The sequence below is a fragment of the Hyperolius riggenbachi genome, chromosome 2 (assembly GCF_040937935.1).
Source record: "Hyperolius riggenbachi isolate aHypRig1 chromosome 2, aHypRig1.pri, whole genome shotgun sequence".
Lineage (NCBI taxonomy): Eukaryota > Metazoa > Chordata > Amphibia > Anura > Hyperoliidae > Hyperolius > Hyperolius riggenbachi.
The window spans coordinates 228,660,554-228,732,642 of record NC_090647.1 but is presented as its reverse complement, the minus strand read 5'-3'; the positions used below and the strand labels follow the sequence as shown (position 1 = coordinate 228,732,642).

Below are 72,089 nucleotides of genomic sequence, written 5' to 3'. Positions count from 1 at the left end.
ATCCTCCGACTCCTCAGTTTAGGATTCCTCCGACTCCTCGACTCCGACTCCTCTAATTTGCATATTACAATTTTGTTGATTAAAAGTATGTAACATGAAATTCGTCTCTTAACTGCCAACGCTTAGGAATTTTACAAGACAACTGAAGTGAGAAGGATATGTAGACTACTATATTTATTCCCTTTAGACTAAAACTAGTCCTTGGTAAGAGTACTTGTAAAAGGTACAAACCGGAACAAAGAACATCTATCAGGCCCTAGGCAATGTAAGTGTGGGTACATCTAAGAATGATGTGCAGGTACTCTGCAGGGGAATAAGGAGATTCTTCCTCTATTACACATTCTTCATGCACAATGTGAACTAGGTTTATGGGCGATAGACAACACCTCTGTGTTCAATGTGCACAACATTCTCAGTGGATTCCCTGCAGCTCTGTGGGGAGTGCATATGTAGAGTATAGTACTACTGTGTAACAAAGTAAACCTGAGACAGATGAAATTAAAGTTTTATACATACCTGGGGCTTCCTCCAGCCACCTTCAGGATAATCAGTCCCTCGTTGTACTCCTCCACAACCTGGATCTTCTGATATGAGTCCAGGTACTTGAGCCAGTCGGGCGTAGTGCGCATGCACACACTCCGCCGCCAGGAGCATACTACACCTGTGCAGCACTATTGCGCAGGTGCAGAATGTTCCTGGCTGTGGGAGCGGCATGCGACCGGACTGCGCTGACTGGCTGAATTACCAGGACTCATAGCAGAAGATTCGGGTGGTGGAGGACAGCGAGGGACTGATTAGCCTGAAGGGGGCTGGAGGAAGCCCCAGGTATGTATAAAACTTTACTTTTCATCCGTCTCAGTTACCCTTTAATTTGTAGTCACCAAACCAAATTTTAATAACATATCAAATTATTTGATTTCATGAGCAAAGAGAGTGCATAAATTTGCATAAATCAGCATCAATGCGGAATTATTTCCATCTCGTTGACCATCTCTATTAGTGACACGGCTACACATCAGGCTTTATTCTTACAGCATAGATGTTATTTAGTATATTTAAGAGATTCCTGTGTACACATCATATATACAGTCACAATCAGATATGTATATCTGACCTTAAAAATACGGGCACTGCTTTATTGAAGCAGCACAAGTAACTAATTTTGATTGGTTTATTTCATTTTTGTGGACAAAGCACAGCTATTACTGTATATATACTGTATATATACATTATTTTTAATGACTATTTGAGAAATAGAACATTTTATCATATTTTCTATTTTAATTACAGTTACAAATTCATTAGGAGTCGGTGCATTTTTTCCCGACTCCGACTCCAGGCACCCAAAATTGCCCGACTCCGACTCCATGACTCCGACTCCACAGCCCTGCTTTTGTGTCCTATTCCAAGCATTTAAAGGTTTACAGCTGGAAAACCACATTTGAAACATAGTGGTCATATGCACGATAACATGCATTAATATAAGATTAAAGGATACCCGATGTGACATGATGAGATAGACATGTGTATGTACAGTGCCTAGCACACAAATATCTATGCTGTGTTCCCTTTTTTTCTTTCTCTGCCTGAAAGTTAAATATCAGGTATGTAAGTGGCTGACTCAGTCCTGACAGGAAGTGACTACAGTGTGACCCTCACTAATAAGAAATTCCCCTTTTTACCTCTTTCTTGCTCTCCGAAGCCATTTTCTGCTAGGCAAGTGTTTTATACTTGGAATTTCTTATCAGTGAGGGTCACACTGTAGTCACTTCCTGTCTGAGTCAGGACTGAGTAAGCCACTTACATACTTGATATTTAGCGCTTTCAGGCAGCGAAAGAAAAAAAGAACACCGCATAGTTTTTTGTGTGCTAGGCACTGTACATACCCATGTCTGTCTCATCACGTCACATGTCACTTCGGGTATCCTTTAAATTGGGCTGGTTTATAATCGTGCTAATGGAAGTTGAGGCTGGATTCCAGTCAGGTGACAAGCTCCCTACAGATGCATTTTTCTTCAAAGCAAGCACTGAAGCGGAGGCAGAAGTACTGTACTTAAAAGACTAGGAACTTGTCACAATAATTTACAGTAGGTAAGTCTTATTAGGATTCAAAGAGAATGGACCCAGCACAGTCTTCAGTAATTCAAGTTTTTATTAAGGCATCAGGATACAGCAAATCGGGCAAGGAGTGACAACGTTTCGAGAGGAGCTCCTCTCTTTATAAAGTCAACATCCCCTCTGAACACAATCAAAGCAGCCTTAGGCCCTCTGCACACTGCAAATCTGATTTTGCTTTTCCGATTTCCCCTGGATACTATCAAAATAATAAGAAGAATGCAGCATGCAGTACCGATTTTTAAAAAAAATCACAAATCGGAATAGCATGTAAAATCGTGTCATCAGAATTGCATGAAGTGTGCAGGAGCCCTTTTATATAGTGGTAGCTCCACAAAGGAGCCAATAAAAAATGACTGGGCCCACTACTGCCGACCAATCCCTCCTGGGAGTGATTTTGACAGATTTTAAAGGGGTAGGTCGACAGCAGTGCGCCCTGGTCATTTTTGATTGGCTCCTTTGTGGAGCTACCCCTATATAAGGCTGCTTTGTTTGTATTCCGAGGACATGTTGACTTGATAAAGAGGAGCTCCTCTCGAAATGTTGTCGCTCCTTGCCCTATTTGCTGTATCCTGATGCCTTTAATAAAAGAGCTTGAATTACTGAAGACGGTGCTGAGTCCATTCTCTTCGAATCCTTACTGCTGTTCCTGGGACAGAGGGACAACAACCATAGCACGTCGCTCTTCTATGATTGGGTGCTGCCTAATACTCTTCTGCTACAATCTTATTAGGACATATTGCAACAGAACAGCTCAGCCACTTGCAACAGTAGAAACAGGACCACAGTGTGTGAGCCACCACAGACATTACATTTCTTATAGTAAATAGTGTAATGCAAACAGTTTGTTTCTGATTTAATGATTCATTTTCAAGTACTAGTATTAAAATCAATCTGGAAACCATGGTAGTTGGCAAATGAGAGGGCAGGCTTAAGTCTAGTGCAGTTCGTCCTTTCTTTAGTAGCTGAGATATCATTTGCCACCTACTGTGGCTACATCACTGTGCTGCATGTACCTATAATTCAGGTATGTACACTTTTTGTGTGTTTCTGTTTAATACATTGGAGTACAACATTGCCTTTTGGGGATACCATTGACATGGTAACACACAAGGTCTTACTGAAGGCCTCTGCTGGTGCCTCAAAATTATGAATTCTGTGCCTCTTCTCTCCATAGGTTCCACTGGAGGAAGGATTGAACAAAACCATCTATTACTTTAGGAAAGAACTTGAATTCCAAGCAAACAACCAATATATCCCCAAGCCTAAACCGGCAAGGATAAAAAAAGGCAGAACGAGACACAGCTGAACACTCCATAAAGAAAAAAGGATAACTTGATGGTTTACAGGATGTAATTTTTTTTTTCTCCCTCTCCCGTTTTTCTTAAGAGAAAAAATAGACTTCTAAGGGGGGCAACATGAAGAAAAAAAAACTGGAATTATTCTACAAAGCTTGCTTTAAAGGAATGGATGTGCCTAATAACTTTGAGAACTGCAAATATTGCCTTGCACTTTTCAATTTTGTCTTTCTATGTACACTAGTGTAGATGACACAGAAGTCTCAACATTTTATATATCTTGCTTTGACTGTTTCTGTCTCTGGACAGGTCAGCCCTGTTGCCTGTGGTGGGCCCAGCTAAGCATCGTCGTTCAGTCTTTTTCAGGTCCTGCCGAGCACAACGGGTGCAATTTATTGGTTTCTTTTTGAAGCTAAAACGTGAACAGAAGATAGCGCCATTTCTATTTATATATGTCTAACAGTCTGATGGGTACTTTTACATCTTAGATTTATTCTATGCAGAACATGGAGGTAGCATCAGAGAAGCAACTCTAAAATAACCTGGATTTATGATACCTCGTGAAGGTACCTATGTAAAGGTATGAAGAGTGAACATTTTTATTTCAGAAATCTTTATTTGTTTTCATTTTTCGTTTGTGTTTTTTGTTTTGTTTGTTTTTTGTTTGAGTTTTTTTTATTATTTCTCTCAAAGTTCACTGAGATGTAAATTTGAACTTTAAAAGCAGCTATTAAGAATATTTTGAATCACTATTGTGTTGTCAAGTGTACTTGGATAAAAAAAATAAAGTATTACCGGTTGATGGTGGTTGAATATGATATTTTGATAAAATAAATTACCTCCTGTTCCAGGGTTTGTTTCTGCCATTCAAGTTATTCATCTATTGGTAACACTGCTAATCAATGTGTCACATTTTAAGGTGGCCACACACGATACAATAAAATAATCTGATTTTACGGCAATTCGATAAATATCTCCCGAAAAAATCAAAAGCTTTTTTTTTTTTGTTTGTTTGTTTTTGACTGAAAAATCAGATCGGATTTCCTGTTTTTTTATCTATTTTGATCGATCCGTAATGCTGGCGATTTTTCTTCAATTTCTCTAAAGATTGTATTGTTGTGTCCGTTAGCTTGTCAATTTATTAATATGCATAGCCTAGCAATTTTCTCGGGGTTTCCAATCATTTTATAATTGGGGAGAAAGTGTGTGTGTGTGTGTGTGAGATTGCAATTCTTGAATTTAACAGATATTTCAAAAATTGTATTGTGTGTGTGTGTGTGTGTGTGTGTGTGTGTGTGTGTGTGTGGCCACCTTTAGGCATGCAGTCTAGTTTCTAATAATAATAATAATGCCTGAAGCTTACTTAGGGAAATGGTAAAGGAGAACACTCAGGAGCCAAATTACGGCATTCCTTCCAAAATGTCTACGCAGCAGGGCAATCCCATAATAGGAGATAACCTCCCAGTATTACAACCATGAAAACAAAGTGGGGAGAATGGATAAATTGTTTGCAAATGGGCAGGTGTAAAGTACCACCATAAAATACATTTCTCCCCTCATCCTCCAGGACAGCTCACCTGAGATTACTATTGAGTCCCTCCCCTGTGGAAACAATGCACCAATTAATCAAATTAACCTAGCAGCTCCCGCCTACTTAACCAACTCTCCCCTTCCTCCGTTAGTTCATTATTGTTTCCACTCACCCGTGGTTAGTGCACGCTGTAGGGGTCCCCTGGAGGGGGCAGCTGGAGCTTGTGTTGGCAAGGCGGATGGGAGGCTACGCACAGCGTTGGGAAGACCAAGTAGCCGCCGATCGACGCAGCCACCCATAGCGGTGGGCGCGCTGTGTCCTTCCTCAGGCCGCCCTCTTCATGGTGTTGGGCGCTCCAGACGCTGGAGGATCATGTGATGCGCTTACCCGTTAGAGGTGAGGCGCTTAGCTCCGCCCACAGGGGCGTCTATTGGCCGGACGGCAGGAAGTACTACTTTGACCTCTGGGGGCGGTGCCGGGGGCTGAAGGCAGCTACGATATAGCTGGGAGCGCACGTGTAACGCCGACACGCTGTCAGTGCGGCGTGGAGATGGAGCATACAGAATCCTCCACTGCGGGCAGCAACAAGGTACCGGCCGCAGACTCAGAACCAGCGCCGGCTCAGGTACAAGGGTTTTCCGTTTTTTCTATCCCTGCTTTATGGTTGAAGAAACAGGTAGAATAGAAATGTGATGGTAGTTTTGTCTCTCTATCTGTGTTTGTTTCTGCAGAGGGGCCAAAAGTCTACGCAGAAAACCAACAAGTGTTCAAAGTGTGGGGATGTTTTGCCGCCCAACTATAGTAGATCCTCTTGCGACAAATGTAGACATAGGGGGCAGGATCAGAGTAAGGAGTCTAGCTCAGATACGAATGTTCTTATGATAGACCTAATGAAGTCTATGAAAAAGGAATTAGCCACAACCTTTGCGGCCTTTCGGGCAGCCTTTCCTACACAACCACAGATGCAAGCTGTATTGCAGCCTCTGCTGCCTCCTCAACCAGGACAGGTGGGAACCCAGCCTATTGCCTTACAGGCCAGATCTCACACAGGGAGAGGAGAGGAACCTCATGGGTCACAGGCATTGACACCCCAGGATCGGGGGGTGCAACCCTTACCCCCTAAAGTAGGCCCGGTAGAACCCGATTCTTCTCAGGGATCCTTTGATGAGGAATCGGAAGAATCACTGGAGGAGGGGGAGACCAGAGAGTCAGGGGAGGACATTCCCACTACCAGAACCCCTAGATACTTATTTAATGTGGAAGATACCCCAGAGCTGTTGAAAGCAGTGTATGAATCTGAACATATCCAGGATACAACCCCCTCAGCCTCAATACAGGATGATATATATAGAGGACTAGAGGACACAGGTAGCAGAAACTTCCCGGTGCATAGATCAATCAGAAGTGTTATATCTTCTCAGTGGAAACAGCCTGAAAAGAGATTTTTTTATTCCAAGGTCATTCAAGAGAAGATTTCCATTCTCACAGGATGATCAGGAGCCATGGGCAAAATGTCCTAAAATTGATGCTCCTCTGGCCCAGCATTCTAAATCAGCTGACCTCTCCTTTGAGGATGCAGGCAGTCTAAAAAATCCCATGGACCGCAAGGCAGAAATATTGCTAAAAAGGGCATATCAGGCAGCATCCTTTGGGTTCAAACCTGCAATAGCGGCCATATGTCTTACCCGCAACTTAGAGAAGTGGATGCGGGGGTTAATGGCGCATCTCGTAGCAGGTACCTCACATGAAAAGATGCTGGAATCCCTGCCGGTCATGGAGAGAACAGTAGCTTTTCTGGCAGATGGAGCGACAGTCGCTAAGGGCTGCAGCAAAAACAACTGCTTTGATTAATGCCTCCAGGCGGGCAATATGGTTGAATGCTTGGGAGGGAGACGTATCCTCCAAGCATCGCCTGTGTGCTATGGAATTTCAGGGGGAATTATTGTTTGGCAAGGACCTTGAAACGATTTTGGAAAGGTCTTCAGATAAAGCCAAGAAATTCCCAGACAAAAGGAAAAGGACTGCTAGACCCTTTCAGGGAAAACGGTTTTTTTCCAGACAGGATCAGGGTAGACAGCAGCAGCAACAAAGGTCCAGAAGATGGACATATAACTCAGGAAGAGGTAGATCTACCTTCCTGTTCAATAAGGCACAGCCACCCACTACAAAGCCTAGCAAATGACACAGACTTACAGGTGGGGGGAAGGCTTCTTTATTTTTTTCAAGCTTGACAGAATATAACAAGCAGCGAATTTATTTTATATTTAATAAAAGAGGAGTACAGAATAGAATTCCGGTCCCCACCCGCGGAAAATTTTGTAATTACAGGAACCCCAAGGGATCCGCAGAAGGCAGAAGCCATAAGATCATCTGTGATAAGATTGTTACAACAGAGGGTGATTCAGAGAGTTCCGGAGCAGGAACAATTCAGAGGGTTTTACTCCCGGGTGTTTCTAATCCAGAAACTCTCGGGAAAGTACAGGATGATCCTCAATCTAAAGCCTTTGAACCCTTACATTCTGGAGAAAAAATTCCGGATGGAGAGTGTCGCCTCGATTCGCAACTTAATTTGGCCAGGAGCTTTTATGGCCACCTTGGATCTGGAGGATGCATACCTCCACATCCCTATTCACCCGCACTTCCAGAGGTTTTTGAGGTTTGCGGTAATCATGGGAGACGCAGTATGCCATTATCAATACCGTGCCCTACCCTTCGGGATATCCTCAGCCCCGAGGATATTTACGAAGGTCGTCGCAGAGGCAGTCGCACATCTACATCTCCAGAATGTAAGGGTTCTTCCATACCTGGACGATTTTTTAGTTTTAGCCACTTCCGAACAATCTCTAAGGGAAAATCTGCAGATTTGCGTGCAGACCCTCGAGAGACTAGGATGGTTGATCAGCAAGGAGAAATCGTGCTTACAGCCAGCACAGTCAACTCTATTTTTGGGCTTGATCTGGGACACTGTTCAGGAGAAGATCATACTCCCACAGTCGAAGGTGTCCAAGCTAATAACAGCGGTGGCAGAATACAGTTCCCTGCCAACCGTATCCCTCAGACAAACTTCGTCCCTTCTGGGACAAATGACCTCGGTAATCCCGGCAGTGGAATGGGCACAAGCTCATACGCGACACTTGCAGACTTGGTTTCTTCAGGTATGGGACAGGAAGAAAGCGTCACTAGACAAACAGGTGATACCCCCACAGCAGGTTCTGGAGACCCTACACTGGTGGTCAGATCCAGAGCGACTAGCCAGGGGTCGACCTTGGGGGCAGAAGAACCCGGTAAAGCTATACACAGATGCAAGCTCTTGGGGCTGGGGAGCGCACTGCATGGACCACCAGGTCCAGGGGCAGTGGTCTCCCCAGCTCAGTCAAAGTTCCTCAAACTTCAGGGAGCTTATGGCGGTCAAGTTAGCGCTACAGTCCTTACGGCCACACATCCAGAACAAGGAGATATTATATTCCGACAATATGGTCACGGTCTCCTATATCAGGAGACAGGGAGGAACCAGAGTTCAGTCCCTGATAGATCTAACAATACAAATTCTGGATTGGGCAGAGGAGAATCTTCTATCACTGGCGGCCACCCACATTCAGGGTATCAGGAACCGATGGGCAGACGCACTCAGTCGGTCGGTCATAAGAGAATCCGAATGGCAGTTAAATCAGGAGATTTACGAAAAGATCACCATAGAATGGGGGGGTACCGGTTCTGGATCTATTCGCCACGCCCCAGAATGCGAAGGTAAGGGATTTTTGTTCCCTCCATCCTTCATCTTCAATAAACCGGTTGGACGCCCTAGCAGTAGAATGGCCAAGGGAGCTGTTGTATGCGTTCCCGCCATTCAATTTGATTCCCAAAGCTCTCAGCAAGGTGAGAAGTTCACAAGCAGAAGTAATCTTCATAGCACCCTGGTGGCCGAGAAGGGCCTGGTTCCCTTTTCTACAGACCCTAAGGGTAAAGGGTCCATGGCACTTGGGGAGCAGAAAAGATCTGCTAGTCCAGAACGACCAGGTTCATCCCAATCCGGGATTCCTCAACCTCACAGCCTGGATCCTGAAAGGGAAAGCTTAAGGTACTTAGGTTTCTCTAATAGGGTGATTGATACATTGCTAAAATGCAGGAAGGACAATACCCGTAAGATTTATGCCAAAGTTTGGAAAGTTTTTTGTTCTTGGAAAGAGAAAAATAATGTCAGAACAAATGACCTAAAATTTATTTTAGAATTCTTACAGGACGGAGTGGACATGGGTTTAGCGGTAAGCACCCTCAGAGTCCAGGTATCAGCTTTATCTATATTTTTAAACAGGCAATTATCCGCTGAGTTGCATATAAAAAAAATTTTCAAGTCAGTGTCCAGATCACAGCCAATCCCGGTTAAGATAATACCTCCCTGGGACTTATCGCTAGTTCTAGATTATCTAATGTCTAACGAGTTTTTTCCACCAGAGACCATTCCCATCAAAAAATTAACATTGAAGGTTGCTTTCTTAGTGGCCATAACCACAGCAAGGAGGGTGGGGGACATACAGGCACTATCAATAAAAGACCCTTACATGATCATTCACCCAGACCGGATAGTCTTCCGACCAGACCCCACATACCTCCCGAAGGTAGCCACGCAATTTCACAGAAGCCAGGATATAGTGTTACCTTCTTTTTCTGCAGATCCCAAGAATGAGAAAGAAAGGAAGCTAGCAAGATTGGATGTGAGACAGGCAATTTTAGAATATTTGCAGAGAACTCAACAGTGGAGAAGGTCTAGTCACCTGTTTGTATTATTCGCTGGTAGCAGGAAGGGTTTACAGGCCTCAAAAAACTCTTTGTCTAGATGGATCAAAGAAGTTATTAGGTGAGCCTATAAGAGATCAGGCACTAGTACACCATCAAACATCACAGCACACTCAACACGGTCATTAGCAGCCTCTTGGGCTGAGAGGTCAGGGGCTACATTAGACCAGATATGCAGGGCAGCAACCTGGTCGGGACATTCTACGTTTGTCAAACACTACCGTGTGGAGCAGCTGTCAAGTCAAGATCAAGCTTTTGGACGCAAGGTGCTCCAAGCAGTCATCCCACCCTAAGGTACAGAATAAGTTCTCGCTGGTCTCAGGTGAGCTGTCCTGGAGGATGAGGGGAGAAAGGCCGAGCTACTTACCGGTAGTAGTGTTTCGGCGAAGCCTCCAGGACAGCTGCCTTAGTTCCCAGCCCTAAAAAAAAAAAAAAAAAAGGGGCAAAGGGAGGAGGAACAGATGGGAAGTAACCCTAGATTGTGTATATGTATACATGTATAACTCAAAAAAAAAAAAATGCTAAATTATGGGTGAGCTAAATACTCTTCTAAGAACTAACGGAGGAAGGGGAGAGTTGGTTAAGTAGGCGGGAGCTGCTAGGTTAATTTGATTAATTGGTGCATTGTTTCCACAGGGGAGGGACTCAATAGTAATCTCAGGTGAGCTGTCCTGGAGGCTTCGCCGAAACACTACTACCGGTAAGTAGCTCGGCCTTTCACTGGGATATACTAGAACTGGTAAGGGAGCCAACGTTGTCCCAGATACGATGCCACAATTTAATATCCATAGAAGACAACCCCCCCCCCCCCAAATCAGACAGATTCCCATGCCAACATATAGGGAAGCTTTATTAACCAAACCTCTGTCTGTAAGCATACAATTAACTTTGGAAATTGAAACCTCACGCCTCCCAACAGTGAACAGTATGCTAGAACGGTTCATATTATGTAAGCAGGGTTTGAGGAAATGGACAGCAGAGGGACATAAAGTACTTGAGCAATTACATGTATTTCATTTCAGCAATTCAAGTTTATCGGGCTCTAATCATACCCTGATCTTGCCACCAACTAAATGCACTGGACTATTGAAGGGAGGTGAAATTGCCCAATAACTAGATATTGGTGGAAACTATAGGGACAAATGTCTCTGCTTCCATACACAGAGTAATTGGTAAAGAGACAGTCAGGTTGTAGGTATTTGTGTCTTGGCACCAACTACTTTGATGTGCCCTTTCAGAGCCAGAGTTGAGCCTTTTAGTTATGATTAGCCAATTTTACCAGCTCCGTGTAGTGTAAGGTTTTACCTACACAATCTGCTCATAGTATTCAATATCTGTTTACCATCTCACTGAATAGTGGTAGTAAAATTGGTCAGTGATTTGCCAATCATAAATGAGTGTGTACTGTACCAGGCCTTATGCTGGGAATACACGGTTCGTTTTTTTTAGGTGATTAGATGGTTTGACAATTTCGATTCTTTTGCTGCTTGATTTCTGATAGAAGTGAATGGAAAAAGATAAGAAAAACTAACGGAAGATAAGAGAATTGACTGCAGGATCGAGAGGAGAAACGCGCGGCAGAAATGAACCATGTATTCCCAGCATTAGGCCTCTTTCACGCTGGTAGTTAAACTGTGCCTTGTCGGACATAAGGATGATCAAAGATATGCAAATTCTTCTGAGTTGATGCAAAGGTATGCACATTTTTATGCAAATGTATGCAGATTGAAAATTGACCAATCAGTTTAAACCCAGAATTTGTATATCATTGATCATCCCTGACCAGACAGTTCAGCCTCTGATCAGATCCATTCAATGTAGTTGAATGGCAGCTTTGTAAACCCACGGAAGTCATTGGTGCGGTTACACTGCAGCAAAGAACTCATGTTGCATCTGTGGGGCTGCAGCCGATCTCAGATGTCTCTGTGAGATAGATGCCTCCCACAACTGCCTGTTCTGAACACTGTGCAGCAACCAGCAGGTACACCAGAGTGTGTGACTAGTGTATATTTACCGCCTCTGTCTGCCTGTGTGAAATGTAGGGTAGGTTTCTATGGGAGCCTCAGCATTTGGGCTCAGCACTGTAAATTGGGTTCCAATATTACCGCTGTTTCTGTAAAAAAAAAAAACACCAGGGTTTTATGTGTACTTTGAGTTCAAAATAATTGTGATTTAGTAATACTGATGTCTTTTTGGTTATATGTAATGTAAGTTTAAATGATACATTTGAAATAGGTAGTCCATATTCCACTGGTTTATTTAGGTTCATAAATTCTTTGTCTAGTCATCAAAGGAGGATTGACTGCCACAAAATCAAATTCCATTTACCCACTGCACTGTTAATTATGCAGCATGGAACCTTACCCTGGATTGCAAGCACTCCAATCTATTCAGAAATGTTTCTGCTGTAATAAATCTTCTCAGCCAGCCTGCTTCTATTTTTGCCATTGAGACGAAAGGGAAGCTTGTCATCACCCCTCCCACAATCCTGCTCCTCGCTGATTGACTGAGAGCAGTTCAGTGTGAAGCTGCTGAAATCTGATCTTGCTGTGCTCACATGTTTACAAAGCAAGCTAGCTATGACAGTGCAGATTCTGGGAGGGAAAAAAGTAAGGGAGGCAATGACCTCAGGATTGGATTCAGAGTGATTGAAGATGGTAAATGCCAGGAACAGAATTCTTTTTTTATTTACTATATAAAATTTGCTAAAATCAAAACATAAACCATACAATAAATATTAAGTAGAACAAATTATCTACTTAAGTTTTTTTTTTTTTTTTTTTTCTGGCATAGTATACTAACCCTGCTGCTTTAAAGGCCTGGGACACACTGGCAGCGCTTTTCTACACACTTGTGATTTTGACAACCTCTTGCAAATGCAATGCTATGGGTGATTTTTAGAAAATCCCATCCCAAGCACTTAGGCCCGGTGCACACCAAAACTCGCTAGCAGATCCACAAAATGCTAGCAGATTTTTAAACGCTTTTTCTTATTTTTCTGTAGCGTTTCAGCTAGCATTTTGCGGTTTTGGGAAGCGTTTTTGGTGTAGTAGATTTTATATATTGTTACAGTAAAGCTGTTACTGAACAGCTTCTGTAACAAAAACGCCTGGAAAACCGCTCTGAACTGCCGTTTTTCAGAGCGGTTTGCATTTTTCCTATACTTTACTTTGGAGGCAGAAACGCCTCCAATCCAAAAGATGCCTCACCCCGGGAGTATGCGTTTCAGCAAAACGCCTCCCGCTCTGGTGTGAACCACCCCATTGAGATACATTGACCAAGCGTATCCGCAGCCGGAAGCGGCTGCAAAAACGCCAAAAAACCCGCTCGGTGTGCACCAGCCCTTAGAAAAGGACTTCTAGTGTGTCCCCAGGCCCTTAGCGTGTGCAGCAGATGTGACCACCAGCTGGATTATGATTACTCTAACTGAGTACTCCATGAACAAGAGGTAAGGCTATATTGGTCAGTGGTAACAGAGCTTTGACTTGTTCATAAAAACCTGCCAATATAAACAAAGTATAAATATGTTAAAATCTGTCAATAAACATAAAGAAGAAATGTTAAAATAAGCACAACGTTCCCATACAGGATAAAATGTGATGTTTATTTAATTTTGCTTTAGCACTGTCAATATTTTTCCCTCTGACTAGTTTGAGGTTCCTGTCAGGTTTGTATTTACCTTTTTGTGTAGGCAATTTTCTTTCTCCGCAGAGAGAAAACATTTTGGTTTGTTATACATTTTAGGTCTTGGAAGTTTTTATTGCCCTCGTTTAAAGATTGTTCTTATAAGTACAAAGACACAATTTTGTTTATAAGAAGACAGCGCTTCCTTTAATGTGGGTTATGTAAGTGTTGTATGCATGGTTTCAGCTACATGTACACAGTATTTAGCATTGCCTAATATAACCATGCATACAGACCTTAAACAATCTACAGTATTAGAACTTAGATTTTTTTTTTTCATAATAACTTTACTGTTCACCACATATGGCACTCATGTTGTCCATGTGTTGCATTTTACTCTAAATACTCTATAACATTTATAGTGCAATGCTGACTTCTAATAGTCGTCATAATTAACTGCTGCTCCATGTCTGAAAGTATTTGGATTGCGGGGGCCGATGGGTGCATCTTCATCATAGTGATGGTGGTAGAATCCGCCATAGTACTCGTTCCCGGCACGGCCTTGATTCATCCAGTAAGACATGTCATCTTCATATTTCTGAGGCAAAGAAAATAGGCGCTGAAGTATTTTGTACATTTTGTTTGGTCATATAATCAGGATCATGAAACCATTTCAAGTGAACCTGCCATGTTACATACAGGACATTGAGGAGAAGGTTGCATTTTATGGAGCATTACTACTCCAGAAGAGAGGGAGAAAGAACAAGCCTCATACAATTCCCTGCACAAGCCGGTAGGTTTGTTATACAGTAGAATGTTGTTCTAGTACTGCTGGATATAGTAAACTGTGTTCATGCCCAAGCAAATGTGTCTGTATACTGTAAATATAGACTGTATGACCAATTCTGATCTAGTAAACTTCTTTTCCTGGTCCCTTGGAGTTTACTATTAAGGGATTCTACTGTACCAGCATTCACACTCCTTTTTTAAGTGTTTATAATTCATGACAAGTAACTGAATAACTGAAATAGTCTTTTGTTACTCAGCAGTAAGATACACCTACACCCTCCCACTTTATTCCCAATAGACACCATAGTGAAACACATCTACTTGAGCATCCATAGCCAGCAAACACAATGATGGGCAGCATAAGAACAGTTGTCAGCAAGCAGTGTGGCAGCGGGTAGATATTAGTGCGCCGCCAGTGAGTTGGGCGGAGGCCTGCTGTCCCTGGCAGAGTTATACTATTCCCCCTCCGAGTCATCGCAACTCTGAGGGATGTTTAATTCAGTTCCTGGGCTTGCCGGAGCCCTGAGTAACTCTTATGTGCAGTATAACATTGCTGCTATGCAATGTTATATGCATTGCTGCTATGGGGCGAGCGCCACCTCGTGTGGCCACACCTAAACGTACACCTAGTAAAGTAAAAAAACACAAATACCGGTAGTAAGCCAGGGGTTCATTAATCTCTCCACAGCAGCAAATCAATGTATCAAAATTAAATTATAGATTGTAGCAATGTAAAAATCATCAGATTTCAAAATTCAGTTTGTCTAAGAGTAATTTTGTGGCACACTAAGGGTGAGCATTAAAAAGTGTTATTTCAGTCCGTCAAGGAATATTCTGTTTCCACACCATAGGTAGTTTTATATTGTAAATATTCCATGTGTGACTACACAGGCTTTGCCTGAGGTGATAATCTGCTCTATTAGAGGTAAAATAAGTGTTTTAGAAGCATGAGGTGGGTATAAGGGCTCGTTTCCACTATAGCGAATCCGCATGCGGGCACTGCATGCGGATTCGCATACTCAATGTTAGTGGATGGGGCGGTTTCCACGTGTGCGGCGGCGTTTTTCGGTGCGGGAAAAATCTGCACGACAGGGTCGTCAGATTTCGCGTGCGGCAGGAATGCGGGCGAATCGCCGCTAATGCATTCAATAGGGAAATCGCATGCGGCTTTGTCATGCGGATTTCCCCGCGATTTCGCATGAAAGGCAGTGGAATTTTACACAGGCAGTGACATGGTTAAATTCGCCTGGCTCCTTGCCATGCGAAATCGCGGGTAAACCCGCATGGGGAAACGCAGCCGCATGCGATTTCTTCAGCGGTGGAATCCAGGCGATTCCGCACCGCTACAGTGGAAACGAGCCCTAACACTTGTATGAGAAATAAGCATGCAGTGGGTTAATTATGACATACTTACTGCAATATGTTTACAGCCCGCTTTAATTAAAAGACAAAACGTAATTACATCTTACAATTTGCATTTTTCATTGAGGCAAGCAATCTTCCTTAACTTTTTTTTTTTTTTTTTTTTTTTTTTTAGTTGGGTTTTTAATAATTGTATTTTTGGGATGCATCTTCATTCCCAGTAGTATATCCTGTTTTGTTTTGGGATTTTTTTTAGAGACTGTTAGATTGCGTGGGAGAGCTGAGCTGTATCCTGGCAGATAGGGAACAAAGCTGGGAGGACTGACCTAAAGGTCTCCAGCCACCCCACAGTCCTGATTGCATACAATCTGCATTAAATCTGTATGAGAGCCACAATTGTCTGTTTAATTGCACAGAGGCGGCCAGAAATTGTTTGCCAACTTCCCCATTTGTTAATAGAGACATCAGGTTTGTAATCTAGTCATTGTAACTTCTGTTGATTTAAGGTTAAGCTTCTTTCACACGGCTAGCTGCTCTGATAGTAACTATTAGGCCTGAAAGACAAATCAAATTTAAACCGAAATCGCGATCATCAAGATCACAATTTCGGAATCGTCAAAGCTGCGATTATCGCGATCACTTCATTTCCACGTGGGGGAAGTTTGAAGAAGTGGCTTCAAACTTCCCCAAAGTCCCGACGTTTGCAGCCCGCAGTGTTGGACATACCTTCCGCACAAGTTCAACGCTGTCCGTCCTCTATAGCCGTCTGCCGGCTCTTGTGCTTGGCAAAACTCCGGGTACCTGTATGTCACATGACATACAGGAAGTATTCCATGCATTAGAGCCTGCAGGAGGCAAAGTGGATATATGAGCATCGCTGGACTCTTGCTGGAAACTATGTCCAGAACTGATGCAGCTTGGGGGACAGAGGAGGCACAGAAAGACACAGAGTGGGCTAGAGAGAGACCCAGAGGATGCAAAGGGGGCACAAAGACAGGAGGACAGAGGGGGTGCAAAGTGTGATTTGAAGGAAATCGTGAATCGCATCAAAATCGCAATTTCGGACAGAAATTGCTCAATTCAACTTTTTCCTAAAATCGGTCAGGTTTAGTAACCATTATTATTATTTAGTCTTTATATAGAGCTGACCTCTTCCGCAGCGCTGTACAGAGTATATTATCTTGTCACTAACTGTCCCTCAGAGGGGCACAATATGATTCCTAGCATAGTCCTATGTCTTTTTGTAGTCTAAGGCCAACTTTAGGGGGAAGTCAATGAACTTATCTCTGTTTTTGGGATGTGGGAGGAAACTGGAGTGCCCGGAAGAAATGCATGCGGACACAGGAAGATCATACAAACTCTGGCACAAAGCATCGGGGTAAGGCCAGCCAGGGCTCTATCTGCAGTCTACAGAACCATTTGCAGCAACTGTAGCGCAAACCTCTTACAGAAAACAATATTTAGAATAAAAAAAAAGCCAAAGCAGCCCAATTACTTTCCCAGAGGTAAAATCACCAGGAAAATGAGCATGAAAATAGCATTGGACTTTTTATAGCAATTGGTTTTGTTAATTTGCATAACATTTTGAGTGTTTCAAACATTCTAGATATGGTGCTCAATGCCACTTACAGTCTCATCAAAGCCCATGTAGAGGAAATGTTGGTACCATTGCTGGACTTCAGGTCTGGACCTGTCCCAGAGGGATCGTTTGGAGCGCTTTAATGTGTTTAAAAACGCATTGGCTTTGTTTCCTTGTACGGCCACCACAGTCTTAGCTGGTTCCTTTGATGCTAGATTGAAAATTAGGAAAAATCGGTCATTTTTAATTTGCTTACCATAAAAATAGAAAGTCCATTTGCTATGCCATGGTGGATGGGCTCAGATGGGTTAAAGGGGAACTTCAGCCTAAACAAACATACTGTCATCAAGTTACATTAGTTATGTTAATTAGAATAGATAGGTAATATAATATCTTACCCACACTGTTTTAAAAGAACAGGCAAATGTTTGTGATTCATGGGGGCTGCCATCTTTGTCATGGGGGCAGCCATCTTTTTGGTTGAAAGGAGGTGACAAGGAGCAGCAGACACAGTTCCAACTGTCCTGTGTCCTGATTACCCCTCCCAGCTGCACATGCTAGGCTTCAAATGTCAAATTCAAAATGTAAAAAAAAAAAAATTGCACCAAAACAGCAGAACGAGAACAACAAAATCAGAAATCCCATCATGCTTTGCACGGCATCAGGGGAAAAAAGCACGGGCAGTTTTCTTCTGTGCAGCTAAAAATGAGGCTTGTATAAGAGAAACAACGTTCTGATGCTGTGAAACTGTTAAAGAAACACCAAGCCTTTTCAGTGCTGCTGAGCCGGATTTTTAGTCCGGAGGTTCACTTTAAGTAAAGGACAGTTTGTGCAAATTCCCTCAAGCTGGATGATTATGTGAGACAATAATAAATTAATTCTGTAATGTTTTGGCATTTGTTCCCCATACCTAGAAATGTGCAGGAGCCAATCAGAATCTCAACTGCCAAACTAAGTCCCTCTCTCTGGCCTTTTTCACTTCAGGTTTGGTTTTTGTTTTTCAGTGTTGTGTTTTTTTTGTTTTTTATACAGGGTTACTCACCATGTCTGGCTAGGCAGCTGGTACTAAAGAGTTAGCGAGAGTGCCCTAGTTTTCTATTTGCTGTCTTCACGTCGTCAGTGGGTAAGTTGTGTGTAGCTGTCCTCACTATGAAGTCTGCATCCCTTGCTACACACCCTAACACAACTATTGAGAATGCGAACCATGTGAGGACATTTGCAGCAAAACTTGTCAGTAAATAAATGTTTACATCACAGGATATAAATGGGATGTAAATAATGACCTAGGCATATTTACATAGGGTCATGTTAACATCAAGTATTGACGAAGCAGGTTATTTTGGCGCTGTGCGCCGTCGAAGCAGCAATGCTATGATGTGCACCCCACGTAGCGGTAATTTGGGCTCTGGCGGTTGCTGGACCGAGTTGCATCTACTGCCAAATTGCGACAACTCTGAGAGGGAATAGTATTTAACGCCACCTCTGAGTTTAGTGGCAGCAGAGAGAGCTGTCATCCGTCTCTCCCCACGCCGAACTATGCGGTGCCCAGTCAATATATACTCAAGTATTGTAATCGAGGTGTAAGGAAAAAAGGATCTAGCGATTTCCTAAGCCTGTCAAATTTAGCGAGAGGTTAATGTGCCACAAGCTACGTGTGTGGTTTGCTACACTCCAGGAGTCACAAACCATGTACATTGATCACAACACAAGCTGTGGCTCAGCTGGGAATGTGGGAATTATCATAACCACAGAATGATGCAGAGCACTTTTCTACTTCTGAACACAAGTAAGCAGAACTTTTTACTCTCTGCTCTGAAGATTAACGACCTGAGGTGCAATAGGTTTTCAAAATTTGACTTTAACCACTTCAGGGATAAAGTAATTATAGACAACATTCATATAGGGTGTCTACCATTCCTATGCACACTTCCAATGAGATCTGGGTTTAGATCAGGCATCTGGATACATTTGCACTATGAATGTTGGGGTGTTATACCATTATTGCACAGAAAGTGCTAGAATGGGTCCATTCAAATAGTCATGTTATGCCCACGGTGCATTGGGTTCTGTTATAACACTAGCAAGCTGTGTGCTACTGTACAGTGCGTATGTTACTGCCCACATTACAAATGACTGCTGAGGAGGTGCCATGTTGCGATCTGTGTTCCCAGAAGACACCAATTTTAAAATCTGTTGTGATGCACATCACAATGGATTAAGTGTTAGCTTGGCTTATGAGTGCCACCTGAGTGAATAAGCACTGCAACACCCATCTACAGATGCCATCCAGTTAAACTTCTTACCTATTTATTAGGGTAGGTCAATGAGCTGCAAATCATTTTGAGTTCATGCAGACGTATCCAAATTTTTCATGAAAATTTATGGAGCTTGAAAATGGACTAATAGAGTGAAGCCAAGGTGGGATTTGATTTGCCCATTTTACAAGCTGCATTAGTTTGCATAATTCATCATCATTGACTCTCTACTATTTACAGTGTTTAACTTCTGCAGTCTGTATTGCCTTAGATCGTGTGTGTGTGTGTGTGTGTGTGTGGGGGGGGGGGGGGGGGGCAGTTTGAACATTTGATTATTCCCTGCATATTTCTGTTGAGCGGAAATATGCACACATGTATATTGTAGTAGGTATTCTTATTCAGTTGCATTGCATGTATATATATTTTTTTCCTTTAAATACGAATACTGCTTGAACAGAGATTTGCTACTTTTTTTTACTTGGGTTTTACTAGTTAAAGATAACCTACCTTCTCTTTTCTGTAGCATCATTCGAAGTTTATTCCCACTTGAGACATCTAGAAATATAAAGGTATTTAGACTTATGAAAAACACTTTGCATTGTTTTCATACATGTACAAAAGTGTATTGATGGGTTATTTATTACCATTATGTCCGGTCGATTTTAAAATTAAGGCAAGGCACAGGTTTAGAACCCTTTCACACTATGGCCGTTGCATCGTATCGGACAAACACAAATGCAATGTAGTCCTTTGGGGCTGTCACATAGATTGGGTTCCAACACAGTAACGCACTGCAATTCGTGTGTTAACAGGATGACGTGCACATTTACAAGTGAGGAATACTTGCATGGTATTCTATGCCTCACTGTATGGGTGCACCGTCAAGATGCGATGTGACTTCACTACATAGTGTGTAAGTAGCCCAAAACTGAAAATGTATGTGTTTTTTAGTGTATGCAGTTTAATGCACATGCTTTTAACCTACATGCTTTAATGTATGTGTTCCCAAGTGCTTTTGTATGTATTGGGTCCACAATGCACAAAATATGCATCAGATGTTCAGTGTAAGGAGCGGTTTCTGGGGTCATCTTGTTTAGCAACCAAGCAGAAAAACATTTGGCATGTTTGAGCCCTATGGGGGACATGGAGCTGCAAACTGCAAGCGCCGTGGGATGGTGCAAGCACTCCAGTTCACCTCATTACTGGTGTCGGTCGATCCGGCGGTAAAAGATGTCCCCAACTGTTAACAGTTGCCCTTGTGAACCGCCCCTAAACCACCCTTTTCTGCTGCCGCCGATACGTCACACGTCACAGGTCAGAGTGTGCAGAGATGTTATGGCAGCTAAATATTTTTCTGATAGAACAGACTAAGCAAAGGGGGGGGGGGAGTGTTCAGTATCCTCAGCAGTCCTGGGGAAAGTTTTCAGCCACTGAAAAGCTTTCTTTCTGAGCATTTTTGATACAAACCATATTGCTGCTTCCTTTACATAAATAAGGAAAGCATATTCTTGTTTATTGTATTTAATTGGAAGTTTAGGAATCCCATAATTTGTCCATAATAATCCTACCGACCCTTCTAATTTGCCTTTGTGTGACGAGCAGCCACACTAACCAGCTGGGAGGTACAAGGGATGGGGCTTGTCATAGACCTGAGGCTTATATGACAACTTCAGTATGTTGGCATCAGCACTGCCAGGGGCATGCGGCCAACAAAGTAAGCATGTATGCAGGCAGGCATACCTACTGTAGTTACTCCCTTGTTACATAGTTTAGGTGGCAGTGAGTCTTGTGAATTTCATTGCATATTTACATAATGCTAACACATCCATAGATATGGCTCACAATTGGAGAGCACTTACAAACTCCATTTAGTTTCATGGCCAGAATATAAGAAGGTTGTCACCAGGAAATGCTTTTGAACCACTGTCCATGTAGATTTTCACCCCCCCCCCCCCCCCAATCAAACCCTCTAATTGTGGCCGCATGCAGCCCTGTGTGTTACCTGGTGCTAATGGTCTGACGGGCAGGACCAAGGCTCCCATTGGAACCAATAACTGCATTCGCTCAGTAGTGGTGACCTATCAAACATCTGATGGGTCACTCCTACTCAGTGAGTGTAGTGATTGGCCCCAATGAAAGCTGTGGTCCCACCTGCGAGGTCATTGGCTCCAATTAACACAAGTTATCAAAGTGGGTGCCTACAACAGGGTGCTGCGGACTGGCCCAGGGTCTTCTCCTTTTCATTGGCAGACTAATGGAGGTTGGGGAGGAAGCCCAAATTCCTCACTCCCTCTCCTATGGCCCTCTCCTGTGTCCTATTTGCGAGTATGGTTGCAGCGGAGGGTCTATAGAATCTCGCCTACTCGAATGCTTGTCCATTCTCATTGCTTACCTGGTTCTTTGCATTTCACAGCGGAATTCGAGCAGGCAGAGAGTGGCTGACTGGTGATGATCGACAAGCATCAGAGTAGGTGAGATTCTAAAGACCCTCAGCTGCACCCATTTTTGCAAGTGGTCACAGGAGAGGGCCATAGGAGAGGGAGGGAGGAAGGAAGTGGAGGTTGGGGAGGTAACCCCATTAGTAGGTAGCATCAGAGTAGCTGAGACTATAGACCCTCTGCTGTGCCCTGACATCCTGCCCTGTAAAGGAAAAGAGAGGACAGCAGCTTATGTCAAAGCTGATGGAAGATGCCACTGGATAGTACAGGCTCTCTTGGCTGCTGCTGGTGTACACTGACTGCAGGCTCAAGTTTGTTGCAGGGAGAAGATCTTGCCATGGTCCCTGCATCTTTGCACATTTCTTAGTTTCCACCCACGCATGTGCCGTCACTCCAATCCTGCTCACCAGCATTCGTAGTAGTAATTATTATAATAATAATAATGTGCCTGTGAGATGACAACGGGAGATGTACTGTACACTATGATGGGGTAACTGGGCGATAGAGATAGAATCCCATCCTTCTGCCTGGTCTTGCATGCATCTGCTTCCATTGCTCACTACTTTATTGTGCTCCTGCAGCTGCTTTATTGTTGAATACATGGCTGTTATTTTTCATGTGCTTCACTATCTAGAAATGCAGTGTTCTAATATTATTAGGCATTTATATATCACTGGCATTTTTTCAAATAACCCTCCAGGACAGGTGCTTACATATGAGATTAGGCCCCGCCCCCAACAGGAAACACAAAGAACTAGCTCTCTATAAGTTCCACCTCTAACCTCTACCTGCCAGTTCTTTGTGTTTCCTGTTCCGGGGAACACCTAGCTCTCTGGCTAGGAAGGGTGGTCAGCAGCCAGGCAGTGCTGAGGCCATCAGGAACTAGTGAAGGGTAGCCCGATCCGGTGGAGTGGAGGGTTTACCTGTATCCACCAGGTGGTGGATTCTCCTGGGATGGCCGGCAGGTGCAGCGGTGACCAGGGGAGCGGCAGCGGAGGCAGCTAAGGCAGAGGCCATACGCCCAACGGAGGAAGCTGGCGCCATGCGGAGGCGGAATGGTGGCTTCTGGTGTGTGCGAAGGAGCGTGGCAGCGTGTCCAGGCGGAAGCGAGGGCAGTAACGCTGGCTATGCGGAACTTCCGCCCTTACGGTGACGTCACGTCCGGTGACGTCACTTCCGGTCCGGTTTGGGCGCCTGCTTAGAGGCCGCGGCGTCCATCCCCACATGCGTTGGCGTGGTTGGAGGAGATGGACGCAAAGCAGAAGACAGCAGATCAGGTAAGTGGAGGCTACGTCGGAGGACATTCGCCCGTCTGATCTGCAAGGTCTGATGTTAGTAAAGGCCGCTGTCTGATTGAGGTCTGCTGAAGGGGGAAAGTTAATGCTTTACCTATACCGCAGTCTGATCTCAGAGGTCTGATATATATATATATATATATATATATATATAGTGCATTTTGGTTATGATATATGGCTAAACTTTTAGCTACATTGTATATGATCTCAGGATAGGAGCTTATACATTGTTTTAAGTGATGGATATTAGGTGATTGCTATTCAGTATAATCATCCTAAGGCATATGGGTAACCAGCTTAGACATCTAGTTACATTATGTTGTTATGGGATGTTAGCAATTACTGATATATCAGTATGTGCACAGGGGATGGCTGTCAGTACAATTGTCCTAGTGCAGACTAGACCTTGTTCAGGCTATTTTGGATTAGGATCCAGGCCTCTCATAGCATTCAATCATGTTGATATATAGTAGGGTTGCTATTTAACCTAATGATGGGGTTATTTTGTATGTTTCCCTTAGGATGCTATGGAGTCTGATAGCTCTGAGAGGCCCAGGAGTTGCATTCTCTGTAATAAGCCCTTACAATTACACTGGCCAAAGGCATCCTGTCAGAAATGTATTTCAAGTATCATTAATGAAGATAATACAGCCTCTTGTAAAGACTTTATGTTTACAATGCGCCAAGAAATGGTTGAGACCTTTAAGGCCTTTAGAGAAAGTTTACCCACCACCTCTGCACAAGGGCGGCAGCCAGAGCAGGTAGTTAAACCTAAAAAGGCCACAAGTAAATCCCCTAGAATTATTTATTCATCAGAAGAAGAGCAAGAGAGTCACCACGAAATGGGTGAACCATACTCTGGGTCTTCTGAGGAATTATCTGAACATGAGGAGACTGAAGATGCAAATAAGGCATCAAAGTTTAAATTTGCCTCAGAAGAGACAGAAGAGCTGCTTAAGGCAATTTATTCAACCCTAGATATACCACAGAAAAAGACGTCAGAAAAATCCTTGCATGACAAATTGTATATGGGGATGGAACCATCAGAACAACTTTGTTTTCCTTTGCATAATTCTATGAAAAATTTAATTACATTACAATGGAAGGATCCTGAGAAAAGATTGTTTATTTCAAAGGGATTTAAGAGACGTTTTCCGTTCGCAGAAGAGGATGCTAAGTTATGGGAGTCATGTCCCAAGCTTGACGCAGCTTTTAGCCAAGTCGAGAAAGATAATGAGTTAGCTTTCGAGGATTTTGGTAGACTTAAAGATCCAGGGGATAAAAGAATTGAATTTTCACTTAAAAAGGCTTGGTCAGCTTGTGCGACCAACTTCAAACCAGCCGCTGCAACAACCTGTGTATCCCGCACTATGTCAGTATGGTTGGAGAGAATTAAAAAATTGGTTGACGAAGATGCACCGAAGAAAGATATTCTTGAAGCCATTGAGGTAGTTGAGGGTGGTAATGACTATGTGATTGATGCAGCCTCAGAATCATTAAGAGTAACAGCAAAATCCACGGCACTAATAAACAATGTACGTAGGAATCTGTGGTTAAAGGACTTCCGAGGCCAAAATCCGGGCCCAAAACATAAAAAAAGTTAGCTACCTTCATGGCTTTGTAAGGCACGGAGGACGCCGTCCGCGCCCTCCGTGCCGTTCCGCCTGGTCCCCTCTGGTGAATAGCCCCCCGAAAGGCTGCGACCCCACGGTCCGGGTCGGCATCTTCTACCCCTATAAAGATGGCCGCCGGAGCTGGCCACGGCTGCGCAGTCCGCATAGCCGCTACTGCGGCTGCGCAGCTCTAGGGCCAACCCCCCGATCACGTAACAGGCAGCGTGGATCGGAGGGTTGGCCCTAGAGCTGCGCAGCCGCAGTAGCGGCTATGCGGACTGCGCAGCCGTGGCCAGCTCCGGCGGCCATCTTTATAGGGGCAGAAGATGCCGACCTGGACCGTGGGGTCGCAGCCTTTCGGGGGGCTATTCACCAGAGGGGACCAGGCGGAACGGCACGGAGGGCGCGGACGGCGTCCTCCGTGCCTTACAAAGCCATGAAGGTAGCTAACTTTTTTTTATGTTTTGGGCCCGGATTTTGGCCTCGGAAGTCCTTTAAAGACGTGGGATGGGAGTCCAAACCTCAAAAGCCAGGGCATGTAGTCTTCCCTTCTCAGGAGATTTATTGTTTGGTCCACAGCTCCAGGAGGTATTAGAGCGTACAGCCAGCAAAAAGACAACTTTTTCTAAAAAGAGAAAGTTTGAGCCAAAAAAGAAGCCGTTTTTTCGTAGAAGACAGGCTCAGGGTAGAGAACAGCAGAAGCGTAAGCCTTGGGCAGGCAATAGAGGTTTTACCAAGAGAAATCCGTTGTTCAGATCAACGGAAAATAAGGACAGACCATGACGCCAACAAGGTGGGAGGAAGGTTAAAAACATTCCTACTAGGTTGGAAAGAAATAACAAAAAACAGATTTATCATAGATCTAGTAGAAAATGGATACAAGATCCAATTTTCAACACCTCCTCCCAATCGATTTATAGTTACTCAGGTCCCAAGAGTGCCAGAGGAAAAAAGAGCTATGTTACAGATAGTACAGGATATGCTCGCAAGAGACGTGGTCTGCAGAGTTCCACTAGATCAGGAAGAAAAGGGATTCTACTCCAGAGTCTTTTTGGTAAAAAAGCCCACGGGGAAATATCGTTTGATATTAAACCTCAAACCTCTGAATCCGTATATAAAATACGAGAGATTCCGAATGGAGACAGTATTTACGATGCGAAACCTACTATTCCCAGATTGTTTTATGATCAATATCGATCTAACAGATGCTTATTGGCATATCCCAATAAGGAAAGAATCTCAAGTTTTCCTTCGATTCAGCATAAAGACGAGTTCAGGTCTAGAACATTTTCAATTTTGCGGTCTCCCATTCGGAATCTCTTCAGCACCCAGAATTTTCACAAAGGTGATGGCAGAAATTGTGGGGGCTCTACATCTCAAGGGCATTCTTGTAATCCCATACTTGGACGATTTGTTAGTGCTAGCCGACAGTATTCAAAATCTGGAAAGCCACAAAAAGTTGGTGATAGAACTCTTAGAGCAGACAGGATGGCTAGTGAATTTTCAAAAGTCATACCTGATTCCAACACAACAGATTCAATTCCTGGGGTTCAGGGTAGATTCAGTGTCTCAAAGATTATATCTCCCTCAGGACAAGATAATAAAACTCCAGATGATGGTACAGCAATATCAGAGAGAAACAGTCACAACAGTAAGACAAGTAATGAAGCTGATAGGGTTTTTAACCTCCACAGCTCCATCAGTATACTGGGCGCTGAAGCACATAAGACACATACAGCAATGGCTTCTGCAGAATTGGAGAGGAGTTCAAACGGCCATAGATCAGACCCTTTGTATGCCAGCAGAGATAAAGCAGAGCCTAGATTGGTGGGTCCGGGAGGACAGACTGATACAGGGTCGTTTATGGAGATATCCAATAACGAGGGTATTGACAGATGCCAGCCTTATAGGTTGGGGGGCTCATATAGAAGGCATTTATTTACAGGGTACTTGGTCAAAAGAAGTAATGACTCACTCGTCAAACTTTCGAGAATTGCTAGCAGTGAAGGAGGCACTAATACAGGCGGTCGACAAGATAAAAGGCCACCATCTCCAAGTCAGATCAGACAACATTACAGTGGTGATGTATTTGAACAAACAAGGAGGTACGAGGTCAGAACAGCTTCTAAGGCTAGTACTACAGATATTAGATTGGGCAGAACAGAACCTTCAGTCGATTTCAGCAGTACATCTCAAGGGTTCACTGAATACCATGGCAGATCTATTAAGCAGAAAAAAATTGTCAAATTCAGAGCTAAGTCTAAACCCAAAAATATTCAGGGAGTTGACACAGATGTGGGGTTGTCCTCAAGTAGATCTGTTTGCCAACTGGGAGAACACACACTGCGACCAGTTTTTTTCCCTAGATCCAAGAGGAGCTTTAGGAGTAGATGCCTTGGCTCAGACATGGGATTTTCAGATCGCCTATGCCTTTCCGCCAATCCCTCTATTGTCAGTAGTATTACAGAAGCTAAGATCAACTACAATGTATATGATACTGATTGCACCCAATTGGCCAAAACGAGTCTGGTTCCCAATGATAAAATCGATGTTTGTGGACAAACCGATCCAATTGAGAGACAGACACAGCCTCCTCAAAAGAGAAGACGAGTGGACTCAGATTCCCAATCTTCAGCTGACAGCGTGGTTTCTGAGGGGCAAATCTTAAAAAGAAGAGGATTATCTGACAGAGTAACAAAAACGATACTGAACAGTAGGAAAAGCGTTACGAGGGCAATCTACTTAAAGTATTGGAAGACCTTTTGTAATTGGAAAGAGCAATCAGGTCTGAAATCCAACAGACTGGCCTCAGTATTAGAATTTTTGCAGGATGGAGTCGACAAGAGACTGGCGTTAAGTACCTTGAAAGTGCAGATTGCAGCCCTTTCAGTTTTTCTTAATAGGCGGTTAGCCTTGGAACCCTTAGTTATTAGATTTCTGAAGTCGGTAGAACGTTCTAGGCCAGTAATAAAACATTCATACCCAAGATGGGATTTAACATTAGTTCTTAACGTCTTAATGAGTGAAGACTTTGAGCCATTGAATGAAATTACATTAAGATTATTAACAATGAAAACAGTTTTTTTGGTAGCAGTGACCTCAGCAAGGAGGATAAGCGAGCTGGAAGCGCTAAGTTCGGTTGAACCTTTTTGTTTAATTTTTCACGATAGGGTAGTCCTGAAGACGAGTGAATTCTTGCCAAAAGTTGCTACCCTGTCCAATAGGATGCAAGAGATTGTATTGCCTTCCTTTTGTAAAAACGCAATGGATCCAAGGGAAATTAAATGGCATAAACTAGATGTCAGAAGATGTTTGCTATTTTATTTAGACAGAGTAAAGGAGTTTAGAAAATCTACGGCATTATTTGTGATTTTTTTCTGGAGCAGCAAAGGGTAAAAGCATGTCTAAGGCCTCTATAGCAAGATGGAATAAATCCTGCATTAATGAAGCATATAGGCTTAAGGGAGTTCCATGTCCAAGAGAAGTAACAGCACATTCGGCTAGGTCAGTTGCAACTTCCTGGGCTTACAGAGCTGGAGCGACGGCAACCGAAATCTGCAAGGCGGCCACCTGGAAGACGGTGAACACCTTCATCAGACACTACAGGTTGGATCTACTATCGGCAGAGGAACAGACTTTTGGAAGAAAGGTTCTTCAGGCTGTGATCCCTCCCTAAGGTTAGTGTTATTTATTGCATATCATCTCATATGTAAGCACCTGTCCTGGAGGGTTATTTGAAAAAACCAAAATTAGTTTACCTGGTAATGCTGTTTTTAATAACCCTCCAGGACAGGTGACCCACCCTAAAAACTTATGGTTGCATGTAAATAACTGTATGTATAAACATGTGGTCATAAAAAGCTTTAAACTATAAGCGGATATGTAGGTAATGTGTGAAGTAGGATAATCTATCGGAACAGTTAATTGTAACATACTGGCAGGTAGAGGTTAGAGGTGGAACTTATAGAGAGCTAGTTCTTTGTGTTTCCTGTTGGGGGCAGGGCCTAATCTCATATGTAAGCACCTGTCCTGGAGGGTTATTAAAAACCGCATTACTAGGTGAGCTAATTTTGGTTTTCTACAGTGGTGTATAGTGAACCCTTCATAACCACATAACTCACAAATGTCCATCTCAAACCAAATAGTGTAGCTGGGCTGTGTAGACAGACAGGTTAGGGGGAAACACTCCACAAGATGTCCCTGCACCATGGATGCACCAGGTTTAGTATATTTTTATTTCCCTTGACTTTTGCCCTCTAAAGCTAGGTGCATCTTCTATTTCTAAAAATATGGTACTTACAGTTTTCTAGCAAATCCTATCCATGAGAAAACATTAGCTACTTTTACAATACTTACTACCGTATTATACACCCATCTGTCTATCATACTTTTTACAGAGCCATGGAAGATAAGGGTGCTAGGTAAAACTGTTATTAGTATAACTTCTACTGTTTGAGATGTTACATTTGAGACACCGCATCATTCAATGCAACATGCCTGTCCCAGAACGAGCAGGGTTTCAAGGAAAATGTCAATATCAGCCTCTGGTGTTTTATCCGAGCTTTAGCTGTGACACCCTGATGAGTCTACCTAAAATATAGTTTCACTAAACACCAGCTTTAAGGACACCTGTACTGAGAGCAATATGGAGGCTTACATACAGTACTTATTTCCTTTTAAACAACGCAAATTGCCTGGCTATCCTGCTGATCCTCTGCCTCTAATACTTTTAATCCTACACCTTGAACAAGCATGCCAATCAGATGTATCTGTGTATCTGACTGACGTCTGACTGGATTAGCCACATGCTTGTTTCAGGTGTGTGTCACACTTCTGCAGCTAAAGAGATCAGCAGGACTGACAGGCAATTGGTATTTTTTAAAAGAAAATAAATCTAGCAGCCTTCATATCCCCCTCAGTTTAGGTGTGCTTCAATAAGGTTCTGGTGTACATATCCATCCCCCTTATATGCCTCCATACTAGTTGGTAAAGCTGGTCCTATTCAGCTTCACTGCAAGAAAGTCTCTGACCAGAAAGAGGAGTCTCTAAATAACTGCTTCCATCAGAACCTTCTCACAGAGGTGTCTTATTTTGTTATAGATCTTCCATAATAGACCACATATACATGTGTCTCAACCTACTAAATCTAACTAGCAATCCTGTATTGTTGCCCTGGACTTGTGCTTTTGAAAGTTCTGTTTTGTTTTTTGTTTTTTTGGTAAGAATATGAAATACATTTAACAAGTTGTCTGATTTGTACATATGATGCTGCTCTGCAGGTGTACCTAATGCCTTTCTTTAAAAAGTAAGTGGCTCCATGATAATGAGGTAAAAATAGTACAAAACTCACCAGGGCACACAAGTACAACAACAAGCAGTATGAGGACCAAGCAGGAAAATCCAAGGCGTTGCTGTAAGAAGGTAAGTAATCTCATCTTGCTGGAATGGAACCCTTTCTCTCTGCACCTGGAATCAAATGGGCAGCAGTAAAGTAAATGGTATTAAAGTAGGAGGGGGTGAAGGGAAGGCATGGAGCTGAACAACTTTTTCAGCAGTGACCTCTTTTTGTGAAGGGTTACTTCAGGCCATTTGGATGAATGCTGGCAGTAATGCACATACACTGTATGACATCAAGCTGGAAACATATCTTGCAGTAATTTGTCCTGGAATTCTGCACTGATTTATATACACAATGCCAGGATTGTTTCAAGATTTTTTTTTTCTTACAGATTTGAACTGGAAATTTTAAGGTATGAATTATGTAATGAGCATTGCTATAATCATTATGAAATTATTTATGATGGAATTATTTGGCATACGCCATGATACATTTTTCTGAAATGCAAATGTTACAGTATTACGCTACATTGCATTTTTAGCACAGAGCAAACACTCATAATTCCATCCTGTAGCCAACTAGCCATCAATGTCCACAGCTGGCCGTACGTCAAAGGATCTGCCTGTGTAGCACTTCTGGCCACAATGCATGCCGGGAGATCCATTCCGGGAGCTGTAGTATGTAGATGTGTCCAGCATGGACTGGGTCTCTGACCGGGCTACACAGGCAAATTCTTTGAAGTCTGGACAGTGATGGCTACCTCCACAGTGACGGGGGAGGTCTACCGAAGCAGCCCCCTGTAGGTAAGCAACACTGCTCCCCGTAACTTCCTGTCCCTCATCTGCATACTGCTCTGCACTTCAACCTTCTGGGGACCGGCTGTCAAACCCCCCTCAGGGACAAGAGCATTTTACATTGGGGGGGGTTGTTTAGATAGCCAGGTAGCTGTATCTTCTACAGTATAGATAGCTAAGCATCGGTGTCCCCAGTGTAGACAGCAGCCATTACTCACCTCCTAGGGTCTTGCGATAAGCAGCTCTAGGCCCCCTCCGCTATGCCCGGCATCCCTGCTCGCAATGAAGCTAAATTCCGGGTCCTGGCTTGATGACATCAAGCCGGGACCCGACATTGAGTCAGAGCAAGCAGGGATGCCGGTCAGAGGGGAGGCATGTGACGATCGCCCGGGGGGGGCGGGGGTGTTTGAATGCTAGGAAGGTGAGTCCGTCCTCTTCTTCCCCTCCCACCGCCGCTGCTAATAATGATCACTACGATCGGCCGGCGATCGTAGTGGTCACGTGATCAGGAGCCAATCGCTATGGCTCCTGATCAGTGAAGGGAGATGTGGACTGTCATGACAGCTTACTCTGCCCTCTCGGTGCGCACTATTGCGGTGGGAGTGGAAAGAGCAGGTGGCGCAAGTCCTACGCCGCATCAGAGGCAGCCACAAGTGCAGCGTAGGATTTACCCGAGAAGGTTAAAGGATAACTGTAACGAGGGATATGGAGGCTGCCAGATTTATTTCCTTTTAAACACCAGTTGCCTAGCAGTCCTGCTAATCCTCTGCCTCTAATACCTTTAGTCATAGACCCTGATCAAGCATGCAGCATATCAGGTGTTTCTGACATTGTCAGAATTGACGCGATTAGCTGCATGCTTGTTTCTGGAGTGATTCAAACACTACTGCAGCCAAATAGACCAGCAGGGCTGGCAGGCAACTGGTATCAGAGCCGGGACAAGGTCCTCCAGCACCCAAGGCTGAGACACCAAAGTGCGCCCCTCCATCCCTCCCACCCAAGCTGTCACACACTGATTGCTATTAGACTAAGAGGGCCACAGGGCCCACAACCTCCCCTTAATATCTAGTTATCTGGCTTGCAGTCACTGCTATGTATCCCCTTTTCTTATTTATTTCTGCTTAATGCACAATTAGGAATGACAGCTGAATGAATTGTGCGCCCCCTCCTACACTGCGCCCTGAGGCTGGAGCCTCTCCAGCCTATGCCTCGGCCCAGCCCTGACTGGTATTGTTTAAAATGAAAGAAATATATGGCAGCCTCCACATCCTTTTTATTACAGTTATACTTTAAAGAGTAGCCTGTGATCATTACTAAAATGAAAGTAAAAACTTCCTGTGTTCTGTTCATTCCTCCAAACCCACCCCCCACCCCCACACGCAGGAACAAAGCACTGCATGCTAGTGCCGTGTCTGTACAGGCTAGGCTCTGCAATGTCACCCCAGGGATTAGGTCCCTATCTGCACCAACTGACACACACGTATGAGGCTTGAGAGTATAACTTTCCTGACTTCCTCACAGAAAGTCTGTTTAAATCTGTTTAAAATGCCTGTCATGTCATGTGTATTCTTCAAGTCTTTGTGATGGTTATCATTGAAAGCCTTTCTGTATAATGCATATAATTCCATATAATGTCAGTACAGACCAATAGCTGCTGTCTTTTTAGGACTACACATGCCATAATAAAAGGCAAGGCTATAATTTGTGTGCGACACATTTCCACATATTCTCTTGTGAGTAGTTGCCGTCTTTCCTGCTGAAGGTCATTTCTGACTTTAAATGCTGTTGGTCTGATATAATTGATATGCAGGGTTGCGGCAAAGTTATTTAACCCCTTCAAGCTATGGGCTAAAAGGGTTCAAAAGCGCAAGTGTACACCTGCGGCTTGCATGCATGAGTGCTTTAGCGGAATAGTTACTCTATTTGCCCTAAGGGTCTGATTCACAAAGCTTTTCTGTTAAATTATCTCATCTTTATTTATTAACTCCTAATTTATCTATAAATCAACTCATGGTTTAGCTCTCCTTATTTAACTTAACTCATGGTTCATCTCTCCTTATTATTTGACATAACTCATGGTTTAGCTCTCTCCTTATCTGTTTATCTCATGCATTAGCACTCCTTACAGTTTAGATGAAAAATAAGTGAGTTTTGTGCAGAAAGTGGTTGAAGGAAACCTGAGAGAAAAACAAACTGATGCTAAAAAGGAAGTTTTAATGTTGTATTGTCTCATATGAATGATTGTCTTTCACACAGTCTCAGTGTTTCCCAGAGCTAAAATATATGAACTATTGGCCTTCTTATCTATGCCCTGCTCTCAGAAGTGGTTTTCTTCCAGAAAGATTTTTATGGCCGTAATTTCTTGTCCATGAGGCTTTAGCTATAGTCAGACCAGGTCCCAACTGGTTATAAATTGTCACTTGCATACCTGAATGGTAAACTTTTTTCAGGCAGAAAAAAGAAAAGGCACACAGTCTAGTTATATGTATGCTTAACACTTATCTCATCATGTCACCTTGCGTACACTTTAAATTCATTACATTTTTTTTAAATAACTTTGAAGAAAACAGGATTCTAATTTCCCCCTCCCTTAGTCTGCATAACCGTGCATACATGGGTGTTAGGACTGCTGCTTGTCACCTATAACTGTGGTTATCCATTTAATAATAATAATAATACGAACATTTGTCTAACTCAAAGCGCCCAAGAGCTACAGCCACTGGGACGTGCTCAAGAGGCCACCCTGCAGTGTTAGGGAGTCTTGCCTTGAACTCCTTATTGAATAGGTACTGACCCTAGCCAGGATTTGAACCCTGGTCTCCCATGTCAAAGGCAGTGCCCTTAGCCAGTACACTATCCAGCCACCTCATTTAAGTGAGGTCTTTGCAAAATCCCATATAATGCATCAGGGCGAACACCACTACAGTTTATTATGTCAAGCAGTAGAAAAAGGAAGAAAGTATAATGACGTCCCTAACCAAATATTAAAGTAGCACAGTACAATCAACTAGGAGTTTTCTGTGAATGGTCGCAGCATAACCTATATAAGTGATCACGAATATCTCTGTACCAGAACATATTGGGTTATTGGCCCACTGGAAGTTGTTGTGCAATCGAGAACATGATCTAGTGCTTTTAAGGGTGGTCATACAAGATATCTGAACCAGTAAATAATATTTCCCCAATGAAAATCGGTTGGGCAATATCGAAAGTGTTTAAAAAATAAAAAAATGGCCTTTTGTGATAAATCTTTGAATAATAAAAAGATGAAGCATCATTGAGGGCCTTATTTTTAACTAGTTTTAAACTTCTTTTCATTGAATGTAATATTTTTATGAAGTCGCTATTGAGAACATAGCGTAGCAGAATCCTACCCATAAGTGGGGCTTGCACTCTTTTGCAGGTAGACACTCATCTGTTTTTAAGTAGCGCTGTTAATTTCCTTGCTATGTACTAATTTAATTCATTTTTGGTCAGCCGCTCCCACTTTACAGCTTTGCTTTTGATGTATATGCAGAGCCTCTGTTTGGGTTCAAGGTGCGTTTGCAGTCTCTGGGGGGGCTCAGCGCACCTCTGATCGGAGGCGGCCTGGTGATGCGCTGATCCCACTTTTTGCGCAATTTTCAATTTTATTTGGTAGCGCGCCCAGGCTATGCATATGCATAGGTAGGATTTAGTTAGTGTTAGGTCCCCTCCCATGGAGGATTGACTTCTTCGCAGTGGAAGGGATGAGTACTTAACAAGTTGCATGCAAGCTGTTACAGGAAACCAACATCCTCCAGTGGTAGACAGGTCATGTATATTCTCAGTGTGTATTTTGTCCCATAAGTGGGGCTTGCACTCTTTTGCAGGTAGACACTCATCTGTTTTTAAGTAGCGCTGTTCATTTCCTTGCTATGTACTAATTTAATTCATTTTTGGTCAGCCGCTCCCACTTAACAGCTTTGCTTTTGGTGTATATGCAGAGCCTCTGTTTGGGTTCAAGGTGCGTTTGCAGTCTCTGGGGGGGGGCTCAGCGCATCTCTGATCGGAGGCGGCCTGGTAATGCGCTGATCCAACTTTTTGCAGAATCCTACCTTTCCTCATGGATTGATCAGTTTCTAATACAAGGGAGGAAAGACCAGGAAAGTGAGTAACTAATCATCAACCACTTAAAGGGACACTTAAGCCAGAAAAAAAAGTTTTACTCACCTGGGGCTTCTATCAGCCCTCGCAGCCACTCGCTAATCCTCTGGTCCCCTGCTGCCAGCTAGTTTCGTTTTTGACGATAGACCCGTCAGGACTGGCCAGCGTAGCTTCTTCTGCATTCCCGACTGTAATTAGCACTATTGCAGGCCGCAATGCGTACAAAAATACGCTTTGGCACATATCTATGCGTTCGTAATGCGGCAACGCGTATTTTTGTACGCGTTGCAGCCCGCAATAGCGCTAATTAGTCGAGTATGCGGAAAAAGCTACGGGTGGCCAGTCCTGACGGGCCTGTCGGCAAAAACGAAACTAGCTAGCAGTGGGGGACCAGAGGATTAGTGAGTGGCTGCCAGGGCACAGGACTGCTGCAGGGGGCTGGTAGAAGCCCCAGGTGAGTAAAACTCATTTTCTTTTTTCTGGCTTAAGGTTCACTTTAAGGACCTGGCTGTGTTTGGTTGATCTGTGCTGCGTGGGCTCTCCAGCCCGCAGCACAGATCATGGTTTAGGCAGGGCGATCAGACTCCCTCCCTTTTTTTCCCCACTAGGGGGATGACCTGCTGGAGGGGTCTGATCGCCGCCGCTCCGTGTGGCCGAGCGGGGGGTCTCCTCAAAGCCCTCCTCCTCAGCGATATTGCGCGCTCTCTCCCCTTACCTCCCTCTCCCTCCGGATATGGGCGGCACAGAACGGCGATCCGTCCTGTACCGCCTCCAATAGGCAATAGCCTATCAGACGGCTGCGATCCCTGGCCAATCAGAGGTTCCTGATTTCTTCCCCGAGTGTTTACATTTAGCGTGCGAGCCACAATCGGAGGCTCGCAGGCTATTCACGGAGACACCCTCTGTGAACTGACCTGGGCCGTTTTCCATGTAAAACCACAAACGACCAGCCGCCGCCTATCGGCGTTAGCTGGTCATTAGGACTGTGACTGAACAGCTACTGTAACAAAAATGCTTGGAAAACCGCTCTGATCTAGCGGTTTTCAGAGCGGTTTTCCACTTTCCTATACTTTAACATTGAGGCAGATGCGCCTCAAATCAAAATGCTGCAGCCCCCGAGTTTGCGTTTGTGGAAAAGACAACCGCTCTGATGTGCGCCAGCCCATTGAAATACATTGCTCAAGCAGTTTTCAAACCCTTAGCGTTTTAAAAAACGCTCCAGAACCGCTCTGGTGTGCACCAGCCCAATGTCAGAAACACCTGATCTGCATATTTTTGTTCAGGAGAGCCAGGCTACTAGTATTGCATAAAAATAAATAAATATGGCAGCCTCCATATGCCTCTCGTTACAGTTGTTCTTTAAGACAATGATGACCATAACACATAGTCAAAAGACTAAATTGCAGGAAGCAATATACAAAAGCAAAGTAACACATCAAGGTAGCCCATGTACAGACTATGTGGGCTCCAGTGCCAGAGACATTAAGGTACTGTACTGAGCTACAAGAATGTTGACCATGAAGCCTGAATAACCACCCTGTACAGAGGCAGAGCAGGTTTGGTGCACGTCTGATGAAAGACAGCGGCACCTAGAGAGATTTCACAAGGGTACTGATTAGGTTGTGCAGTAAGAATCCACTGCAGAGTGCTCAGGAAATGAACAAAGTCAAACTGTTTGTGAAGAGCTGTAATGAGAAGAATAGGTTGCTAGAATGGAAATCTGGAATGCTTGTTAAAACTGTGAAAAGTTACTTGCAATAACTGAAGTGCAATAACTGGAGGGAGCTCATGCTGTTACTAATAAGGTACTGACGCAAGTCATGCTACACAAAATAAAAAATAAAAAAATTGGAGACTCATCTGCACAAGAAGAAAACTTGTTTTATGAGGACTGACTCAGACGCTGATAAAATAAATACATTACTGAACTGAGCAGTGTGCTTAGTACTGGATCACTTTTTATGAGTGTTTAACAGATGTAAGAGGCGCTGCTAGGGGGCATTGCACAAGACCACCCTATGGGCCGTGAGTCCATCAACTAATATGATCTCCACAAGGTGTCTATGCACACCTCAATGCTTAGGTCAGTGCTGTGGCATCCATTGGCTAGCATGAAGAATTTCAGACCTCGTTTCCTGCAAGGGCCATGGTAGGAGTAAGACCTTGTTTACATTATAAATAGCAAGCGCGATCACAAGTGCTTTTGTGCGCAGTTTTTTAAAGCTCTTCCCAGCGTTTTCTGAGCATTGAGCAATTTCATGTAAGCTCTTTTCTAAGCCCTTTTGTTGAGCGATTGAGATTTCACTTCCTGACGTCAGAAAGTGAACTCTTTGACCAGGAAAAGAATAAAATGTATTTATTCTTAAAAGTGCTCGGGAAAATCGCTATACAAATCACTTTTTCAAGCTCTTAGGGCCCATTCACACTTGTGCGTTTTCAGAGCGATTTTAGCTTTGCTGAAAATCGCTAGCGATTTGAAAAACCTGTGCACAATAAAAGTGTATGTAAGTGTTCTCATCTAAGCGTTTAGCGATTTGCTGAAACGCAAACGCGTTGCATGCAGCGTTTTCTGAGCGATTCTGGAGCGATTAGCGTTTCAATAAAAGTATTTGAATTGAACTAGAAATCGCAAAACGCTAATCGCTGGAAAAACGCTCTCTATACAGTGAAAAATCGCTAGGAAAAGACGCCAGAAAAACGCTCAGCGTTTTGCATTAGCGTTTAGCGATTTCTAGTGTGAATGGGCCCTAAGTGATTTCTCTATACCGTCAATTGCGCGAAGGTGCTCAGAAAATGGTACAGGCAGCACTTTTGAGAACAGCACGCGAATTGAAACAGTCAAATGTGAACCTTCTCATGGGAAATCTTTGCACAGGCGCTTTTAGGGCGTTTTTCAAAATCGCCAGCGCTTAAAGAAAAAACCTGAAACTGCTCATAGTGTGAACAAGCCCTAAGTGAGTCTGAGGGCTCAAATACACTATCAGCCTTTTCTAAGTGCTAAAGATTTAAAAAGCTCTTGCTAATGCAGTGCTATGGGGGATTTTTATGAAAAATCACATTGCTCAAGTGGGACCACACACATAGCATTACATTAGCAAGAGCTTTTCAAATCCTAACTGCTTAGTAACGGCTTAGTAATGTACTGCTAGTGGGTTCCAGGCCTTATGCTGTTGCATTTACCTCTTTCTAATTTAAATAAATACCTTTAAATACTATTTAATGTATATTCTAGTACTAAACCTAATATAGTAAGAAATCAAAACTCACTGTACACTCCTTTAATGCAACATATATTCACATTATTATGTAACACTCCTCTGCCTCAGTAGCATAGCAACACCAAAGTATACAATATCGTTCAGGACCATAACATAAGGCATAGAAAGTTCATTCAGATGTTGCTGTATGTCAGTTGTATTGCATATTTTCATGTGGATGTCATTCAGAGCCCACATGACACCTGATTGCTAAGCATTCTTGCCCAAACATGCCTGTGGCAGAGTATATTGCCTGGGAACTCTCACCTCCACTGTTTATGTGGTCTTGTGTACTGTTCAAGCCTTTCATCCTGAAAAAAATGTGTTTTTGAGAGCATTGCCATTTTACTAAGAGGTTAAGTTACGTTTGATTAAAAATAAAAACAAAAAAATATATATATCTTGATATATCTTGCATGTATCTCTACAGCTCACTGCTCTAGCCACTCCTTTAGACTGGACCTGTTAATAAAGACAGAAGCACCCCAGACATTCTATACCTATACTGGCTCGGTGCAACTCCCCCCTTCATATTATGCAGAGCTGCAATTGAATGATCGGCTTATATCTGGAGACAGGGTGGTACCAGGCTCATATTTGGCTTACACAAGTGCTGGCCCATTGTCTACACCACAACATTGCAGATGGAAGATTTCTTCATTGGCTTGGATTTTGAACCTAATTGGAAATAAATGGCTCTATAGTAAAGACTTGCAAAATAGTTGACATTCAGCTGCAGTATTTACTATAGTAAAATGTTTAAAGACTGAAGGCACCATATAAATTGATTTTCCCTCTGCTGATAGTGATAGAAGTATCAGTTTGTAAGGTTATCACATCTGTGTCCCTACCCTCCTGCACATGGTAATTACTGTATATTTGCCTACTTCAATAAAGCTAAAGTACCTGGTTTTACTTCAAAAACTGATCATGTGACTTGTGTATTTTCAAATGATTGGCAGGCTCTCCATGACAGACTCTGTAAAACTTGCTAATCAAAACGCCAGGTGCTTATAATTGAGTGGTGCTGTAATTCTGGATACTATGTGAGGTAGAGGGGCGGGCATATATGAAGAGCAATAGAACAGTAAGAGCGGTAATGTAAGGCCACAAGGGAATGATCATGAAGGACACTGGAATGGAAGGGCACTATGATGGAGCACACTAAAGAGGCAATATTATAGAGGGGCATTTTAACTGGTGCACTTCAATGAAGTGAACTGTAACTAGAATCACTGTAATGGAGGCAATCATAGTGTGAAGCACTGCAGAAGAAACATCTATTCTGTATATTGTAGGAGAGAGCAAAAGCTGCATTATTTTATTTACACTTTATATTACTGCTTTTGTGTTTTATTTCTGGATTTTAAGATGTTGCAGGCAAGGTGCTGTATGTGTTAGTTAACCACTTAAAGAGAGTCTGAAGCGAGAATAAATCTCGCTTCAGACCTCATAGATAGCAGGGACACGTGTGCCCCTGCTAAACCGCCGCTATCCTGCGGCTTAACGGGGGTCCCTGATCCCCCAAATCCCCTCGTTTCAGCGGGGGAGCGCTTCCTGGTTGGGGCAGGGCTAACCGCTGCAGCCCTGCCCCACGTGCGTCTGTCAGCGCGTATCTCCGCCTCTCCCCCCGCCCCTCTGTCTTCCTTCACTGAGAGGGGCGGGGGAGAGGCGGCGATGCGCCGCTGATAGACGCGACTGGAGGCAGGGCTGCAGCAGTTAGCCCTGCCTCCAGGAGCGACCAAGTGTCGCAGTGAGGGGTTTGGGGGTGAAGGGACCCCCGTTTAGCGGCGCTATTGCGGCGGTTTAGCAGGGGCACACGTGCCCCTGCTAACTATGAGCTCTGAAGCGAGATTTATTCTCGCTTCAGAGTCTCTTTAAGTACCAGCAGTCTCTGGCCGCTTAAAGGGCAACTGTAGTGAGAAGAATATGGAGTCTGTCGTAATGTATTTCCTTTTAAGCAATACCAGTTGCCTGACTATCCTGCTGATTATCTGCCTCTAATACTTTTAGCCATACACCCTGAACAAGCATGCAGCAGATCAGGCGTTTCTGACATTGTCAGAGCTGACCAGATTGGCTGCATGCTTGTTTATGGTGTGATCAAGACAATACTGCAGCCAAATAGCAGGGCTGCCAGGCAACTGGTATTGTTTAAAAGTAAATGAATATGGCAGCCTCCATATTGTTATCTCTACATTTGTCCTTTAGGAACCAGAGAATGCTGGATACTACGCACGTACCGTCACTCTTGCCATTTGTGCCACTTCCCCCTCGCTGAAGCTCACTTGCTCTGCTGTTGCTATGATAGAGCAGAATTCCATGAGCCGGTCAGGAGCTGATTTTATTGGCTCCTGACCATGTCATCACTGTGAGCCAATGACTGGCTCTCAAGTTCCACTTACTATCCGCCTTCCTCTACAGTCACCCTTTCTAAGATTCCAGCTCTGCCTCTTTCATTACCTGCCAGTAAGTAATGTGATGAGAGAATGCACTATAGTCATGGAGGTGGGAATGCCTGAAGAAGGTAGATCGCTGCTAGAGCCAGGAGATGCGAGTTATCTCCTCTACTTGCACAACAGTCTCCCATGAGGCCTGCCATGGATCCCCATATTGCCACCCTCCATGACACCGGGGCCTCATAGCAGACCCTATAGTAACCCATAGGCCACTGTATGGGTTGAGAGAAGCCTGGCACATTAACATGGTGGCTAAAGCAAGTAACCTACGTTCCTATACTTTGTTATGCCCATTATTTGACCTTGCCCAGTTACATATCTCTTTTCGTTGCTGGTGCCCACGGGTGCTTCTGTTTTTATTCTAGCAATGCCCCCCCCCCCCCCCCCCCCACTTTCACTGGAAGTAATTTATGATGTGGCATAATTAGTGGTACTGTCTATATTCATGTTAAGGTGAAATTGATTTAGAGCATCATGGATTTGGCTTTAGAAAATTGAAGGACAGATGCATAAAGTTCTAACATCCTCCCTAATAAGACACCCCTCTCTAGTTTTCTGATATCACCTCATTGTTCTTTTAGTATGATGTACTATGTGTTTGTCCAGAGTTTTTTCCAACAGTGACAGAGATTCCTTTGCTACCCTTCACAGTTTTGCTGCTTTACTTTGGACAAGCAGACAGTATCGATAGTACCACCACCTGTAGGAGACTTTTATAAGAGGTGTATGGAAAACTTTATTCAGGCACAGTGGGGTTAGGCTTGGTCCCAAACAGAACTCCAAAGCTTGACTATTATAGTCAAGGCCAGTTCTAACTACAATGTGGCCCCAGGCAAAAGTAACCCGGGGCCCCCTGTGAATTTGGAAAAGGTGAGTGTTTGCCTGTCCCCACTGCCTCCATAATGCTGCGGGGGGGGGGGGGGGGGTGTTGGTCACATAACGGCCACATAATTTAGTGGGGTGATGGGGACACTTGGGGGCCCCTATTTATGATGGGGCCCTGGGGCAATTGATAGCGCTGGCCCTGATTATAGTCAACAAATATGTCATCTCCAATATAGAAATTATTTTGTATTTATATAGCGCTGACATCTTCTGCCAATTAACTTATCTATGTTTTTGGGATGTGGGAGGAAACCTGAGTGCCCGGAAGAAACCTACATAGACACGGGGGGGGGGGGGGGGAGAATATACAAACTCTTTGCAGATAGCAATGACCAATTTTCCAAAATGACTTCATGGACTATTGGATGTTTCGTGCAAGTATATTGGCTTGGCAAGCAACACATTCTTTTAAAATTGACCTGGTAGTGGGCGGTAAGCGTGCATACTGGTCCTGAGACCATGGAATAGTGCAGCAAGGGCCTAAGGGGTGTGGTCAAGGATGGGCAGAGGCAGGTGTGTCGACTTCCAAGCCAATTAGTCCAGCAAAGTGCATGAAGCCAGTTCATATACAGTCCTTAACTCCCCCCCCCCCCCCCTCCTCCTTGTTTTTAGTATTATCGCTGGCACTGCTTTAAGTATGAGAGAATACATTGTTGTTGGAGAGCTGGGCCATTGTACAAAGGCTGGATAGTAATTTGGCTGAAAATTGGTCCACAGCCAGTATGTGACAGCGGTATTTAAAAGCAACAAATTAATCAGGATTCAAGCATTGTAATACTCATCATCATCATCATCACACTGGGCTTTTGGAAAATGAAGAAATGCATGGTTACTGAAATCATTGTCCTCATCTGGTTCTAAGAAACCAGGCAGCACTTAATCCGGAAATGAGTGAACAGCATTCTAGGTACGGTAAATATTTTAGCATACAACAATTTCTACCACAAAAGCTAGCTGAAGAATGGCAATGTGAATATTTGAGGTTCCATAATGTGTGAAATAGTGTCAATGTGATATCACCTAAAGTTAAATGGAATGACTGTTCTTCTCATTCATAATTTATATTAACGGGAAAAAGAGCAATGACATTTTTCAAGCATTTGTTTAAAGTGCATTTCATTGAAGTTATTTCCTTGCTCCTGGCAATGCATTTTTCCTGTCTGATCATCTCATGAAAGTAAAATAGCCAGTGCAGGTGCTGCTTGCTGTGCAGTTCTGCCATTGATCCTCTCCAGACACAGAATATAACATTCTTGACAGCAGGCCATTAGGGGTAATAGTTCACTTCTACTGAAGGGGATGATGATTGAAAGGTAACTCGCATTGAACTGCAGAGTATAAACAGTAACTGAGCATCACTAGGAATGCTGGGAATAATACATTCCCAAATAGACTGCACACAATGTGTAGCAGAAATACATATTAAAATCTATGGTTTAACCTGGTGTGCAAATCTAATTCAGGTTACTTTTAATTGCTACAGCCGTGTGTGGCGACCTATGGACAGCTGTCACCAATGATGCCTTATGGGCTTGTTTCCACTAGGGGTGATTTGCAGCATTTCCTTGCACGCAAATTCAGACACGGAAATATAGTCTATTGAAATCTATAGGCTGCTTCTGAATGTGTGTGCATTTTTGGGGACTTAATTAGACCCTCTCAGACTACGGTAATTGTCCTTTAACTACTAAATAAGAGAGGATATGGAGGCTGCCATCTTTGTTTCCTTTCAAACAATTTACATTGGCTGGCTGTCCTGCTGATCCTCTGCCTTTAATACTTTGTCATAGGCCCCGAACAAGCATGCAGATCAGATGTTTCTGACGGAAGTTTGACTGCATTTGCCCCATGCTTGTTTCAGGTGCGTGATTCAGACATTACTGATGCATGAAAGATCAGCAGGATAGCCAGGCAACTGCTATGGTTTAAAAGGAAATAAATATGGCATCCTCCATATCCCTCTCAGTTCAGTTGTCCTTTAAAGGTTAAAATCCTACCTTTACATTTTTGATTCTCTTTCGGTAGTTTTTTTTATTATGTTGTTCAGCTCCTATAAGGACACATCTTGAACCAGTGTTCCCTGCAGTCATATGTGTTTTACTCAGCTACTCCGTCTAATCAGCTAGATTAAGGCCCCGTTTCCACGATCGCGGTTTCCGCCACGATTCCGCAGAGTTTCCCCGCACATGAATCGCACGGGGAAACTCTACCATAGGGGATAACGGCGCCGCGGCCGAATCGCTTGCGGGAGCGATTCGGCCAAAACCCCCTGCAGAATTCGCGGCAGAGGCTGCGAATCCCATAGCCGTCATGGCACGGCTCATGGGATTCGCCTGCGATCCCGCTAAGTGCCGGCGTGCGTCTGCGAGACGCACGCCACACTAGTGGAAACGAGCCCTTACACTGCAGTTCAAATGTAGTCTGACTGCTGTGAAAAAGGGAGAGAAAAAATAAAAAAAAGGAACACAGCCTAATTCTAAGTAAGATTGGGACTATATACACACTCACTCTCGCATGCACAGGACATAATGTGTGGAAGAGTAATGACCTTCTTTACATGCCAAAGTAGAGTACCCACAGCCAGATGGATTGGGGATCTCCGCTGGAGAACGATCATTCCCCAATCCATCTGGCCAAATCGGCAAGTGTCCTTGGTATCATCATAAATGATCGAGTAAACAATCGTTTATATGATCGCAGCAAAATTCATGAAAGTCAGATGGCATTGAAATGATCCTCCATGATTTAATCCAACATGACGGTCATTCAAAGACAAACAAACTGCGGATGGCATCGTCATACATAGTTTAACGTTATTTTGTTAAAGGGACTCCGAGCAGTGCAGAAACTATGGAAAGATGCATATCATTTTAAAGCTCTCTTTCTCCTCTTTCCAATGATATATAAAACGCTGCCCTACGCCTTTTAGTTTTCGCTATTTTCGCGATTGAAATTGCCGCGGCTGCGATTTCAATCGCAAAAATAGAGAAAACTAAAAGGCGTAGGGCGACGATTTAGGTGTCGTCAGAAAGAGGAAAAAGAGAGCTTTAAAATGATATCCATCTTTCCATAGTTACTTGTATTACACAGGACGACACTTTCCCCAGTGTCAGCAGCTCCATTCAGCAGAATGGAGCTGCTGACTTTAGGAAAAAGTCGCCCTGTGTAATACAATGTAACTATGGAAAGATGGGTATCATTTTAAAGCTCTCTTTCTCCTTTTTCTGGCGACACCTAAATCGTCGCCCTACGCCTTTTAGTTTTCTCTATTTTCGCGATTGAAATCGCGGCCACGGCAATTTGAAACGCGAAAATAGCGAAAACTAAAAGGCGTAGGGCAGCGGTTTATATATCATTGGAAAGAGGAGAAAGAGAGCTTTAAAATGATATGCATCTTTTCATAGTTTCTGCACTGCTCGGAGTCCCTTTAAATGATGTGCGATGGGAAAAAAAAAATCATTGCAATAATCGTTACCAAAAAAATGCGTTGTTGGTGTGGGCCTTAACAAGTTAACAAAATAAATGGAAGTCTGTTAATATTACACTCCTGACTGAACAGGCACAGCTCCCCCAAAAAAACGCTGTTCAAAAAAAGATACAGCTAGCTATCAAGCAAGCTGTCTTTGATAATTTGACTTTAATATCACGTTAAGAGACAACATTCAGGTTGCCATTCACCTGACATCACATGCTCCAAGTAGTTCAAATAAAATGCACTTAACATTTTAACACTAAACAATGAAGTTAAAAAAACGACCAAAATATTTTACAATACAGTATATCAGATTTTGTCCTACACAAATATGTTTAAAAAAAAAGTAAGAGTTGACTCTCAAACTGTTTTAATGATTTTTTTATTTCAAGTTCTAGATTTGAAAACTAAACTGAAAATACTTCCTACATATAAAATAATTTAACAGTAATTTTATGGTGTGATTATGTCCCATTTGTAAGCATGTTGTGGTCTAGTGAGAATTCAATACTCCCGGTGCTTGACTTCTGTCTTGCTAAACAGATCAAGTTCCACTTCCAGCCAGTAAAACTGAGAACATTTCATTTCTAAACCTGCCAACTATCCTGCAACCAGTATGTTTGTTTTCAATCTATCCCAGGGAAAAAAAGCTAGCTTATTTATTACTTTACCTCTGAAATTACGTCCTTTCCAAGATCGTGTCAGTATACAAAGGTGTCTGGCGCTCCTCTGTGCTGCACAAGGTATTCCTTATATACCCTGTAGCTGTAACATGGTGTGTGAAAGACTTGCAGTTCTCTGGTGTGACAGAAGGAGAACTCATATAAAAGGCACTTTCATTATAAAGCCCCTTAGCTTATGAATACCAGACCGTCAGTAAAACGTTTGGCTAGAGGTCCTAAGGCAGAGGAATCAGGTTTCTGTATAATCGCAAAAGCCACATCCTTAGCCTGGATTACTTGCAGATGTGCAGAAGCAGTCCATCTTATAGTTATCAGAAGACTGCATGAATTTTAATTTCATACCATAATATGGATAATATCCATATTAAATCTGTTTTTAAATGAATGCAATCAAAAATCTAAAGTGAAAGAACTGATTTAATAAATTAATTTTTCAAATAAATTGGCTTTCTACTTTCCTCAAAAAGTAACACACAACCTAGGTAAAGAAATAAGGTGACATTTTGGAGAATTGAGAAATAACAGAAGATAATTTGATGACAGCCATTACGTCTGACACCAGAGCACAGCAGTATGTGTAAATTGGGGGAAATCCTGGGAGGAGCCACCCAAAAATGAAAAATCTAAAAACAGTTTAAAAGACAAGAAACTGTTTGTTTATATTAATAATTAGCTAAAAGACGAAATAGTGAATAACAACTCAGTTTCTTAAAGTAAACCTGTAACAGAGGAAAAAGAGAATTAAAAGAGAGAATCCTAGAACACTTTAGAGAAATAGAGGACGGAGATGTCTCAATGCCACTATATGACCATTATAGACAGGTACATGGATCCTCCTTGGAGGGAACAAAAGTAAAAGCCATATATAAACTAAACATTTCGGAGAGAAGGGGAGACTTTGAGGATATACTTTTAGCCAAGGAAAGCATGTGGATCTATAAATTGAATACGTTAGCGCCTTATGGCTTCAACTCTGAATTAGACCTAACTCCGTTCCTTAGACAGATTACCTATAATAAATAAATACGAAATCTCTCAAATCTTTAGAGGCATGCAAGATGTGACTGTGGAAATGAATGGTGAGGTAATGTAAAATATCAAAAGATGACATCTGATATATATATATATATATATATATATATATATATATATATATATATATATATATATATATATATATATATATATATATATATATATATATATATATATATATATATATATATATATATATATATATATATATATATATATAGAGTCCTGTCAATAATGTCTTGGCCTGTATGCATATAAGTAATTATCGATATGAGAAATTAACCTGCAGTGAGCAAATATGCTGCACTGCAAACCTAAAGGAACCAACATAAAACCTCCCCTTGTAAAGCCTGTAGAAAAAATAGACATTCTGGCAATAGACATCCTCTGAGAGAACGATCTACTCTATCACCACTAGATGTCAATGGAGAGCATGGAATTATGCCACTAGGTCATGCGGCTGATAGCACGCATAGACCTACGTCATGCGTATGACGTACGTTACGCACTGACTGATGCGGAGGGTGGAGTTGGAGAGGGGCGGAGCCTATGGGACTACTAAGAGGGCAGCGTAGACGGCCATGACCACGCCCTGAGGAAGCGTCTGATGACGCGAAATGCATCGGCAAGAGAGGCCACCAAGTTCCGTGCGAAATAGCACGTGATCCGCCAGGCCGTCCATGCTCCCACGCTACATGCAGGCACGCTGAGTTGTTCAAACAAGCATGGATGCCCACAGCCCAGAGATGAGAGACTGTACTTGCTAAGGGCAAAATGCTGCCCACTCATCAAGGGAGGAAACTGCGGGACTAAGCGCTTACATGAAGATGCTCATCTGGACACAGGAAGCTGCAAGTATATTGTTGACTCAATGACTGCCTTATGTTATATAACCTGCTAAGCTGCCTGACGCTTTGCTGTTGCTCTATCTGAGCTTGCTTGATGCCTCACTGCTGATCTCTTTTGAGCTTGCTTAATGCTGGATATGGCTAAAGGGAGAAATTAAATTCTGCTATGCTGGCCAAACTTCGAATGCATGCATCAAATATATGGACTTTGTCCCTGACTAGCAGGGAGGCAGCTGCTGTGTGAGTGCACTCTTATGCCTGTATGATTGAAATACTAGGAGGTGGACGCATGACTGCAGAGACGTTTTGAATCTGCATGATCGACGTCTCTGCAAGCAAGCGTAGCCTGGATAACATTGGATATTGGTGGCCTCATATGCAGGGGTGTCTCACCCACCAGGCAAGTATAGGCGGTTGCCTGGGGCGCCATGAGGTGGTGAGGCGCCATGAGGTGGTGAAGCGCATTCCCCCGCCGCTGCTACCGTGACCATGTTTTTTGTTTTTCTTTATATTATATAAACTCCCGACTCAGTCCCCGGTGCTCGGCACGCTACCATGTACTCAGCAGTGCCTCCACCTCCACTTCTCCCCAGCCAATAGAGCAATCAATACTGCTCTTCTTTGCCAGGCTCCTTCTTTAAAGCCGTGCCCCTTCTTCTCAGTAGCCACACAGGTAAAGTGTTTACCTCGTGTGGCCCAGCCTTTAACTCCACCCCACGCCAGTCAAACCAGGAGCCAGCGGCTAGCCAGCTTATGCCCCCGACAGTCTGACCCCCCACCTGTGTCACCGGCTGCACACAGACACTGGAGCGAGACAGCCAGGGGACAGATGCAGTCACAGAGAGAAGAATGTGATGTGTCCGTGTTGGAGCCCCGCCCCCGCACAAGACAGCAACACAGCCCGGGAGAAGGTAGGTTTCTGCTCCAGACAGAGATGATAAGCTAAATGCACAGGCAGAAGAGAAGGTATGCAGGCAGGCTGCTAAGAACACTTCATGTCCTGTTTGCAGACTCCCAGTACTGTTATAACTGCTAGAATGTGCCCTGCTCTTTTGATACTAGAGTTTTCTTTGAAAGCTGGTTAGGCTGTAGGCTGGTAAAGCTGTAAACCTATGCTTTAGTGCTGTGCTGTCTCTCCCTCTCTGTTCCTCTGCCCCCTCTTCCATCTTATGCTGTCTCTACCCCTCTCTGTTTCTCTGCACTCTCTTCCATCTTATGCTGTCTCTCCCTCTCCCCTCTGTTTCTCTGCACCCTCTTCCATCTTATGCTGTCTATCCCTCCCCCTCTCTGTTCCTCTACCCCCCTCTTACATCTTATGCTGCCTCTCCCTCTCTACTCTTTCCCTCTGCTCGGATTACGTGTGTTTTCTGGCGAAACGCTTCCGCATTACGATTATTTTCTGACAACGCTGCCCCATTACGATTATTTTCTGGTGAAACGCTGCTGCCCTATGATTAATTTCTGGTGAAATGCTGCTGCAATAAGTGTATTTTCTGGTGAAACGCTGCCACCTTACGAATATTTTCCGGTGAACTGCTGCTGCAATAAGTGTATTTTCTGGTGAAACACTGCCACATTATGATTATTTTCTGGTGAATTACGATTCTGAATTACGATAATTACTATTATTTTCTGATGAAACACTGCTGCATTATGATTATTTTCTGGTGAAACGATGCTGCATTATGATTATTTTCCTGGGGGGGGAGGGGCTTGGGGGGGCGCCACAGGTTTTCTCGCCTGGAGTGACAAAATGACTAGAGGCACCCCTGCTCATATGGTTTTAATTATTTCTTTCTGCGCAGAAAATTATTTTAATATAGTACTGTGGTTGGCTCTTGATGAGGAGCAAGTCTGAGAATTCTGTATGTGCAATAAACTTCTGTTACCCTTTATTACCAAAACAAGAAGTGCCTAGACCAATATGTTCAAAATGTTGTGAGAAGTTAGTTAATACGGTTGCACTAACTGAGTAATATTCAGGGTAGTTTATCAGAACTAAAAGATGCACTCATTACATGAATGGTGACCATGTGGTGGTTATATTGATTGAGAACAGAGGAAAGAGCCCCTTGCGGTTGCTTACCTCGGAAGGGGAAAGCCTCTCGTTCCTAAAGAGGCTCCCCCCATCCTTGACAGCAGGGCGGATCCGATTGGGCTCGGCTATTTCCACCAGGATCTGAGCAGAGAGCCGCTACAGCACCTGCGCAGGAGTGCAGATGTATAGTGGCCGGCTTCTCCTCTGCATGGGATCGGGCTGTCGGAGGGAGACAGGGAAGCCTCATTAGGATCCAGAGCCTTCCCCTCCTGAGGTAAGTACCCCCCAGGGGCTCTTTTTCAGTTACTGGTGTACTTTAAATACACATGACAATGTGTTGTGCAGGTAATTTCCTGCTTCATCAGGTAAAAAGTGTGTGATAAAAGAAATGTAAACAAGCTTGCAGCTTCCTGCCATATTATAAATAAAAATTGCATTGAAATGCATAAAAATAAATAGTGCTTTTATTTGCAGGGCCAACTTTTGACAGTTTTTATTAGGTTACAGCAGCTTTATATTTACAGTTTGGTACTTTTTTGCTTACTGTTTATATTGTGTGCCATCTAGTTATGGTATTCCCAGTTTTCATGTAAATTAGTGGCCCCAAAGCTGCAGAGGGCACACTTACTGTATATTTACTACAATCCAGCTTTGGGCACATTTGAAAAAAATCCCCTGCTTTCAAACTGTTTATGATTAAATATTATTAGGTCATAAAGTCTTTTTTTTCTGACTTCCTTGGAACTTTACTACAACAACCCCAAGAAAGAAACCAGTTTAAACAAGAGTCCAGCTATTCAAGTAACAATCTAAAGAATGCTGGAAGGCTGAAGTAAGAGTTCAGAGACAAATGACCCGAACAGACAATGATGTCATTTCTCATAAAACGCTCTTTGATGGCTACCAGACACTGTTTAGGACTTCGACCGTCATATGCAGTTTTGCATATTTGTTCTGATCAATTTAAGCAGGAAGTGCTGCTAAATAAATACCTTATCTGTAGTCCTCAGCATGAAAGCTGATATATGAAATCAGACTGTCGGTGGGAGGGTTTGTTCGAACAGTCATTGGCTGGATGATTGGATAATTGCATAGAAGCAGCGATTGACTCATTTTGTATCTCTTATCTCGCCTCGGGCGTTCTGTCGGGCCCTGACTGCCGATGCTCCCCGGACTGCTCCCACAGGCCTGCCGCTGCTCCATCTACTGAGGCGCCTCCAGCAACTGGCTGATCCTGCATCCCTGCCTCCTGGCGCTGCCTTGGGCCCCGGCTCCCCGTTGCTGCTGCTGCTCGGATCCTTTTCCATCCTCCCGAGGTACGTCTCCTCCGCTGCACCGACCACCCACGTGGCCGGCCTGCACCCACTGGCCCGGCCTGCACGGCACCAACCTGACCTCCAGGACAACACCCCGCCCGGCGAGGAGGTTAGGTAGACTCCACTCTGCTCCAAACCTGTTCTCCTCTGCTCGGCCTGGCCTGCCTCCGGTCAAGCTGGGACTCTCTCTGCTGCTGCCGCCTCACGTCTACAGGGCCGCCCACGCAGCCACCTGCCGGCAAGGCTGCTGCTGTAGCCGGCAGACGGAGGATCTCCAGGGGCCATTGCTGCAGGCTGTCCACGTGCTCCCTCCGCGGTCCGGGCCCTTCACTGACATCACGGGATATCGCCCTCCCCACCGGCACACAGAGCCCCAGCACCATCAGGTGAGGCACTTCTGCTTTCCACCCACTGCCTCCCTGCTTCAATACTTGAGGGGTGCTGCAACCCCCTCAGCCGGTCTGGCGCCCTCCCCTCCAGCACACAGAGCCCCCACTACAGCTCCACCAGGTGAGGCACTACTGCTTTCTACCCAATGTCTCCTTGCTCCAAACTTGAGGGGTTGCCGCTTGTTGCTGTGAGCCTCATGGCAGTGCCCAGGTGATGATCTTTTCCCTGCTCATGTTTTGCACTGCTCAGGTGATGGACTGCGTTTCATTGCCCATGTGACGGACTGTGCTGCATTGCTCACTGCTCATGTGATTTTTTTTGGGTGCACTGCTTATGTGATGGACTGTGTTGCATTGCCCCTGGGACGGACTGTGCTGCATTGCTCATGTGATGGACTGTTTGCATTGATCATGGGATGGACTGTGCTGTATTGCTCATGTGATGGACTGTGCCGCGTTGCTCATGTGATGGACTGTGCTGCACTGCTCATATGATATGATCCCACCAACCAGTATCCCACCCCCGGCCTGCTCCATTCCATCTATCTGTGTTACGTTCTGTGCTGTGCTGTGCCGCCCGCTACATACCACCCATCTGTGCCTCCTGCCCCACATCATCTATCGGTGCTGGGGCTGCTCGCTCCATACCATCTAGCTTGTGCCATGGGCGCTGAACGGACTGTCACCCTTTCCAGAGAGGCCCTTCTCAAATGGGAACCCCCGGTCAGCCCAAAGCCGTCTCCGTGCTCTTCCCTGTGGAATGCTGTCACCACACACATTAAATATCTCGCCACCAAACGAGCACCGAGCAAACGCCGCCACAGAGGAAGGAGGGGGGGGGGCCCAGGCCCGACTCAAAAGGAAGGGCCTACGCTCCCCTGTCCCTGCCATCCTACTTACAAACGTCTGCTCACTCCCCAACAAACTGGACGAGCTGCTCCTCCTACTCGACAGAAAACCCCTGATCAGCAAGAACACCCCTGTTCTCTGTTTCACTGAAACCTGGCTGTGTGACAGTATCCCAGACAACGCTCTGCATGTTCCAGGCCACATCCTCCTAAGAGCAGACCGTGACGCTGCCCTCTCTGGAAAAACGAGGGGTGGCGGAATCTGCTTTTACATAAACGCCTCCTGGTGCTCCAACACCACTACTCTCCACAAGGCCTGCACCCCAGATGTTGAGCTCCTTGCCATAAACTGCAGGCCAAGGTACTCCCCGAGGGAATTCTCTTCTCTTGTCCTTATTGGGGCCTACATCCCTCCCGACGCATGCTCCAAGACTGCCCTGCATGTACTCAGAGACTGCATCTCGCGGTGGGAAACTGCCCTCCCGGAGGCCCTGTTCATCATCCTGGGCGATTTTAATAAGGCGAACCTTCGGCACGAGTTGCCCCGCTACAGGCAGCACATCACCTGCCCCACCAGGAACGGTAACACCCTGGACCACTGCTACACGGTCCATAAGAATGCCTATAAGGCCATCCAATGCGCCCCCCTGGGGAACTCCGACCACAACACAATACACCTGATCCCCACCTACAGGAGGCTCCTGGAGACCTCTAAGCCCATGGTTAGAACCACTAAAAAATGGACTGCAGAGGCCAAACTGGAGCTCCAAGCGTGCTTTGAAGCCACCGACTGGACGACCCTGGAGGCACCCACCCTTGATGAATGGGCCGAGAACGTCACCTCCTACATCGGCTTCTGTGAAGAAACGTGCATCCCATCCAAGACCTTCAGAGTCTACCCCAATAACAAGCCCTGGTTCAACGACAGGCTTCGCCGACTACGAAAAACGCAAAGAGGAAGCGCACAGGTCTGGCTCCTCAGAGGATTTCAGAGAGGCCAGGTGTGCCCTGAAAAAAGAACTGCGATCTGCGAAGCGGGCCTACGCCGATAAACTGAGGCTCTGCCTCCAGTCATCAAACACACGGGAGGTATGGAAGGGTCTGAGAGCAGCCACGAACTTCAAACCAGTACCCCAAACGGCGACCCCGAGCCTTCGACTGGCGGAGGAGCTCAACGAGTTCTACTGCAGATTTGAGCTTCATCCCAACCAACCCGTGGGCCAAACAGCATCGTGCGAACTCGCCGCCCTGGCTCCTGTCGCTGTTCTGGAATCCGAGGTACTCCGCTGTTGGGTGCCCCCCCCCCCTTCAGGTGAACTCGCCGCCCTGGCTCCTGTCACTGTTCTGGAATCTGAGGTACTCCGGCTCCTCCATAAGTTGAACCCCAGGAAATCCCCCGGCCCGGATGGAGTGTCTTCTACCTGTCTGCGATCCTGCGCCGATCAGCTTGCCCCTGTGCTCACCTCCCTATTTAAGCAGTCCTTAACGGATGGTATAGTCCCCTCCTGCTTTAAGAAGTCTATAATTGTACCAGTCCCAAAAAAAACAGGCAGTACCGAGCACAATAACTTCCGACCAGTGGCCCATTACCTCGAACACCATGAAACTCCTCGAGCGGTTGGTTCTTGCCCACCTAAAGAGGTCCACGGACGCCCTTTTAGACCCACTCCAATTTGCTTATAGGGCTAACAGATCCGTGGAGGACGCCATCAATGCCAGCGTGGCTTACATCACTGAGCATCTAGACAGCCCTGCCTCCTACGCTCGGATCCTGTTCCTGGACTTTAGCTCAACGTTCAACACTATCTGCCCAGACATCCTGCTCGCCAACCTGTCGCAGCTCGGAGTTGACCCCACTCTTCGTGCATGGATCAATGACTTCCTGACTAACAGAACACAACAGGTGAAGCTTGGCAACCACCTCTCCAGCGTTCGAACCACCAACACGGGGGCTCCACAAGGCTGCGTTCTGTCACCTCTACTGTTCTCCCTCTATACCAATAACTGCATCTAATCCGCTGACTCTGTGAAAGTCATCAAATTTGCAGATGACACCACCATCATCGGCCTTATTGGTAGAAACGGGGAGCAGGAGTACCGCAGCAAAGTCGAGAGAATATGCAACTGGTGCAACGACAACAACCTAGTCCTCAACGCAGCAAAGACTGTTGAACTAGTTTTAGATTTCAGGCGAAACCCTACCTCCCTCCCACCTGTCCTCATTGGGGGTACAGAAGTCTCTAAAGTGACATCTCTTCAGTTCCTCGGCACAACTCTTACTAACAAGCTGAAGTGGGAGCAAAATACTACCAAAATCCAGAAGAAATCTCAGCAGAGGCTGTTTTTCCTGCGCCAACTGAAGAGATTCGGCATGCCCAGGGAGCTTTTGACCAGCTTCTATACTTCCACAATTGAATCCATCCTCTGCTCCTCAGTCATTGTCTGGTACACGGGCGCAACGGCCAGCGACAAGCACAAACTTCAGAGAGTCATTACGGACGCGGAGAAGATCATCGGATCTCCTCTTCCACCTCTCGATCTCCTCCACTCTGCCAGGATGAGGAAGAGGGCCACTATGATCTCCCGTGACCCCTCTCACCCAGGCAGCCACTACTTCAAGCTCCTCCCGTTGGGCCGTCGCTACAGGACCATACCATCTAAAACCACCAGGCGGAAGAACACCTTCTTCCCCCAAGCTGTCCGGTTACTGAACTCCAACCTCCCCCTGACGGGCCCGCACACCATCGCGCTCTAGCTGGGTCGACCAAACCGGTCCCCGCTGATGCCTGCCTGTCCAGATAGACTTGGGGCTACTACCTGCACCCCCATCACTTTTACCACCATTATTATTATTATTATCATTGTTATATTTACTGGTCTGTATTTGCACAGCAGTGAAATTTTGGACGATATGAACTGATTCTGCATTCTAAATTGTACGTGCTGTCTGTCTTATACTCTGCCTATGCCATGTGAACCACAACTAATTCCGATTACAGCTCCTGCTGTACTTGGCGAAATAAAGTGATTCTGATTCTGATTCTGATCTCTGGTTATTTCATAGAAAGGATTGATAAGTTTGATGACTGGCGTCATGAGCATACTAATCACCCCTGCGACCCCTGCCATCACACGGGGCTCAGAGGTGCGTCCGAGAGAAAACCGTGCTGGAGACTTGGGCACAGGATTCAGCCAGTATATGGCTGATCCTGCTGCCGCACAAGTCCAGGCCATATTAAATACTATTCCCCCTCCAGGCCGCCATGGATAGTGGGGAATGAAATCATTTGGCTTCCAGCAATGGCTGGAAGCTGCATTATTGTGTTTTAAAAGAAACTTCAGTGCCGTCTTCTGACAGCGCTGAAGTTACTCTGTGTGCCTGCTATAGCCGTAGTTCCTATTACGGCCTATGGTGGCGCCGGCTGCGCTCAAATCTCCTGCGCTGGTTTCAGCGTGTTCGTCACACTGGGGGGCCCTCCTCCCCAACCACAAGTGCAGCCAATTAACAAAAAAAACCTTCCTGTTCGCTCACAAAAACCAAGTGCAGGAGCATGTATAATTTGTTTCTGCTTTCAGACACTGCTTCGCAGCAGAACACTGTCTGCTGCCATTTTTGCCAGCTCCCAATCATGTGACCCGCATGGGGTTTGGTGACCAAGGGGGCCCCCATGCTATCATTTTTCCAAGGGGACCCTATTAAGTCTAGTTACGCCCATGACTGGGACCACTGATAGTGCTGCTAAGTGTAGCACAACTCATGGAGAAGCATGTGATTAGTTTGACCAGATGATGGATTTGGAAGGGTCTGTTTTACAGGTCACAGTGAAGCTAAAAGTGATCACAGCAAAGCGTAATATGTCACCTGATTAATAGTCACAAGATTCACTATACACTGACCAGACACCATGAAAGTGAAACAAAGAATTATCCATTAATAAACTCCCTGTGTCGCTGTCATCCTCCTGTGTGTCCCTGTGTCTGTGCTTTTGCGTACCGCGCATGCGCAGCACGAGTTTGGACTTTAGAGCAGGAGGAGGACGGGGCCAGGGGGTGATGCAATGCGCATGAGCGGTGACATGCGCCCCGGCGGCGGTGACGGGCACGAGGGGGGCTGTAAGGGTAGCCTAAAGCCCATTATTGTAATGAGCTTAGGTCCACTAGTCCTATATATTGTACACAGAGAGAGAGAGAGAGAATGAGTGCTCAGACCAAGTCATATATAAGCCAGGCACTGCTTGATCCAAGCACTTGCTCTTTCACTCCCAATGCAGTGTACAACTTTCGTATTTTCTTTTAAGTTGCTCCCAAGTAGCTTAACATACTTCTTCCCCGCAAAGATATGGCCAAGTACCTGTTCTTTCTCTCCCAATGTAATTTACTCTAAATTGTTTTGTCAGCCCTCAAGTGAAATGTGGAAACTATTACCTACGTAATCTAAAGAGCCTGTGCGTGCCTGTCTATTCTGTTTTGGCATTGTGAAAATGCAGAACAGGCAATACCTAGGTCCTGGTATCCTCAAAGCCAGATATATACTTTGTGCCCCTAGGCCAAGAAAGTTGTGACTCCCCTTTCTTGTGCCGCAGCGCCCTTCCCATTCTATGTGCTGCCCCCTCTTCCATGTGTATCATTTATGTACAGCAGCCCCTTTCTTTCATTTTCCCTTTTTATGTATTGTTCCCCATTTTCAGCCTCCTCTTTCATATGTATTAACCCTTCCTTCATGTCCAGGTATCCCTTGGCCTGCAGCCGCCCAAGGCCTTGGCCTTTCCAGAAAACTGGCCCTGGATATGCTCTTCAAGTGAAATGCTTATTAGATTCTTATGTGTCTGAATTCTCAAGAGAATTCGGAGGTAATGAAGACAACTTGAAACATAGAAATAAGCACCTGTACCACTTTGAAGAAAGGTGCATGGCCAGTAATGGAGGTCAGAGCAAATATTCTGTTGAGTCAAATATTATGCTGTGATCGGTATAATACAATGTGGAACAATTCATTTCAGGCAATGCTGCAATCATTGATGAGCTCTGCTTAGCATTTCCTGTTTATCCCTACTATGGATTGTTTTACCTCCAAAGCTTCTGTATAACCATATTTAAACCTAGATGAAGTTATACATTAAACAAAAACAATCAAGATTTCACTGACTGTTGGGAAAAAGAATAAAAGTATGGCCAGCCAGTGATGTCAGATGTCTCTGGTTAATGGGAAACAGATTTGTAGCTTTATATTCCACTAAGATATGGGATTTCTGCTCTTTGTTCAATCAGCTAGCTTCGCTGCTTGAGTAGAAGAAGAGAAAATTAATTTTTATTCCACATCTCACATTTTTACAAAAGCATCGCTGTCAGCACAAAAAATTGGCAGAAGCACAATGAGGTCCGGTCCTGGGAAATGTGATACAGAGAGGCAATATAAGTAGGTCAGCGGTGGAATCTGGCAGCTGCCAAAAGCAATGTGACTGCGATGATGTGTTAGCAAGTGGAAAAATGAAGAAAAAAAATAGAATTAAATAATAATGTGTGATTTAGGAATTATCTCTAAAGATTTTCCTAACTAGTTGCCAGTAGGGGAGTGACACTTATCATCTAGCGCTTGTCTGCAAAAGAAATCTTAAAGGGAGAGTATGAATAGTGCAAGAAAGGATTAGAACCAAGGATGGCCAATGAGAGGCAAAGAGTTCAAAGTAGATGCACACTCTATGGCAGTGGTTCCCAACCCATGTGCCGCGACACATACATGTGTCGCGGCAGCTTCGGGTATGTGTCGCGGCTCTCTGAGGGGAGCAGCGCAGCGGAGGTAAAGCTGTGGGCAGCGGCGGAGAAGGGGGCCATCTCCCCCCCTTCTCACCTTAGGGTGCTTTGCCTTCCTCGCTCTCCCCTCCGATCTGTGTGTGCGGCGGCGTTTGGCAGCGGGCGGGACTTGCCTTCCGTGTCGCTCCATGCGCCGGCCGGAAGTTCTGGTGTCGCAGCCGCTGCTCTGGTCTGGATCAGGCCAGAGTAGTGTCAAATCATCCCGCGCCGGCGACGAGACCAGACGGAGGACACGGAAGGTAAGTTCCGCCCCTCTGCCAGCCACCGCACTTCATTTCGGAGGAGAGAGCGAGGGAGGGAGAGCACCCTGAGGTGCCGCTCTCCTTCCCTCGCTCTCTCCTCCTGGGGGGGGGGGGGGGGCCCTGGCTACAATATACTGGGCACATATACCTCTGGCTACATATACCGGGGACATATACCCCTGACTACATATACCGGGGACATATACACCTGCCTACATATACTGGGGACATATACCCCTGACTACATATACTGGGGACATATACTCCTGACTACATATAACGGGGACATATACTCCTGACTACATATACCGGGGACATATACCCCCTGGCTACATGTACCGGGGACATATACACCTGCCTACATATACTGGGGACATATACCCCTGGCTACATATACTGGGGACATATACCCCCTGGCTACATATACTGTGGACATATACCCCCTGGCTACATATACTGGGCACATATATCCGTGGCTACATATACTGGGGACATATACCCCCTGACTACATATACCGGGGACATATACCCCTGACTACATATACTGTGGACATATACCCCTGACTACATATACTGTGGACATATACCCCCTGGCTACATATACCGGGGACATATACACCTGCCTACATATACCGGGGACATATACCCCTGCCTACATATACCGGGGACATATACCCCTGCCTACATATACTGGGGACATATACACCCTGGCTACATATACTGGGGACATATACACCCTGGCTACATATACTGGGGACATATACCCCTGGCTACATATACTGGGGACATATACCCCTGGCTACATATACTGGGCACATATATCCGTGGCTACATATACTGGGCACATATACCTCTGGCTACATATACTGGGCACATATACCTCTGGCTACATATACTGGGGACATATACCCCTGGCTACATATACTGGGCATATATACCTCTGGCTACATATACTGGGCACATATACCCCTGCCTACATATACTGGGCACATATACCCCTGGCTACATATACTGGGCACATATACCCCTGGCTACATATACTGGGCACATATATCCCTGGCTACATATACTGGGGACAACTGGCTTTTTGTCATTATGTGCATTTACTGGTGAAAAGCTGTCTCTTATGTGCATTTACTGGTGAAAAGCTGTCTCTTATTATGTGCATTTACTGGGGAAACGCTGTCTCTCATTACGTGCATTTACTGGTGAAAGGCTGTCTGTCATTACCTGCATTTACTGGTGAAACGCTGTCTCTTATGTGCATTTAGTGGGGAAACGCTGTCTCTCATTACATGCATTTAGTCTACGTGTCACGGAGATCTGAACGTTTGGTTTGATGTGTCACGACTCCAAAAAGGTTGGGAACCACTGCTCTATGGTAATGTGATGTACATTTATGCAGCTTGAAAATGGAGTAATCAAATACCATAGTAGCTAGTCCATTTTGAAGCTCCATAAATTGATCATCCCTGATTTATTGCAGCTTAAAACGTACCTAAGATGGTACTAATTGCAGTATGTGGGCTACCTTGCCATCTGCTCCAGCCACTCCGTTCTTTGGAATCCTTCCCGGTAATCTGGCCAGTTGTGCGGGCTACCTTGCCATCTGCTCCAGCCACTCCGTTCTTTGGAATCCTTCCTGGTAATCTGGCCAGTTGTGCGCTTCTGCAGGAGCACAACGGGTTGTGAGCGCGTGGCCGAGCCACGTATGTACAGACTAGTGTGGCTGGCCAAACTGCCAGGAGAGCTTACAAGTGAACGGAGCAGATGGCAAGGGAGTCAACGCACCTCATAGGGCTGGAGGAAGCCCCAGGTAAGTATAAATACAGCAATTAAAACCATCGCAGGTTTCCTTTAACTACCCAGTAACAAGAGTAACAGCAAGCAAGTGAATTTCTCCTATGTGTGACAAAGAAAGGCAAGTGAAGAAAAAGCTTCTAAACATGAACAAAGCCAGCAATACATGCATTTTCTCCTAGGGTGAGGATGGGTTGGAACGTCGTGCTCTTTCTGACCCTGCTCTGTCATTAAAGCATACCTGAAGTGAGGGATATGGAGGCTGACTTATTTATTTCCTTTCACACAGAATCAGTTGCTGTCTGTTATAACTAATGACCATGTTTCTCTGTGGGTCAGTTCACATTATGTGTTTTAACTGAAAGCTTTTAATTATACAATGCTGTGGAACAACTGATCAGTTAAAACATGTCTGTTTTTCAGCATTCATTGTAAAAGAGGTCTTAAACTGCAACACCAAAGTCAACTCAGGCTCTAAGATGCCTGGGTAGGCTTTCTAGAGCTAGAGGCTACCAAGACAATTATCTTCGACTTACCAGTGGGCCAGCATGTGCGATAGGACAGACGTGTTGGATGTGCCAGGTTGATGGCTAGACGCAGTGGAAGAGAGCAGGCTTTGCACTAAATTCAACATAATTACATTTTGAATGTACTTGGAACACTTTGGTACATACTTGCCAAAGACCCCAAGTTGGCGCCAGTTGGACCAGTTGGACCAGTTGAACCTAAGATGACTTTTAGAAAAGCACCTTCCATTTGCAATCTTTTGGTCAGCAGTCACTTCAGAGGCACTGCAAGATATCACCTACACATGTGGGGCCTGTACCATGTACCAATATGTGACGGTAGGTAAGTCTGGCTGCCGGGTGGGAGGCTATGGAACCTGGCCAACTTTAATTTTGACACTATACTGGTTGTGTATTTATTAACATGCCCCACGAGGCTTTCTTTATTGGTAAAACTAAGCGAGAGTTAAAAAGCAGGATGTCAGAACATAGAACTAGTATCAAGAGTGTCAGTTCCGCTGTGCCAGCTCCAGTAGCCAGGCATTTCAAGACCTAAGGATGAGGACGTCAGCACAATCATGCATGTAAACGCTATTCTAGCTGAACACTTTGCCTCTGGTATCCTTTTACTACACCTAGAAATTGACAGAAGTTTAGTCATTTATGTTTTCATACCACTTTATAATATGTAATTTTACATACTTTGTTAAAATCTAAGTTTATCATTGTATGTCTTTAAAAAGTTTGTTGTTTGAAGGCTGAAATGCAGCATGTTTGCAACTTGTTAATGGAATTATTTATATTTGATGCTGATAAATGTTTTTAATATAACATACTTGAAATGTACAAGCATATAGTCCTTTTATGTTAAGGCTATACTTTTTCAATCACCATGATGTACAAGGTTTCTGTTAACTTGGCTGGCACACTACTGGCCAATTTTGTCAGGCATTCAGATTCTGCCATGATGTGTGGCAAGGTTCTTCGTGCCATGTGGCCCTTTGGGATACTTCAGCCATGGGTCAGAAAGCAGAGTTTCAAAGTCTGTAAAGGTTCTTCATGACATTTGTCCCAGTCAGACTTTGCATCTATACCCAGAGAGTGCCCAGTAAGCAGTGTTACAAATTATGTGAATGGTTTTTCGTGCCATATGGCCTAGTCCAAATTTGCAACCATGCCCAGTAAGCAGGATTGCAAGTTCTGTAAAGTGGGGTTTTTTTGCACCGATTGGCTACAGGTTGCAACTGTGCCCAGTGTGTGCTCAGTAAGCAGGGCAAGTTCTGTGAGGGTTCTTTGCTCAATGTGACCCTATCTGTTTGCAACTGTGCCTATTATTTAGGCTTGCAAATTTTGTAAATGTTTGTTGCGACTTGGCCCAGTTAAGTTTACAACTGTTCCCAGAGAGAACCCAGTAAGCAGTGTGGAAAATTCTATGAAGGTTCTTTGTGCCATATAACCCTGTCAGATTTTGCAACTGTGCCCAATACGTAGGGTTGCAAGTTTTGTGAAGGTTCTTAGTGCCAATTTGATCATGTCAGCTTTTGCAACTGTGCCCAGTGAGCAGGGTTCTATTGGCCTTGTCAGTTTGCTTCTATGCCCAGAGAGTGCCCAATAAGCTGGGTTACACATTCTGTGAAGATTTTTTGCAGTTTGCACCACTTTATTCTGTCAAGAGTATGGAACCGTGCCCATTAAAGGGAACCAGAGATGAACGTTTCACACAAAATAAACATATCAGTTGATAACTTGTAAAGAATAAATGCTCTTCCTGATCATTTCGCCACTCTGGTGTGTTTTTTGTGTTTTTTTATCCATTATTGCTCCAGGAAAAATCCAATATGGCCGCCAGCTCATATCCCTTCTGCTTCTGGGTTATGAGTTGTTCTGGATGTGCTGTCTAGGCTATATGAGAAAGGCTGCTGCAGCCTTTCATCTGTGTGCTTTCATTTTGGTATGATGCGCAGCTGCCTGTAGGAAGTGTCTCTCATAGGAATGAAACTGCAGTCATCATCAGTATCTAGTGCACACAGAGCACACAGGGATCATATTGCAGCCACACTTGTCTGTTTCAGAGCTTCTCTCTCAGCAGAAGCAGCCCCTCCCATGTCATCAGAACTCCCAGTATGCAAAGTTGCAAAGCTGAGCCAGGAGGGGGCAGGCTTTGGCTTGAAAAGACTCCATAGAAGTGACTCAGCTATAATGATTCCAGGTCAAACCTAGACTGAAGGCTCAGTAGGGGGATTCTTATCAAAGCTGATAACAGACTAATTAAGCAGATCGGAATGAAACTAAAAGCAGGGTAGGTCTTTACTGTCATGTTCCCACTGATAAATGTAGTAAAATACATAAGGGTGCTTCCTCTCTGGTTCTCTTTAAGAAGCGATGCAAAATTTTGGGCAGGTTCTTTGTGACATATGGTCCTGCCATTACAGCTATTCCCAAAAAGTGCCCATAGAGCAGGGTTGCAAATTTCACCATATGACTCCCTATAAGATTTTCCAACCATGCTTAATGAAGCTGGTTGCAAGGTTACAATTCTTTACAACTTTTAGATAACAGTTGCAAAATCTGATAGTTGCAAAAATGTTCATCCCACCAGCCTGCTACACACAGGAAATTGATTTATATAGATGTCAGATCTAGGGATGATCAATGAGATGCAAATACTTCTGGAATTATGAAAATATATGCAGCTTGAAAACGGACCAATCAATTTAAACCTGGGTTTAAATTGATTGGTCCATTTTCAAACTGCATATATTTGCATACAAATCTGCATCAACTCGTAAGAATTTGTATCTCTGTGCTAAAGGCAGGCTTTATAATGCATACAAAACACAGGTTAATTTATATTCCCCAAGGTCTTCACAAGAACGTGTGGCTGTACAAATCTGTATGCTGAGATATGCTATTAAACTGATCTTTGCTAGTTGTTATAACTGGACTTAAATATATTGTTTATTCATTTTAAATTAACTGTAGATTTATTTAATCTTATAATTTGTCTTGTGTGTCTCATCACTTCTTCTGTCCTTGTGCTTTTAGCGCCTCTCACATGGTTTTTACATTAGCAGATTTATTTTCCACACACACTAGGAATGCTGGGAGCTGAGCAAATCTTCAGACAGAAGCTCTGTGTCCTAATGGGCAATTTCTAGGCTCCTGGAAGACTGTTCCTGTTGTATGTGATTCCCATTCCCTGTGCTTGGATTTCAGCTTCCAAGAGTAAATATGGTAAAATAAGGAAATGCACATTTCTATCACCTTACTTGAGTTTACTTTAAAAGGTAGAATTACACATTAGTATAGATGATTGTTTCTTACATAGTTCAGTTGCATGGTGTGTAACAGGCATTAGATTGAGTCTTCAAAATCTAATTAAAGTAATCCAGTTCTGCGCACCACATTACAGGAAAGATATTGCAGTCTTATGCTACGTACACACATGCGACAACGATCATTTGTTGAGAACGACAAACGAACTTTTAATTGATGAAAGAATGACCTAAGTAAAGATAGTTTTAAAAGGTGTGTAACGATCTGATCGTTAGAACGAACGTTACATCACGTAAAGCAACTATTGCGCCTGCGCATAAAAATGAGAAGTTTCACAGAGAAATAGTGAAATGCGCATGTCAAGCCTAGTACGAACGACCGTTTCCAACGATGTACTACTTTTGCAAACGATCGTCGTTGGTTAAAATCCGCCGAGACAGAACTTTCTTTTGTAGCGATTTGGCTCGTTCGTCGTTTGCCTTAATAGTCGGTGGTTCGTTTTTTGTAACGATCGTCGTTGGTAAAGATCGGGGAACGATCGTTACAAACGACTATAGTCGCATGTGTGTACGCACCTTTAGGGCTGAGACACACCAGAAAAGCTCCCCAAATGCTAGAGGTTTCAAAAGCTCTTCCCAATGTAATGCTATGTTTTTTTTTACAAAACCTCATTGCTCCAGTGTGCACAGACACATAGGATAACATTAGCAGCACATTTAAAAACTCAAAACGCTCAGAAAAACTCCTCTGGTGTGCACCAGGCCTTAGAGCAGGTGGAGAGACGAGCAACAAGATTGATACGAGGGATGGAAAGTCTCACTAAAGGGGCCCATACACCTAACAATTTTCCCGCCGAAATACGGCTGTTTCGATCACAGTGATCGAAACGGCCGTGAAATCGCCGCGCACACCGCTGACAGAACGATGGATTTCCATCCCAAATCAATCGTTTTCGTCATTCCATCCGTGCAGAAGATTTTTCTCCGGCGCTGGCGGGTCGGGAGTGCGTCGATAGCAGCGTTCGAATGCCCGACGACCAACGCAATACAGCGGGTATACATTATCTGCTCCGCCGGCACGAGTCCCCGCGGTCACCTCCCGGCTGGCATCTTCTCCGCATCACGGCATCAGTGTATAACTTCCTGTGTCACTGCAGTGACAGCGGAAGTACAAATAGAGGGCACTCTATTTGAACTTCCGCTGTCACTGGAGTAACAGAAAGTTATAGGCGGATGCCGGAAGATGCCAGCCGGGAGCCAATGCGGAGAAGATGCCGGGACCAGGCGGAGAGAAGACAGCGGTGGACCAGGGGACTCGTGCCGGCCGGAACAGGTAATGTATGCAAGGGGGGGGGGGGGCAGCAGCGGCAGCTCCACAGATTGTGATCGGTTTCAGGCTGAAATCGATTCACAATCTGTTAGCAGTACGGTGGCCATACGATCCCTCTCTGATCAGATTTGATCAGAGAGGGATCTATCTTTTGTCGAATCTGATGGCAAATCGACCAATGTATGGCCACCTTTACCAAGAAAGGTTAAACTGGGTTTATTTAGTCTGGAGAAAAGATGCCTAAAGGTGCATACACACATCAGACTATAGTCTTTGGAAAATGAAAGATTACAGACCAATCTTACCACCCTTCATGTAGTATGAGAGCCATACTCTACACAGTCTTTTCTATGGAGCTGAACTCCACATCAGAAAAAAATCTTTGCAAGATGCTGCACACACAGATGCTGTACAGACACAAAAGATCAGTATCTGCAAAAGATCTGTTCCTGCCAAAAATCCATTCCTGCAAATTGCAATGATAGTCTATGATATCTGCAGATCCTCATACACACATGATTTAACTGACATTCATCTGCAGATCAAGCAATCATCCGCAGATCTGAAAATCCATCCTGGTGGATCTAATCTGCAGATGAATGTCAGTTAAATCATGTGTGTATGATGATCTGCAGATCTCATAGACTATCATTGCAATTTGCAGGAATAGATTTTTGGCAGGAACAGATCTTTTGCAGATACTGATCTTTTGTGTCTGTACAGCATCTGTGTGTGCAGCATCTTGCAAAGATTTCTGTCTGATGTGGAGTTCAGCTCCATAGAAAAGACTGTGTAGAGTTTGGCTCTCATACTACATGAAGGGTGGTAAGATTGGTCTGTGATCTTTCATTTTCCAAAGACTATAGTCTGTGTGTATGAGCCTTTAGAGAGGATCTAATTAACATGTATAAATACGTCAGAGGGCAATATAAAAGCTTGGCGGATGAGCTTTTTGTCCCTAGAATTTTACAAAGTACTAGAGGACATGATCTACACATGGAGAAAAAATGTTTTAGCCATGTATTTAGGAAAGGTTTCTTTGCAGTAAGTGTGATTAAGATGTGGAATGCATTGCTGCAAGAGGTCGTTATGGCAAATTCTATATCTGCATTTAAAGGGGGCTTAGATGCTTTCCTTGCATTGAGACATCCATTGCTATAATTACTAGGTAATGCCCAGTGGTGTTGATCCAGGGATTTTATCTAATTGCCATCTGGAGTCGGGAAGAATTTTTTTCCTTTTTGGGGCTAATTGGACCATGCCTTGTAAGGGTTTTTCCCCTTCCTCTGGATCAACAGGGATATGTGAGGGAGCAGGATGGTGTTGTACTTTGTTTACTGGTTGAACTCGATGGACGTATTCCTTTTTTTCAAGCGAAATAACTATGCAACTATGTAATGTCTCATCAGACAGTTCGAATTCATTATTTCAGACAGGTCCGATCTGATTTTCAATTGTTTTTCTGATCGCTTTTGTACAGTGGCGTAGCTAAGGAGCTGTGGGCCCTGATGCAAGTTTTACAATGGGCCCCCCCCCAAGCACTCTATGCATAACAATTGACACAGCACACCGAAACCTGCAGGTGCAAGAAGGGGGTGGTGAGCAGTATTTTTAGTGATTACCACTATTCAAAGTATCTATAGAAGTGATTATTATGAGCACAAGACCAATAGAGAGCTGATACTGCAGTTGAGGGAGGGCCCTTTGGGGCCCCTCTGGCCCAAGGGCCCCGGTGCGGTTGCAACCTCTTCACCCCCTATTGCTACACCCCTGCTTTTGTATAAAAGTGATTGGAAAATTGATCAAAAAAACAATTGGAAATCATATTGGACTTGTCAGAAATAATCATTTTAACCAGTCTATCAGGAAATTGCATTGTGTGTACCAGGCATAGAACAATGTACAGCATAAGCAGCCAACTTCATATATCTTCCTTACTACATCTAAAGGTGGCCATACAGTGGTCAATTTGCCATCTTATTCGACCAACTGATAGATCCCTCTCTGATCGAATCTGATCAGAGAGAGATCGTATGGCTGCCTTTACTGCAAACAGATTGTGAATCGATTTCAGCATGAAACCGATCACAATCGGTGGTGGTGCGTGCGCCCCCCCCACACCCCCCCCCCCCCTCCCCATACATTACCTGCTCCGTCCGACGCGTGTCCCCGCTGTCTCTTCTCCGCTGGGTTCTGGACCGGCAGGCTTCACTTCTTTCTGTCCGGGGAAGTTTAAAGGGGAACTGAAGTAAGAGGTATACGGAGGCTGCCATATTTATTTCCTTTAATCAATACCAGTTGCCTGGCAGCCCTGCTGGTCTTTCTCTGCAGTAGTATCTGAATAACACCAGACACAAACATGCAGCTAGTCTTGTCAGATCTGACATTGTCAGAAACACCTGATCTGCTGCATGCTTGTTCAGGGGTTATGGCTAATAGTATTAGAGGCAGAGGATCAGCAGGTTAGTCAGGAAAATGGTATTGCTTAGATGGAAATAAATATGGCAGCCTCCATATCCCTCTCACTTCAGTTGTCCTTTAAACAGTAGAGGGTGCTCTACTGTTTAAACTTCCTGCCGGGACAGGAAGTTCAGTGAAGCTGCAGCCCTGGAGCCCAGCGGAGAAGAGACAGCGGTGACCGGGAGGACTCGCGCCGGCCGGAGCAGGTAATGTATGATTGCAGCTGTATTGCATTGGACGCTATTGACGTACTCCCGACCCGCCGGCGATCGAGCAAAATCTTCCGCACAGACCGCTCGATGGGAACGATTGATTTAGGACCGAAATTAATAGTTTGCGCAACGATTTCACAGCAGATTCGATCACAGTGATCGAATCTGCTGTATATCGGCGGGAAAATCGTTAGGTGTTTGGGCCCCTTAAAGAAAAACTCCAGGCATTTTTCCTGCATTGCATATTTCAGTTGTGCCCACTTCAAGAGAACAATGGTGCTTTCACACTAGATGGAAATAAATATGGCAGCCTCCATATACCTCTCACTTCAGTTATCCTTTAAACATGCCATGCTTAGGTTATTTCCCTACTTACTCCTCTGAATCTTCAAACAAGAATCTAAAGGGTTACACGACTGAAGGGCTGCAGGGTAAACTTTTTTTGTTATGCATTCTCTCCTGCATTCTCTCCTCTGCTGCCTGGGGGGTAGAAAAGCTTGTTCCTCCTGAGAAGCTATTGCATTCGATCAACAGGACTTGCAGAAGACAGGGGCTGTTTCTATTGGCTCTCTGCTCCTGTCAGTCATAGGTTCTACCTCTCTGCTTCTGTGAGTCAAGGCTCCCACACAGTCTCCGCACCAGAGCTGCCAGTAATCACTGCATGTGTTTCTGGGTTTTCAGCATGTTCTAGTCTTTATAAATCAATATTTACTGACACGTGTTGAGGTTTTTACCGCACGGCAAGTCAGTAATTTACCTCACTGCTCCGCAATTTCAGCTTTCCATACAGTAACAGCCTTTATGAATTGACATTTTCCTAAATGCTTGGTAAAGTTAGCTGTTTTCTGCATTACCTCATGCAGTAATGCTTTATGAATCGAGGCCTATATGTTGCAGTCCTCTCCCGCAGGGTAACACCGTGCTCGACACGCGTGGTGTTACAGCCACTGCAATTCAGCTGCATTTAAATTGCACCTGAATAGCATTGGCAGGCGCCAGTTGGGATGCTGAACTGCTCGGTAGCCTCCTGTCGGAAAGAGACCTTACAGATGTAAGAGTCGGCAGAAGCATTTGCTAAAATTCCTGCAATGTACAGTTTTTATTTGCTCATTTGTAGTTCATTGTGCAAGTTGTTTAGTTAAAAGAGCTTGAGAGTACAGCCAGTTATCTTTTTGCTTCTCCCGTGTTTTTGCAAATTCATCATACATTAATGCATCTTTTGTTTTTCTCCACCAGATAAATGGTACCCACAGAGCACCTAATAAACAGGGTTCCAAGTTCTCTGACGGTTTTTTTGTGCCATTTGACCCTGTCAGGGCCCGTTCGCACTAGGGTCGTTGTGAAATGCTTCCCTATGAGAGAGTTCACAGCTGAGTGGTTAATTTCTGATCTGCTCAGCAAAGCGGTGCCTGTACCATTTTTGAGGCGTTTTTGCTATAATGGAAGGTATAGGAAAACCGCTCACAAAATCGCTTTGTGCAGCAATTGCGTTCGCGTTTTTAAAAATAAATACACCGTATTTATTCTTTTCTGGGTCAAAGAGTTCACTTCCTGACTTGCGTCAGGGAATGAATTACAAAACCGCTCTGAAAAAAACACGTAGAGAAGCGCTTTTTACAAAAACGCAGCGCGCAGTGGAGCGCAGAGAGGGGAAAAAAAACAGCGCACAAAAAGTTTGCATTTTAGGTGTGAATAAAGCATTATAGTTTGCAACTCTGTTTATTAGGCACGGTTTCAAAGTCTGTCAGGGGTAGGACCCATCAGAGCGCTTTTGGCAGCGTTTTTGGATCCCTTCTGATTCCAAAGAATGTTTTACCAATGAAAGCCAATGGTGGGCGGATCCACTAGAGCAATTGTTATTAGGGCTAATCGCAATTACAGGTCATGCAGCATTTTGAGAGCAATTGCACTCCAATGCGAACACTTCAAAATCGCTTTTCAAAAGCGATTTTTTAAAAAATCTTGTTTAACTACTTCACCCCAAAGGAGTTTTTACCCTAACGGTAATCACTACTGATCACAATTAAATTATCTAGATCTTGGTTTTTTTCACCACCAATTGGGCTTTTTGAGGTTGATATTTGTTTTCAGTAATTACTTTTTCTGTGCATTTTAAAGGGAAAAACAAGAAAAAAATACATTTTCTCCAATTTCATCCCCTATAGTTTTAATATAAACACTGCTACAGTGCATAAAACCCACACATTTTATCTGCCCATTTGTCCTGGTTATCACAAGATTGTAATTATGTCCCTAGTACAAAGTATAGTGACAATATAGTATTTGGAAATAAAAGGTGTATTTATTTTTGTTTGGTGGCTTTTTTTTCTAGTGCACGTGCATGCGAATGCATGTGCACGCACACAGCGGCAGCAGCACTGTCTGACTTATAAAAACGTCCTGCTAGAGCCTCTTAATGGCTCCAGGACGTTTTTATAAGTCCGCTTGTTATTAAGTGGTTAATATAATAACCAGTTACCCTGCTGTCTGAATTCCAGCTGTAACCACATCCACTAGCAGAAGGGGTTACAGGCGCTTCTCCAATTTGAGCTAAAGAAGCAGCTATGACCTATTGTGCTAGGGGGCTGGGCTATGGGTGGAAGCCAGACACTGTGACACCTGGCAATTATATTTATTCACACAGGAGGGAAAAATCATAAACTGTACAGCACTTCCAAATGCCAACAAATCATGATTGCAATTGCTCTGGGGAATGCTGCACAAAGCACTTGCTCGATTTCAAAGCGCAGCAGCAATTATTAGTGGGTACCAGGCCTGAAGGTTCTTAGCGGTTCTACCACACAAACTAATAGTTTTAGGCTTCTTTTCCATAGCCAGTGAAATGCCTCTCAAACTCGCACAACTGTTTGCTGCTTGCTGCTTGCTGAGCACACAGTTCAACTGCCTGTGGAAAAGAGGCCTTAACCACTTGCCGACCGCGCACTCATAACGCGCGTCGGCAAAGTGGCAGCGGCAGGACCAGCGACGCAGATCTACCTCGCCGGCTGCAGGCTAATTAATCAGGAAGCAGCCGCTCGCGCGAGCGGCTGCTTCCTGTCAATTCACGGCGGGGGGCTCCGTGAATAGCCTGCGGGCCGCCGATCGCGGCTCGCAGGCTAAATGTAAACACAAGCGGAAATAATCTGCTTTGTTTACATTTGTACAACGCTGCTAACAGTAGCAGCGTTGTACTAGATCAGCGATCCCCGGCCAATCAGCGGACGGGGATCGCTGTCACATGACAGGCAGGAGCCTGTTAGAGGCTGCACAGGACAGATCCGTTCCTGTGCAGCCTCCGATATCCAGGGCAGGGAGGGAGGAGAGGGGGGGGGGGGGAATCCTGCGGTGGAGGGGGCTTTGAGGTCCCCCCCCCCCCCCGCCAGCCACACGCAGGCAGGAGCGATCAGACACCCCCAGCACATCATCCCCCTAGTGGGGAAAAAAGGGGGGCGATCTGGTTGCTCTGCCTGGTATTTGATTTGTGCTGGGGGCTGTAGAGCTCACCCAGCACAGATTAGCAAAATCAGCGCTGGTCCTTAAGGGGGGGGGGGGGGGGTAAAGGCTGGGTCATCAAGTGGTTAAAGTACCCCTGATCTGGTCTTATATACTTTTAAAATTGTTTTATTACTTATCCTCCCCTCTCCAGCCCAGTTATGGCAAAAATTATGAATACACTTTGAATCCTTAATTCCACCCCCTCCACTCGTGGCTTTAGGTCTGTATATGTTTCACTGCACACAACAGCGCACCTGCGTGAGGGCTTGTGTTAATTGAGGTTGGAAGGATATCCAACCTCAATCTTCACAAGCCCGCACACAGCGCAGCTCCCCTGCGCGCTGTGTACAGTGAAACCTAAAGCTGCAGGTGGAGGGGGCGGAATTATGGACGCGCACAGGGAAGGAAGAATTGCCCTCCCTGCTCATATTCAACATTCTGCTCAGTCAAAGACTATGACTGAGCAGAATGGGGGCCATTGGCTACTGGAGGGAGGGGGAGGGGGAATGATGGTGCTGTAGCCTGTCACAGCACCGATTGTAAAGCACTATTAAAAGTTTAAGAGGGGAGGGGGTAACCAGGTCAGGGGTACTCTTATGTTCACAATTAGCTCCCCAATGCTTTACTACTCCTGTGTAAAGCCACTTGCTCTTCTACCGACCACTCCACAGATGGTCTAAAAGAGTGAGATGGCGCAATTGTGGCAGACTTCCTCAGATATTTAATAAATACAGATAACCTTAGGTCAGTGTTTCCCAGTCCAGTCCCGTCCTCCAAG

At 44.5% G+C, this 72,089-nt stretch overlaps 2 protein-coding genes across 4 annotated transcripts in view; one reads left to right on the top strand and one right to left on the bottom strand.

Annotated features, from left to right (window-relative positions):
- The window catches only part of UXS1 (UDP-glucuronate decarboxylase 1), a 120,963-nt gene extending 116,743 nt beyond the window's left edge, over positions 1–4,220 (top strand). For all 3 annotated transcript variants that reach the window (XM_068265299.1, XM_068265298.1, XM_068265297.1), the window contains one exon: positions 3,293–4,220. In XM_068265299.1, the coding sequence (XP_068121400.1) occupies positions 3,293–3,424 (132 nt within the window). In that variant the 3' untranslated portion in view covers positions 3,425–4,220. The remainder of the gene's footprint in view (positions 1–3,292) is intronic.
- Positions 4,221–13,541: 9,321 nt separating this feature from the next.
- ECRG4 (ECRG4 augurin precursor) lies at positions 13,542–45,854 on the bottom strand. The gene is made up of 5 exons (XM_068265295.1): positions 45,695–45,854; positions 30,044–30,159; positions 19,855–19,902; positions 17,143–17,303; positions 13,542–13,960 (listed from the first exon to the last, which is right to left on the bottom strand). Exons 2-5 carry the CDS (start codon positions 30,126–30,128, stop codon positions 13,799–13,801), a joined length of 456 nt encoding a protein of 151 aa, XP_068121396.1. The 5' UTR covers positions 30,129–30,159; positions 45,695–45,854; the 3' UTR covers positions 13,542–13,798.
- Positions 45,855–72,089: the final 26,235 nt, after the last annotated feature.

What these genes read in the sequence shown, in the direction of transcription:
- ECRG4 (XM_068265295.1), bottom strand. Translation starts at nt 30,128, where the DNA reads ATGAGATTACTTACCTTCTTACAGCAACGCCTTGGATTTTCCTGCTTG. An exon ending in TGTTGTACTTGTGTGCCCTG is followed by an intron (nt 19,903 to 30,043) that starts GTGAGTTTTGTA and finishes TTATATTTCTAG; the next exon opens with ATGTCTCAAGTGGGAATAAA. An exon ending in GATGCTACAGAAAAGAGAAG is followed by an intron (nt 17,304 to 19,854) that starts GTAGGTTATCTT and finishes TTTTCAATCTAG; the next exon opens with CATCAAAGGAACCAGCTAAG.